The following is a 71,162-nucleotide window of genomic DNA, read 5'->3' on the forward strand; positions in this document are numbered from 1 at the left end:
GCTGGTAGTGGTAGTGTGCAGCTCAAAGGGTCTGAAATCGTTGAGGAGTTAAATTATTACTTGAAGTTGCTGACGCTTTGTATGCTCTTTTCGAAGAAACCGTTTCCGGTGTTTTTAGAGTCCGGGGGTTTTTCTCAGGAAGATGTTCTTCTCCAGAAGCCCAAGGCCGGGGTTAGTAAGCTCATAACTTATCTACATTTGCTTATGTTTTTGTTCAAAATTGTTCTACTGGTAATCGGACTGATGTGGATCGATCGCATTCCTTTTGGTACCGCGAGTAGTGGCAGATTGGCTCCGTAAATTCGAGCTACAGATGCTATATTCTGAGACATTTTTGTGTAGATATTTAGTACCGCAGAACTATCTAAGCGCTCAAATTTGTGGCTAAGCAAATAACACATACAAACAAATGCTTGGGCTATAGAATTCCAAAATAGTATACTCAGCAAATCCGTAGATTCAAACAAGAGCTGCCCACATTCTCAAAATCCACCATTTCCCACTTAGTCATTCAAAATCGTCATAGGCTCATAGCAATACCATATTCACAAGCCCTTAGTTCGATCACAACCAAGTTTTCCAACTTCATAAGTAAGAGTGAAACAGGTTCAAGAGTCGAAGTTGATGCAGAAAATGAGAGATGGATGTCTGTTATGATGTTAAAAACTCAAAAAAGATGGACATTTATTTAGTGGTCGATTAATGAGAATTGAGTTATGTCCTAGAATTTATTCATATTAACCACTGTGTTTGGAGTATAGTAGTCATGTTGCAAACAATGGTGCTCACAATTCTATGTTTCTGTGAGAAAGCAGCTTTTGGTTTTATTATTCTCTTTAAAATTTGTGATTGATTCATCTATTAATTAGAACAAATATGCTTGCAGCTTCTGAAGCCTGCCTTCACAATTATACGTGATAAGAATTCAAAATGCTTCCTTCTATTAATACGTGGTACACATAGCATCAAAGATACACTAACTGCCGCAACTGGTGCAGTGGCCCCTTTCCACCATTCGGTATTGCATGATGGTGGAATAAGCAACTTAATCCTAGGGTATGCTCACTGTGGGATGGTTGCTGCAGCCCGTTGGATTGCTAAGATTAGTACTCCTTGCTTGCTTAAGGCTGTTGGTGAATATCCTGATTACAAAGTGAAGGTAAATGCCATTTCTTTAATTTAAATAAAGCATGCCACTTGTTCACTGATTTTCCATTTCAAAATTGATCAAAAGCTGTATTATCGCTTTCCTGCTTATACATGTTTTATGCCTAACTAATGTTGATATGTGCATATCAGGTTATTGGGCATTCACTGGGTGGTGGTACAGCTGCGTTGTTAACATATATTCTTCGAGAACAAAAAGAGTTCTCTTCAAGCACTTGCATTACATTTGCTCCAGGTATGTCTGCTGAATTTATCTTTGTTAATGGTTCTAATTTCATATCCATTTGTTCATGGAAATGCACATATAAATTCAATAGATAGAAGGTATTAAATATGAGTCGTTACTTTTGAAGAACAGATAATGTGTGTGGGTAGGGGTGTCGTTTTATGCTTATAGGTTGGCGTATTGGTATCTGTGCTTTGCTTCAAAAAAGTGTTTCCTAAGGTCTCTTTTTGTCTGCTTTGGTAGAAAATGCTCATGTACCTACCTAATTTTCATTCTCCAGCTGCGTGTATAACATGGGAGTTGGCAGAATCTGGCAAGCACTTCATCACTACTATAATCAATGGCTCCGACCTGGTTCCTACTTTCTCAGCAGCTTCTGTTGATGACCTCCGCTCTGAGGTATTTTATTTTTACCATATTCGAGTGGATGCATATAGCATTTGTTCTTTCTAATCATGAATATAGTTTGATTCTCGTCTGTTAGACATTTCCAGAGTTCTTATGAGAATTTGTCATTATCAGGTCACAGCTTCCTCATGGTTAAATGATTTGCGGGATCAAGTTGAGCGTACAAGAGTTTTGAATGTTGTTTATCGCTCTGCAACTGCTCTGGGTTCTCGTCTACCTTCTATTGCCAGTGCAAAAGCGAGGGTTGCTGGTGCAGGTGCGCTATTGCGACCAGTATCCAGCAGCACACAGGTAAAGCTATGTTTCCTCTCATATAATGTAGTAATTTGTACAGTGTACTTGTGAACTGTTACTGAATTGTTGCTAATTGGCTCATTTGAATTATATTATACTGGTCTGTTTGTTTAATAATCATTATCGAACATCAATTACTACTGTCCAGTGTCCACCCTGCATCCTTTGTATCCCAATCTTGCTTTTACTTTGTGTTATAACAGGCTATGCTTTGTAACCTGTAGGTTGTGATGAAGCGTGCACAGAATGTTGTTGTGAGAACGCATTCATCCATATCATCATGGTCTTGCATGGGTGCACGTCGCCGTAATGTGGGCCAATTACCTAACTCTAAAGCAGACGATTTGCAAGAATCTTCTATTATATGTGAAAAGGATTCTGAATCTCACGATGGAGTAATCATAGACCCAATGCTGAATAACTCGGACTCTAGTTCTAGTGGTGGATCAGGCCATGATGATACCGATGAAGAGGAGCAGCTTTTGCCAGTGGATGGAAATACTGCTACATCTTCTGTTGAAGACATTACTGAAGGCGAGTTGTGGTATGAACTGGAGAAGGAGCTTAAGAGGCAGGAGCATGACGTCAATGTCGAGGCCCGAGAGGAAGAAGCTGCCGCAGTGAAAGAAATAACCGAGGAAGAAGATATGCTAGTTGATGTTGCAGAAAGCAACACGCCGATCTCTTCCTCGGATGTTTCAGAGAACCATCGTTTCTACCCCCCTGGCAGAATCATGCACATTATATCAGTCCCTTCATCCTATCCTACTAATTTAGATGACAACGGGCCAACGGCTGAAGAGCGAGTGGGTATATACGAGACACGTAGAGAACTGTACAGTAAGCTCCGACTTTCTAGAACGATGATTAATGATCACTACATGCCTATGTATAAGAAAATGATGGAATTGTTGATCAGGGAACTGGAAAATGACGAATCCAGTAATTGTATAATGTGAAAAGATTAAATCAATACAAGATCATTTATGTTGCATGCCCTATATGAGTGCACACTGTACAGTTGGATTTTGTATCTGTGTTTCTTGTTCTATGGGTAAAACTGCTTATATCCACATCCAAGATAAGTTAAAATGACAGAAGCACTTTTGGAATCAGGCATTTTGCTTTAAGCTGTTATTGATGTTATTGGGGGCCAAGCTTCCGCACATTCGGCATCCAAAGAATCCACCACCACAAAATTTGCAAGATGATTTATCATCTGGATTCGACATTATAAATCCCCAGCCAGCCCCACCATTATCTTTCTTTCTATTGGAGGATAAGGTCCCGTCATTTTCAGATTTTTAAGGTCCCGTCAATTTCAGATTTTTTTTATACAACAGGTTTGCTAAAGAATAGTTTGCCCAAAAAAAAGAAAAGAAAAGAGGTTTGCTAAAGCATAAGAACATTTCCCAGTGTAGTAAGGCTCTCCTGAACAATAGACATCTTAATTATCTTAAATGAACAGTAAAAATAGCTGCTCAAGTGCATTTTCACTTTTAAATTGAATGGCCTAGACCATTCTTGTTAAAATATTCGTACTTTTTTATTTTATAAAATAATAATAGATAACTTTTATTTTTAATTTCGGATAATAATAAAAGATTGATTGAAAGTATTTGAAATATTGAAATGCAGTGTAAAGCGGAAGAACATGATTAGGTACTTATAGAAAATAATTATAATTTTTTATAGTCTAATTAGTTTCTTTATATATTTTTCTAATAATTTTTTTATAATTTTTTTAATAATTTAAATTATGGCTGATGTCATGATCACTTCAACTTTGTGTCACATAAGCAGGGTGTTGGGCCAGATGATTCTTGCCTAACTTCTCCATCGAGCTTGCCTTGAGCACAATTGCTCGAGTGAATTGGAGTGTTTTGGGGAAGGGGTGTGGATTGGGTTGCCTATCCCCAAGGCAATAAGCAACAATGGAGTTGCTCTAAGTATATTAAATTTTGTGTCGGATTTTTTATTTCTTTCCGTTTACTAAAATTGTGTAGATATCAAAATTTTTATTGGATTTTTGTCACGTGACTTCCCTTTTGTTAGCTGTAGGCACTTGAAATTGAAAACCAAAACCAATACATGTATCAAACAGAACCGCAAGCTTAAGAAACTATTTGATTTCGATTCTTAATATCCGGAACCGAACAGAAAACTAACCGCACCATATAATATTAAATTTTTTTATTTTAATAGTCAATTAGGTGTCATAATATAATTGTTTATTTGGTTGAGTCCATACATGTAGTATGGACTCAACCTCATCGTAACCTAGCCTTGACTCATTCGAATTCAGGCATCGCCTCTCTTACTCTTAATCCACAACCAGAATAACAAGTTCCAAGGTAATCTTAAACTTTTGGTTCACAAGGTAAGGTTCAATGGTTTCTCATCCATCTATTTCACTTTCACAAGGTCTAAGGTCTTCCCAAGTATTGCTTTCTCAAACTTGAATGTCTTCTCAAGCCCGTTCACAAACTTAAAGGCCTCCTAAGCCTTCATAGAGTAAAGTCTCTAAAAGGAAAGGGAAAAAGAAGGGGTTGAGCGCTTTAAAGCATCAAAACATTGTTGGTGAATTGCATGAGCAATTTATTTTTTCGTTGTACTAATATTTATGCCATAATACATTTTGATGTTGAACTTTGTTTGAACTTTAATTTAAGTATGGTAGTTTACTTTTTCAGTTGGGTTGTATTAAAGTAATGACTAAGGCATTTTGTTGTTGAACTTTGTTTGAATTTTAGTATGGTGATGGTGATCTTGAATTGTTTTTTAATTGGGTTGTATTAATGTTATAAAGCATTTAATTTGCAAATGACTAGGTTTTGAACTTTTTAATTTGTTTGAATGTTGTATACTTGTATTAATGCAAATCTTTTAATGGGCCTACCGATGAGGCATAGTTCAAAACCAAAATCGTTTGAAATCGAATCAAACTGAACCAACCAAATGGTTTGGTTTTATTTCGGTTCTTACCCCAAAACCGCACCAACCCAAACCGAAATAAATTTTAATTTCGATTTCAATTTTACCCTAAAAGTGCACTTCACCCAACCGTAACCACCACTACTGCTGTTTACTAATGCATGGAATAAAAAAAAGTGTGTATTATGCATTAAAATTTGTAATTCAATACTTGAAAAATTAAGAAATCAGATTAATTAGAATGACTAGTTGGTGCACACCAATTCCTTCTTTTCCTTCAAGATTTGTGATTTCTTCAATTCCACATAGGTAGCATGGAATTAAATCCCAAAATAAGCTTGTATTTCTTTTTTGCTGTGATGAATTAGTCATTTTATATTGCAATTAACAGGATTTCAGTCGAGTTCGTAAACAATAATCGATAATCATTTTAAGATCAAAATATCAACAATATCAATAATATCGACTAGCATGCACCATATATTCTTATATCGTGAAAAATTGTAGTTGACCGGATTGGAGAAAATATGACGAATAATCTGATCTTACACTTGCCATGAAAAAGCAATCTTACCACACCCTGGTTTCATCGAACATTACAGATTTGTCTACAAGAAGAATCTAGCATGCACATATCCACTCTCCCATAAATAACTTTTTTTTTTCCCTAAAGAAAACCACTTTTTGTAGGTGTTAACATCTTTATATGTTGATTGTATTGTATGATCATGATTATGTAATTCGTTTGGTCCCCCACCACAAGTGGCTCTCTAATAGCCTTGGATTTGGTTTGATATTTTTTTTGTTTCTTAATCATTTGCATAATCATATATAGAGTCATATAGTCTAATCTCATTGGACGGTTTAGGCATTTTAAGCCACCACACCACCTAATCTCTTTGATTAATAAACATACTTTCGCAATCACAACATTGTAATGAACTCTTGCACTTAAATAATCTTCAAGATAATACATCTTTAATCACAATCTAATCTCTTCCACAGCAATATTGATTTCTTTTAATCACAGCGGCGAACAGGTCTTTTTCCATTTGTTTAAGACCGACTTTGTGTAGAATATTGCTGATTAGCTAATGATAATCTTGCGAGTGCTTCCAAACCCACATAGCCATACGTATGCAGTATATATTTATTTATTTGTTTGTGATAGCTTAAACTAAAAGCATATCCTATGGCTGAAGTGGGCAGGCAAATGATGTATGTGAATACGTTGATGTAACACCCTCTCTCTCTCTCTCTCTCTCTCTCTCTCTCTCTCTCTCTAGAATGTCCAAAAGAGCCATGACAACTGCATGACATGGAGGCCAAGGTATTGGCGTTATAGTAATTTTGCACTCAAAGCATGCTTTTGCGTAGGTCTACTTAGAGCTTGCAAACATTAGAAGGTGAAGTACATGAAAATGGAGTATAAGCAAGAGGAAGTGTTTGTTTGATTGTTTCGTCGTGGACCATCGCCTTTTGCAAGTGTTTGTTTGATTGTTTCGTTGTGGACCATCGCCGGACGGAAATCATATTCCAGCAACTCATACCGTACAAAGTAAGAACTTATCGATATTGAAGGCTTTGTTTCTCTTTCTTCTTTGCCAAGGAATGTTGAAGAATGATTTTTATTTTTTCGGATTTTATTGGTATATATTTGCAACATCACTTTTATCTTTCCAAATCCTTTGCATGTCTCTTAAACACAGCATGATGATTGATGAGAGCCTAGAGTTGTTGTACCTTAGTCTATCCAAGCTATAGAATTATAGATACTTTGTTTTCAAGTGTGTAATTATCGATCTGGACTTAGGGGCTATGGTGTTATTTCCATCTCTTCTTGAGGGGTGGGGAAGAACAAAATCGGGCAAGAAAACGAAGAATTGCCCTAGCGATGTTGCGAGGAAAACTGCAAAAGCATGGGAAAAGGAAGCCAAAAAGAATGAACGCGTTTCGAGTTCTTCCGGCGTGGTTATGTCTGAGAGGTCCAACACTCTCTCCTCCGTTTGCTCCAAGAGAGGCCGGAAGGGGATCAATCAGGATTGCTTAACCATTTGGAAGGTAGGTCCAAAGTCACGTGACATTATTTTCGCAGATGCGGTCATAGCTGCATCAGCTAGAGCGGATGTGCTCCCCATATGCACTCGAGCTGGAGTCCCCTCCTTTAGTTTAGATGAGTTTAAAGTAATATATCGTTTGTATCCATAAGACGTATCATTTTCAGTATTTTGGATAAGTTGGATTTTTTGTTGCAGGAATTTGGATGCCAAGAAGACATGATATTTTGTGGGATATTTGATGGCCATGGCCAATGGGGTCATCTTGTTAGCAAAAGGGTTAGGGAATCCTTGCCTGCTTCCTTGTTGTGCAATTGGCAAGAGACTCTCACTTCAACATCACTTGACCCGGATTTTGAAATGGAGATGGACAGAAACCTCCATGGTTTCGATATGTGGAAGCAATCCTTTCTGAAAACCTATGCTGCCATTGACAAGGAGCTCAAGCATTCTTCCAAACTCAATTCCTACTGGAGTGGCGCTACGGCTCTGACAATTATTAAGCAGGTAATCAGAAGATTCCGATTCTCTCTTCACGGTAGCACATCTTCACAAACATGTCTATATATCATCGAGCATCTCTACGAGATATCCTTGGTTCCCCAACTTGGGCTGAAGCTAGTGTCAAATATAGGAACTTTGTATATCTGAGTAGTTTGGTACTGTTTTTAGGAAGAGAAAAAAGCATGTACCGGTGGTTTAGCTAGACACGAGAGACTACAATGCTTTCTCAACATAGGATGTAGATTAATGCCATCTCGATTATAGGAATTCAATTAGAAGTAACCCAAAAATGTCCCGATCAATGATCTTTCAGGGTGAAAATCTCGTCGTTGCAAACATCGGTGATTCTCGGGCTGTTTTAGCCTCCGTTTCTGATGATGGCAGTTTGGCAGCCCTCCAGCTTACAGTGGACTTTAAACCCAATTTACCTCGTCAGCTCTCTTTTTCTCTATTTGTCTCATGGATATACAAATGAGCATCATATTCTTAATATTCGAGGGTCCTTTTCCATTACAGAAGAGGCTGAGCGAATAAATAGGTCGAATGGGCGAGTGTTTTGCTTACAAGATGAACCAGGGACTTACAGGGTGTGGATGCCAAATGGTAAAACACCAGGACTGGCAATATCAAGAGCATTTGGTGACTACTGTGTGAAGGACTTCGGGCTCATCTCAATGCCTGACGTGACTCAAAGACGCATAACCAGCAGCGACCAGTTTGTCATTCTAGCAACAGATGGGGTATGCATTTCCTCGTTAACTTTGTTCAAATTGATTAAGAATAACAAGACCAAATTGCTAGATGGAATTATTGGTTTCAAATATGCCAGAAAAACTTAACTATCCCGGATTCATAACCCCCTTGTCCTCTATCTCCCTACGCACGAGTAACGGTCGCAGACTCATACTGTACTCTTGTGAGTAGGGAGATGCGAATAGAAAGCGAGTGCCTTGAACAAATCTGCAATCAATTAAACAAAACAGTAGTATTTTCTGTCAAGCGTTGCACAAATGACAAGTAATTGTATGGTTGGTAGTCTCAGAAGTTTGATAAAATCGCATGGCATAGATGAGTAGAAAAAACTATATATATACGCATACATGAAAGTTTCATCTCATTTTGCATTTCCCGATTTCAGGTATGGGATGTCATCTCCAACCAAGAAGCTGTTAAAATAGTTTCCTCATGTCCAGATAGGAAAAAAACAGCTAAAAGACTGGTGGGATGTGCCGCTCTTGCATGGAAGACTAAGAAACGAGGCATTGCGATGGACGACATCTCAGCTATTTGCCTGTTCTTTCACGCTTCATCCCCGCCACAAGCCAACCATTTGGTCTCAAAATACTCTGGAGTGAAGGAATCTGGGTAAATAAGGATTTTTGTATCCTCAGTTCCTATCAGCGCTGTGTGTATATATATAAGTGTATGCCCTCCTAGTTGATGTTGAGTGCTACCAGCCACATAATATGACAGCCTAATACAGTTGTGCTAATCAAATTCTTAGATCAAATCCTGGAACACGCGTAAATCAAAGCATCAAGCACCATGAATTAAGACAATAAAATCCTGCTCAAAAATTTCCAACTAACCTGGGCAATACGAATCTCATACAGAAATGTACTTTCCATTTTTTGGCCCAACAAGGAAACGAGAAGCAATAAAACCACCAATGAGGCATCAAAGTAGTGAGGCAATCATAACTGGTGCATCAAAATGATTGAAGCGGCCCATTACTAATAATAAACGAGGCAGGTTTGTGAGCAAGCACATGACCATGAATTCAAGGCATCAAGATAAACGAGGTATCCATCCACTAAGAGCATCTCCAGCAGTAGGGAAACTGCCCTACCAATTGGGTTTAACAGTCTTTAGGCTGAAGAAATAAGCTCCAGCAGTTCCAAAACAACGGGGCGATTGGGCAAAGGGCTTGTTCTTAGAAATATATCTTTCATTGATTGAAATGAATTTACATTGGCATATTTATAAATTTCGGAATAAATGATTAGTAAGCTAAACAAATGTAACTAATTAACTTTTAACTATGATTAGTTACATTTCTGTTAAAACAGACTAATTGCACTAAGCTATGAAAATGCTGCTAACATGGACTGCTGATTAGGCTGCTTATCTGTGTCCTTATAACCCCTCAAGCTGAACGGAGGGAAACCAAGAGAAAGCTTGGATTGAAGATACAAAAATCTAGCCTTGGACAAAGATTTAGTATGGATGTCTACAATTTGGTTGTGACTAGGAACAAACTAAACCTTCAGAAGTTGAGCAAGTACAAGTTCCTTGTGATAGTGTTAATTGATCTCAACATGTTTGGTACGAGCAGGAAAAACAAGATTCAATGCCAAACAGATAGTTTAGCCATTGTCACACCACAAGACCTGAACCTTAGAAAGAGGAAAAACCAATGTCCTTGAAAATTTTGCATATCCAAGTGAGTTCCGCTAAAAGTGTGGGCAAGAGATCTATGTTCAACCTCAGTGGATGAACAAGCAACAATATGTTGCTTCTTTGCACTCTAGCTGATAAGCTTGTTGCCCAGATAAACACAATAGCCATTAGTACTTATTCTGTAAAAAAACACATCCTACCCAATCTGCATCTGAGAAAGCAGTGCCATGAAGATTTATTTATTTATTTATTTATTTATTTTTTATTTTTTTAACCACATACCTTTATCAATAGAGCCTTTTAAAAATCCTAACATTTTCACAACTCGAAAATGAGTGTCTCTTGGATAGTGAAGAAACTAACATAGTTGATTAACTGCGAAAGAGATGTCAGGTCTAGTCCATGTCAAATATTGGAAAGCCCTAACTATAGACCTATATTTATGTGGATTAGACAACAAGGTATCACTATGATCTAGTTTCTGAGTGCCAAGAGGTGTAGTACAAGGCTTACTCCCTTCCATATGTGTCTTGATAAGAAAATCTCATGCATACTTGTTTTGAGAAAGAAAAATTCCATCTGAAGTCCTATGTACTTCTAAGCCTAAGAAGTAATGTAGAGCACCCAAGTCTTTTATTGTAAAAGTTGGCTAAGCTTAGTTATGAAAGATTTGCAAACGTAGGATTAGGACCAATAACTAGTATGTCATCAACATACACTAGTACAATTACCAGAAATGGTTGAAACTTCACAAACAATGGGCAATCAGATTGAGAATTTGCAAACCAAAGAGACAACAAAGTGTGGAATAACTTGTCATACCAAGCTCTAGGGTTTAGGGGGTTAGGGTTTAAGGTTTAGGATTTTAGGGTTTAAGGTTTAGGGTTTAGGATTTAGGTTTAGGGGTTAGGGGTTAGGAGTTAGGGTTTAGTGTTTAGGGTTTAGAAACCACACATCAAATAATTTGTCTAACCCTAAACCGTAAACCCTAAACCCTAACCCTAATCCCTAAATCTAAACCCTAAACCCTAACCCTAAGACCTAAACCCAGCCTTGTCTAATGCTTATGAACTTGAAACTGATACATCGATTCTTCGAAAGCAGGAATTTGTATCAATTTGTATATGAAAGGAACTTAAGGATTTAATGCTCTGAGTTTGCCTTGTGACTTACTTGTTAAGTTGTGTTATATGAATTTCATGGCTTAGAATGAGCACAATTTTTGTTGCACTTCCACCTTTTTGAAAATGGTACCCATAAGGATAAAGATTGAGGAATCTTATTATATAATTTGATTTTTTTTATTATTCAATGGGGTGAGTTAGAAACTGAGCTTGAGACATCTTCTAACATTGAGAAGAGAAATAATACTAGACAAAGAGCTAGTTGGTCAGTCAATTATCCACTTGGTGTAGGATTTGCCTCATTTCTTGGCATCATAGATTGCAATTTTTCAACAATCAGTGTTCTAAAAATTGGCCTAGGCATTGGGCAGTCGAGTGTCACTGGGATTTATGCTAAAACGTTCATCAAATTGGGTAGGAGTTAGTTGGCCACCTATGCGCTATTTAGGCGGTCTCGGAGGTGGTAGACAGCCGTCTAGGCGGCCTTTCGGAGCCTCGTCGGTTCTCTGTTTCGATGCAATCTGACGAGAAGAAAGAGAATAAACTAGAAATCTCAGCAAACATACAAACTCCACTTGATTGTTAAAAGAATCTACCTCAGATTTCTTCAAATGTTGCTTGTTCGTTGGGATTTTTGGAATTCTTTTAGGCTTTTGGAATGAAAATTGGAGGTTTGGAGGAGCTTGTGGAGGCAGTGGGAGAGGTTTAATGGGGATAACGACCTAGTTCTAAGAGAGGAAGAGGAGAAGAACAAGCAGCATCTTTGTTGAAGAGAGAGAAGGCGATGGAAACGAGGATGCTTATAATACCAAAAATAAATAAAGGGAGAGGTATGATAGTATAAAACAGCCCATGTGGTTATAATTAGTTGATGGAAACGAGGCACTCATAATAAAAGCAAGAGAGAGGTAAAGTAAATAAGCTGCATGATTTGGCTTTTTTAATTAAGCGATGAAAATGATGTTGCAGAAGAGAGAGAGGAGAAGAGGAAAAAAAGGGGTGGGGTGGGCCGTTATATATGCTTACCTTAATTTTTTAATTTGATTTAATGAAACACTCCATCTTATTAAGTATAACTAGTTTTTGTTATAATAAATTTAATTAAATTCTGAAAAAATTATAAATCCGCCTAGTTCGTCTAGACGCATGGGCGCTAGGCCCTAGGCAGCCGCCCAACTAGCGCCTAGCGTCATTTAAAACCATGTCTACAATACCCCACAAAATGAATGACCATATTTGAACATTGAGATCTAATTACTTTAGTCTAAAGTAGGGGGGAGGTGGCACTGTGCAATTTTGGAGTACATTTCACTTTATTTACGAAAGTGCCACTGACTCTCTCTGCCCCTTGCTTTTGTTGGATTTAACTTTATTTACAAAATTGCCTTTGGGCTTTAGAAATGGTTTTGGGTCTTTGGGTTGGATGTGGCCTTTCACTCGGGGAAAGAGACGAAAGGGGGACATAAGGGTTGATGTGTTGGAGGGAGAGGATCGCCAGGATTTTCGACTCGGGGCGGGTGGGTGTGGTTGTAGGTGATGTATCGGTCAGAGGGTTGTTGGGGGAGGAAAGGAGTGGGACAAAGGGACTGACAGATTGGAGAGAGAGAGAGAGAGAGAGAGAGAGATGGGAGCTCCAGGTTTCGACTAAGTGGGAGAGAGATTTAGGGATTTTGTCCAATTTTTCAGAGAATGATGGACAGGAAGACAGAGAGAGGGCATAAAGCATGGTTGTGTGCATTCTATTAAAAGGATAAAGTCATATGGTTAAAAATTTGAGGCATTCAATACTGCGGGACGTTGTAACCACACCCCACAGTTTTAGAATAATCACCAGCCCTTGTCAACGTTTTTGCTTTGAAGTACGTACATTATAACACACCAAACAGAAACAGTTGCAACTCCCAGCCTTGTCCCACATCGGGGGGGTGATGTAGAGGAAGGTTAACGAGTTGGCTATAAGTAAAGCGATACGCGCGGTTCAATTCCTAACCTGTCCTGTCAGGGGTGAAGGATGACTCGTCAATGATCGAAAGTGACGGCGGGTCGTGCCAACACCTATTATTTCGAACACACAATCTGGGCGTGCTAGTTCCACCCTACTTCGGTGGACGTGCTCGTCAATTTTTGAAAGCCTCGCCCTCTGCGGTGGGGCTCCAATAACTCTAAATGGATAATTTAACCAAATGAACAGGCGCATAATTTAAAACTAGTACAAGTCATTCCTGCTAAATTGGTAAAAATTCTGATTTGTTTCCACATGTGAATTAAAGAGCCAAGTATTTCAAATCAAAAGACGAGAAACTGCGGAAAGAATGAATTGATTTTATTTGACTTTTGTTCCTAACTACATTCTTTAAACAGTGACATATGCAGGGCTTCAGCCTCCCCTTTTTCTATAACTTTAATCTACAAATTTGCCGGACAAATATTTTCCTTTCACAAAACAATATGTGCACATATCCAATGTTGGAGGGCGGCCCGAGATAGTAAAGCTCGAATTACTTGAAAATCGTGTTCAATGAAATACTTGAGGAGACGCATAATACTCACTTTCATTGAACACAGGTCTTAGATCTTCCTTCAACATGAAATCCAAAGGAAAAGAAACCAGATGGCCCTTCACAGATTCTAACCTCTCCATGGGATCTGCTGTCTTCACATCTCCATTTTGATATGATTCTAACTTCTCGGGAGCAATTCCCAAGTCGATAGTTGTGTGCCCAATTTTCTCCTTGCAGAAGGCTATACTTTGCCTGAATGCAGCCCTGCGTGAAGTCACCCGTGGCCGGATGGGGCAAACAATTTGTTAGCAAGTGAGAAAATATAAGGGATTAAGAGGAAGACTAAAGATGCATATACCTGGAATGTATAAAATCGTTTGGTATGCAAGAAAACACATCTTGGTAGATTGTGGTATTTGTCTGTAAACAAAGAAACAAAAAAGCACAAATTGTTATTACTTGCAGATACAAAGCAATATATGACTTCAGCAAAATTAAACTCCAAAATATTAATTATTTATTCATCTGCTCATCAAGATATTTTTCTCCTTGTTTTTTTCACCTTTGCAGTTGCCATCCAGATGCCCTTATAAGTTGAATCGACAATTGGGTCGATTATTTGATTCATCTGACAACACAATGAAAAACGTACAAAGACAATCAGACAAGTGACACTAGGTATCTTAAGATTCACAATATCATTATTGTTACAGCTGTGAATTAACGACGACGAAGAAGAAATGGAAGAAGTGAACAAAACAAGATTTACTAACCTCTGTGGCACGAATACCGAGATGTTCAGACCACAGTGACATGCGAAGACTCAATGAAAACTTTCCAGCCTTCCATGGCTTTCCTCCCATAAATGAATTAATCATCTCTTTATCTTCAATAAGTAGACCAATCTAAGATACCAAATCATGACGGTTAATGGAAGCAACCATGCATGTAGAAGAGGAGCACAAGAAAAGTCATGTTTACGCAACAGACAGTATATACTGAAATCGTACTACATTTACAATTCTGTGTTTATACGCTCAGTCAGCATTATGTTGCATTTTATTCAGAATAAATGCTTTATCAAGTCATTTTGTGCGCTTAGGCCATGCATAACTTCCATAGCATAACAAACACGCTCTGCATCTTTAAGGTTTAAAGCACCATCAAATGTATAATAAGATAATGCAGGAGAAACCAGAGCGGAAGAGATACCTCAGAATCTCTTGAACCAAGCAAACTCCTATCATTGATGTTAGCTGATCCAATTATAGTTGTGCAATCATCGACAATCATAATTTTACTATGCACATAGATCTGCAGTGCCAATAATAATATAATGATGATGTATTCATGGGGTGGAAGCTATAAAATTTGACAAACATGTTACCAATATCTTTAGATTGGAAAGAGATGCATAGGCAGGCACAAAGTTACATTGATGATAGGGAAATACCTGACTACAGGCCACAGGACCGCCTTCAAAGAGTTTACCATAAGATCTAAGGCCGTAGAAGGAAATATAATCATGCATCTTTGCACCAAGAATTTCATTAAGATTGTGCAATATTGAATTAGGTCCTCTGCAAATGGTTCGATATTGCCAATGCATAACAGCTCTTACAGATGCTGCACCAGTATCATCCAGACCCCCCTGTTCAACCACAAAATCAGCACAAGGAATATATGGGCAGATATATACAATATGTTATGGACTTTGACAAGAACTGGAACCTGGAAGCCGGGTATAAGTGGTATCACAATTATAACTCTAAAAGGCTTTTTATCATTGTATGCTCGCATAATACGTCGAAATAATGCTTCTAAAACACGATTCCGTATAATTTCATCTCCTGAAAGACCTGAAATGAAAAATTGATTCTGGGAAGAAGTTCCAAAAAAGTAAAAGGATGTCAGAAAAAATAGTTATCACCAAAGTCCCTTGCAGGATATCCAGAAAGATCAGAAAGCAGACACTGCATAGTGCAAAAATGTATCCACAAAGAAAGAGAAGTTCTCAATATAGACTAAACGCTGACGAGTGGACAAGAAATATGATACATGACTACTAGCAAATTCAACTCAAGCAGAACTTTTCTTTTTGAAATAAAAATCTCAAGCAGCAATAATGCTTGTCAAATTGTCGAGAAAGCTTGAAATGCTCTTTATTTTGAGCATATACTTCCTGAAATATATGATATATCAGTAAGTCTAAATTATTACATAAGACGAACTTACATAAGAACATTGAAATACATTAGGTATGGGTTTCGTTACTTTCGTATCATCGCAAAGTGAAGAAAATTGAGAAAGAAATTCACCTCAATGTAAATAAAGTGCTCTGATTTGTCGATAAGAGAGCAATAAGCATTGTGAATGCTCTCTTCAACTTGGCTTGTTCCTGCTGACCACTGACTGACACTTCTAATAACCTAAAAGTGAGATGTTGTTAGGAACATGCAGGATGCAAAGTCCATTATCACAATCAAACAGTAAGAAAACAGAAACATTTACTACGCATTAAATGATTAAACCCTCTGACATTTCTGAATATCACCTCCTCTGGAGGTTTATAGAGTACACGTCCCCTTGGAAACTTAACTTTGATTAAAATTCTATAGTCCTTGTTTCCCCTGGTTCAATTCCTACAACATTGTTCTAAGCAGTATGTTCTTCAAGGTTACTTAACTTGACACTTATAACAGATATATCACTACATAAATAACATCAAAATAGGAAGATGGCAAATAAGAAATTAGAAGCCAAATCAGAAATGACATTTGCAATAATATGGAATTTCAAAAAGACAAAGGAGTTTTGGTTCACCTGACATCGACACGAGCAACAAGGGCCAACTTGTCCCGATTCATCTGTGAAACCACCGTTGTTGCCCCGTTCTTGTGTTTCCCACCACTCTGGATCTTTCACGCCAGACTGTGCCACCCCGTCAGAAGCCATTTTTCCATGTCGAGACAGAGAATCAAGGTCATCTACAAAGCCTCTCATTGGCGTATCAGGACCTACTGGTGCAATTTTTAACTTCCGGAAAGGGAAAGCAAGATTGTTGCTAATCCTGCTTGGCTGATCAAGGAGATCATGGGGAGAGTCCGACCCGTTTAGTTGTGTGTGTTCATTTGGAGAATCCAGCCCATCAGCTTCTTGGGGTATAAGAAGTGGAATATCTTGATAGGATGATATCGACGAGAAGGAATCCGTCCTTTTATGCTCTCTGTGATTACTAGCGTTCTTACTTTCAATCTCCACCTCTTGGCTTCTTCCCATGTAATGAGGAATGACCATGTGGTGCTGCGGCATAAGTAGTGGAATTGCTTGTTCGTTTGGAGCCTTATTTCTCTGAAAGAATATATACCGACTTAGCACATAACTTATTGTAAATCAAAATTATACCATCCTAGCAGGATATCAACCTTTGCATAGTTCCAGCGCTGAACAAAATGTCTAGCCACGTCACGGCAGGGTGGTCCCCAAAGGGCACAGTGAACGTCATGCCAAGGCATACGAGGATATTTTCCACGATCCAACTCATCTTTCATTGTATCCTCCCACGAATTTGGTTCAGATTCCCTGACAGGGTTATATTTCAAAAACCATATTTCACGACAATGAAATCATTTCAGAAAAGATCTAGAGCTAGGTAACATATAAATTTAAACCCTTAATAAAAGATACAAAGCAAAGAAAAATAAATATGTATAAATATGGATATCATGTTTCTGTCATTATCTGCGGATTGTTGTCAATGCATAATCCCAGAGTAGACAAGAAGCCCACCTTGGGTTGTAATAGTCCTTTCCAGGCCATATAGAAGGAGGGCAATCACCCACTGTATGCTCAGCAGTATCGTAACGACCAAAGCATAAATCCAGTCCTCCAAGAAAGCAAATCTGATAATCAACAATGACAAGTTTTTCATGGTGGGACCTATATGTAACAAGTATTTAATATCAGAAGCAGAACAAGATTACATGATAGGGGAGTTCCAAGAGACTTTCTGAATAAGTAATACAAAATCTACAAATTGATTTGCAAATACAGCACATACCATAAGTAAACACCACTTGAGAAGTGGTCAGGATAACGTAGTACCCTCACATTCTCGTGAATCTCGAGTAGTTTTCTCTTGCTATAAACACTGTTGATTTTCAGAGCAAGAGCTACCTCTTTATAGAGAAGAATGTATATCTGCAGACATGTTTCAGTGTCAAAAAATAAGAAATAACGTCTAAATCTTATTTCAATGAACTGTGTTTAAGTCAATTCACAGATGATGGACATGCAAAGAATTAGAGTTTAAAGTCAATTCATAGATGACGATCCTGTAAAGAATTAGAGTTAAAGATTGCTTGAAAGTGAGGTTCACCTGAACCCCTTCCTTAGCTTTTTCTTCCAGTAAAGAATCAAGTCTAGAAGAAGCATGAGCATGAAATGGACGCCGCAGGTACAGTTCTGGACACAGCCACCAGCCACAAATAAATATCTGCATGGAACTTTCATTCATCAAACAGTAGAAAAATGAAGAATGATACTTATGATAAACATCTGAAAAGTACCCAGCAAACTGAGAAGAACACACCTCTGATTTTGCATCCTCAATTGCAGAAGCAATGGCTTCAAATGCTGACTGACCATCTATAAACCATTGAGCCTGACTACCATCTTCAGTCAAGCCTCTCGGAGGTGCAAAAGAGCCAAAGCGGTGAGGATGACACCAGCCCTCTGGAGGCCTGAGTCCAGCATCATTGATTGAAGCAACCCAATCTTTTACTTTGGAACCACTCTTGACTCTCAAATTAATGCTCCGGCTTCCACAAGCCACCTTTTCAAGTTTCACTTTACTTATCAAAAGATTGTCTGGATATTCATTATTAGGCAGATAGTGCCCGCAACAACAGGCTACAAAATTGAGGGAAAGGTCTACTTGCAAACATAGAAATTCGTCAGCCACCAGCAACTTGTGCATTTTATTTATAATTAACTAAGAACAATATTCTTACAGGGGTAAAGTTAGCAGTCAAAGTTCCTAGTTTATTTTTAAGTTTTTAACCCTAACTCACATGGTTGCATTCTACTAGAGAATTCACATCCAAATGAACATAAACCATAATATATAGACTTCCCAGAGTAAAAGCAATATGCATGACCATCTGATAGAATCATTTATACACAGACCTAACTGGAATTTCAGGGAAGAAATCACAGGAACTGCAGTTTAACAAATCTGGAGCACCAGATATAACCCCAGAAAGGGAAAGATTAAAAAAAAAAAAAAAAAGCCAAGTAACACTAACCTTAAATGTATGCCTTAAAGGATTCCGCTCTTTTATTTCTTTTGCCAGTGAGACACGGCCATCCCCATTGCCATCTGAGGTTGGTAGTACATCAAATACTATTATATCCAAAGGTTGGGTATCAAAAGGATGTGCCAGCAAGGCCAAGAATCCTGGTTTTAATACAGCCCAAACCTGCACAGGATCAATTAGACGGTAATACGAAGATAACAAGTGAGAAACATATCTTAAACTAAAGACTTAAAAAGGATGAGGAGATTATGCATGTGATATCTCTTAGCTTGTATATCTGTTGTCCAAAAATAATAGAATCTTCTGTCACTTGATTCCATTCTACATTTGGACTCCTACCAACAAAAAACCTATATTTTGTCGAGCATCTAAGAAATCACAGGTCTCTTTGAGTTAATTAAACTTTCACAGACAGATTACTAATATGACTGGAGAGTTGACCGCCATAACTTTGTCACTAATGTGCTCAAGTTACAAGTGAATATAAAAGAGAGCTTATCAAAAGGACTTCTTACCTTTTGCCAATTGTCATTACAGCAATTGAACCAACGAGATGCACAACATTTCCTGGTAGTATCATCCTTTGGAATTTTAGGAAGATGCTTGACCATCACATAGTCTTCTTTTAGCTTAGGGCCATATTCTGGAGAAAATGATAACATGGAGACCTCCAAGAACTTGCAGACCTACAATCCATAATTATTGAGGCTTAGACATTTAATAAGCAAACTGAAAATAGCTAAAGGCAGAGGACGTTCAAAAAACACAGTTAATTATAGCTAATTTCAATTCCAAAACTAGTTATTTAAATCGACACATTTGATTGACATTTAGAAAGAACAGCACCAAGCACACCTCTCGAGAGTTCACAATGTCCATGTTTCCTAGAAAGTGGTTTAGATACCCTTGCATTGCGACCTTAGATCTCTCCGAAATGGATTGCTGTCTGCCCAGCGCAGGCCGGATGATTGGCAGAGCAGCGCTAGATGGAACATCTCTGAACAAAAGATGCAACTATAAGATTTATGACAGTAATTCCAGAAAAAACGTACACAACAAATATAAATTTAACAAGTAGTGACCTGTTTTTAGCACTTTCATCGTGCTGCAGGGGAACAGTCTCATCATCCTCATCATCTTGCACCACATCTGTGTGATCTCCTATTCCTAGATTTTGAAGCCATTCTTTAACCTTTAATATAATGTCACAAACGAGATTAAATCCCAAACTTTCCGAGATAAGCGGTTAACTGCCAAGTGCATACAAGAGTGAAAATGCAAACTGGCTTTCCGCTCACAAACTCAGACGGTAAGATAAAAAAACACAGACCTGCTCTTGCTTCTCTTGAATTTCCTCAAAAAATGCACGCTTCTTCAATGCGAAATGCAAGTAGAATACATGTGATGGTTTCTTCACTAATCGCCACTTAAACTAATGTTTAAAAGAAAATTAAAACACATAATCAGTCCATGAGAATCTTAAACAGTAATCTACAAAGCTAAAGCTAGCAACTTCACAACTTGATATTAAAGCCAAAATTCGAAAAGAGTGGACCCAATTAGGAAATAACACCTCAATTTTACAAAGTAAACAGAAATGCAATGATTCTAGAAGATTCTCTATAGTTAAAAGTTAACGACTTTCTCTTGACTTAACATCCTGATATCGAATTTTCTCTGCTCTTATCCAAATTTTCTCGGCATCCAAACACATAATTCAGATTGAAAACTGAAATTCAGAAACAGAGAATCAGGCAAAAGCGTGGAGAAAGAGAGAGAGAGATCGGAGTTGCGTGCCTGCTTGTATTGGAACTCGATGGTGTAAGAGAGAAGCACGGGGCTGATATCGCCGGCATCGGGACGGGAGACGGAGACGATGGTGGCGCTGGGCAACTCGTCGAAAATCCGAGCGGGCTCGAAGGACGAGAGACGGCAGAGAAAGGAGGAGGGCGATATGGCCGACTCCGATCGCATTTGGAGGTAGCGGGATCCGCCCCCCGAGATTAACTGCTCCGATTCCATTTTCCGGTTTCGATCACTTGGAGATTGATCTTAAAAATTTGATCCACTTTTGTTGTAATTTGTTTGTTGCAGGATATAATTTGAATAATAAAACAAAAAGTAAAACAAAATAACGAGACGGAATTCGGGGGAGTCACCGCTCGCCACAAGCAAACGACGTCAAAGGAGTATTTATTTTGGTCAGAAAAAGGAGGGAGGGAGTCGAATTCTCCTCAAAAGTGGAAACTTCGAGTTTTATTGGTTTATATACGTGGAGTTGCAGGGAGTCGACTTTAAAAATGGGACTATAAGATCTGGTCTGGTATCGAGATGATTTTGGAAAAAATTGGTATAAAAAAAAGTTGGAAGCTATTTTTGTGTTTGGTAAACATTCATCTTCAACTTTTTTTCATAGTTTTGGGTTAAAAAAGCCAAAAACAAGAAGCTGCAAAACCCAGTTTTGAAAAATTGACTTTTTTTCACATATGTTTTACATAAAAGTTTACCAAACACTATAATACTGTTTTTTTTTTTCAAAAGCAATTTTACAAAAAGGTTTACCAAACACTCTGCTGCTTTATTTCACAACTGTTTATTCTCACAGCACAGCAGAGGTAACTTTTTTTCAAAGCACAAGAATACCAAACCAGCCCTAAGAAGCATGTTTTGTATACGCTTCCATCACTACCAACCAACTTATATGTGCCATGTCCTATCTAATTTAATTGCAGGCCATAGTTTATATCAAATTAAATTTGTTTGGAAGTGAATTAGAAATAATTGACAGCACATCCAAATCACCAAAACCACCTCTATGATTGTATCTATATTGGGAATAGAGCATTTTTCCCAGTAAAACACTTTTCGTTTTATTATTCAAATTATATCCAAATTTCTAATATGCAAGTTATGTTATAAACTTCAAAGTACATAAGAGCACAAGTGCTAAAAAGAGTACAAAACGAGCATGCTGGTTCATCACGTAATCCAATCTTATCCTTACTATGAAATTTATCAGATAACCCAAATCTTTTAGTGATTTGGTTTGGGATTTATATCTAACAGTCCAAAATGAATTATAAAAGACTGGTTGGTCCAGATTGTTGGTCAAATTATTGGTGCTACTAGAATGTTGTGCATGTTTCAGAAACAAATGTGGGTACTGCAGTCCTATCAATGTTCAACCATTTTTAAGATATGGTGCCAAGAAATGCACTTTCGTTTTCTAACTTTGGAATATCGGAATCAGCGGTCAAAATAGTTTAGAAATCGCAGGCGAATTTAACAAGGAACAAAAAGGGGAGTTACTGTGTAATCTCATAAAATTTGCTGAGTTTACCAAACAAAGCACAGAAACACACATTGTACCCACTAACATTCAACCACAACATGGGCATCGGTCCCTCGTTCCAGACAGCTTCGACGCCGATGATGTCCGCCCCCTTTCCTCGACTCACATGAGATGTCATTTGTATCTAGATCGCGTACATGTAACTAGAAAGAATGACATCTATTCTTTAGCCCGGAAAGAGGACCATTCTCGATCAAATAGCATTCTGAAAATTCGCACGAACATACGCATTGACTGATATATTCAACAAAGTTACCAACACTGCAATCAACATATAAGAAAATGTACTCCTCGATCTCAAAAGGTTTAACGGTTTCTTTAAAGTAGCTCACGAAATAAAACTTCTGTATATATATAAATAAAACTTAACAGCAATAACGTCTAGACTTCTGGTTCTTCAGTGCTGGGAGTAAAGGTCCGTCGCTACTCACTTCTTTGCTTTCTTCGCACCTCCCCTGCAGAAACGAACAGAAATGTTTCATTTCATGATCCTTGTGTCCAACAAATGTACAAGCGTTAACACAAGATTTCAAGTAAACTTACTCAGACAGTTGGGGTGCGGCTGCTGGTGCTGCCTTCTCTACAGGTCCCTGCAACATCCAGACACAAAAATAAAAATGAATGTCCAAAAACATGTGTTACAAACTATCAACGTGAATTCATCACAAAAAAGGGCAATCAAAAGATTTTCTTAATGTCTAAGCCTACTTGTGCCAATCGTTCTTCACGGCGAGCATGCTTCCTCTCTCTGCTAGCCTTGTTCTTCGCACGCTTGGCCTCAAACTGGTCAGCTAGAGTCTTTTCTCTTGCCTTCTCGGCCTTGGACTTGTGGATACTCTCCATCAATACACGCTTGTTCTTGAAGACATTACCTTTCACCTTCATGTACATGTCATGGTACATGTGCTTGTCAATTTTCTTGGACTCTCGGTACTTACGGAGCAAGCGCCTCAATACTCGCATCCTCCTCATCCAGAGGATTTTGGTGGGCAGCCTTGCCTCCCTGGTACCCTTGCGCTTACCTGGAAAATTTAAAAAAATCGTCATATCCTTTACAATGTCCTTCCTAGTAACAGTATGGGAAAAAGAAACCTAACTGAACTAAGATGGTTTGCAGAAAGAAATATGACCATAATATGACAAAAAAATTGCTGAATCAATTGAAGAATAACATACCATGACCAGAGTGGCGACCCTTCCTCTTGGCCTCCTTCATTCTCCGAGCACGAGAACGGGAGTGGATCTTTGTTGGTTTCCTGATGATGAAGCCATCCTTAACCAATTTCCTGATGTTTTGCCCTGAAAACCGGTTATTATTATCATCAATCGCATCAAAGTCTATAACAAACCCCGAGGCAAATGAGACTAGCGCGGATAAATGGAGAAATGGAAAAAACTAAGATGTATAAAGCACTACTTCGGTTGTGTATAGTATGGTGATAAAAGTGCAATCACAAATATAGCGGAACTATTGCAGCTGGGACTTTAACTTATCAAGTAATCTCATAAAGTGCAGTGCTTTCGGAACATTACAGCAAAATATTATCAAACATTATGGTGCATCTAAAAAGCATGTTCTAGACTTCAACCAAAACCAATAATCAGATTTTAACTGCGAGAAGGCGTACCGCAACGCAAACTTTTTCGACAAATAACACGGAAGCACATTGGATAGTCTTAATCGATCATTTCAAAAATCGACGATATGCAGTATATACTCGAATCATTTCTCTTGCTAAACTAAATTAATTAGTTATACTAATCAATTGGGTAAATTAATCAACTCAACACCGTGTTTATAACATAAATACTCTCCTATTAAATCCAATCGAAATAAACTCGGTGCAATACTAATCAATTGGGTAAATTAATCAACTCAAAACCATGTTTATAACATAACTACTCTCCTATTAAACCCAATCGAAATCAACTCGGTGCAACAATCCAAATTCGCACAAATCGTAATCCAAAATTTTCAGATCCAAACCCAAGAAAAAAGCAAAAAACCTCGAATTGAAACGAATTGGAAGAAGCCCTAAAAATGAAAAGAGGGGTACATACTGGAATTGGCCATGGAGATCTCGCTGACCTCATTGGGGTCGAGCCAGACCTTTCCTTGGCCGCACTTGAGGACGCTGGCGGAAAGCCGCTTCTGGAGCTTCAGCGACACCATTGCTGCTACCTCTAGGGTTTTACGGGAAAGAGGAGACTTGTAGGCTGTTTCGGAGGTCGGGGATGAGTATAAAAGGATAGGGTTTTAAGAGGCTGAGTTAGTGGGTTGTTTACGATTTTGGAAGTGTGGGCTACCATCGACCCAAAACTACTTTCCCAAAAGCCCAATATATTGGCCCCAGTTTTGAGCCCATTAGCCCACATAGCAAAGGTTCGGGTAAACCGTAATTTTGGTAGGCGTGTTTATTAACTTTGCCCTGCAAAAAGATCATCATGCACTCAATGTTTACGGAATGATGATAAATTACATTTCGAGGAGTCCATAATGACTTGATGAAGTGAAAACGACAAATCCCTTTTTTTTTAAGGTAAGTTACTTTTATTTTATTCAATGTATCTAAGCAACAATTTTAATTTTCGACATTCTTTTGTATATCTTTAACATTTTGGATGTCAACGGATGCCTTTAATTTTTCTTGGTTCGAACCATCTATGTCGAGCCATTACTTATGCCCTTTTATCATGATTCAACAACAAATGCTCACTTTCGTTTCACGCTCACTATAATTCTTTTATAAGCTAATTTTTGTTTACTCTACATTCTTCTTCTTCCAGTTCTATGTATGTAAACATGCTATTAGTACATCTAATTTTTATTTTTTTTTGTAAATTTCAAATAGAAATGAAGAAACTAGGGAATCAGAAATGTAAAGCCATCTCGAGTCGTAAAGAGCTAACATTAGTTTTAGATTATGTTTTAGTCTGTTTTAAAAAGAGAAATGCTAAGAAAACTCTCTCGAATGTATGCTTGTATGCCACTTCATGTTTTTGACGTGATATTTTACATTGTTCATACGTAAAACTATGAAATAACAAAAAATTCATAAAAAATCACTTTTTAAGAAAAAGATGTTAACGTTTCTCTTTTAGAGACCCAGTCTATTGTTCGGGCTTTTGTCATCAAACCCAATCCAAGTTGGATGCAATTTACTCAATTGAGATATCCATCGCCGACGTCAAAATTGTACCGTAGCCACCCGCCAACGAATAAGAACTTGGCCTTTTCACAGCTGTCGCCAATTTCTTCTATTCGTCATCAAGTTCCCGTCGTTTCCCTTTCACCGTCCTGATTTTCCCGCACTTTCCCGGAAAATTTCCCAACCGATTCCGCCAAATTCACTTTACCCACAAATCGAATTCATCGGCGATGGATATCTCTCTTCTATACGACACCGTTACAGTCGCAACCACCGCCCAGGGCCTAGGGTTCGCCAAGTTCCTAATTCGTCACCATGACCTCACCTCCAACAATCAAATCTCCATCACCTATACTCATGCCGATCAGCCTTCGCCTTCCAATGGAGTCCCCCAGATCTCCGCCGTTATTTTTTCCTTCGACGCTGTCGCTCCGCCGCGTGCCCGGCCCAACTCTACCAGAACCGCAACCCGAACCCTCCTCCGCAAAAAACGCCGCACCAGACGGAGACCTTCGAGCGGCGACGATTCTAACGACGGAGGCGAGGAAGACGGCGGGTTTTTCGGCGGCGATGGTCCCTTTTTCAACGGAGGATGGGGAGGCAGTGGAGGTGGCGGCGGCGGGGGTTGGAATTTCGATAGGTTTGGAGGGAATAGTTGGGATGAGTCCTCGTCGTCTTCGCCGTCCGATCCGGCGTTCGATTTCGTCTACGAGGTGATGTGCTGGATTGCGCTTTCGAATTGCGTGCACTTCGCATTCAAGAGGGTGATTCGAATATTGGCGGATGGGTTGGGAGACGCCCACAGGGAGAAGGTGCCCATGAGATTGACTTCGGTCTGCTGATTTGGTACCGTTTCGTTCTCAATGCTTAATGTATGGATTGGGGAAAGAATTCGGGTCTAATTTGTGCGTTTAGTTTGGTTTTCTTCGATGCTCGAATTTGTATATATTGTACATAAATTGCCATTGGTGTTATGAATGGGTGGTCTGATTCTGTTAATAATTAATTTTCCTTTGAATAAGATCCCTGCTCGAAACTGATGATTGTGTAAGTACGAGTTAATGCTAACTCTTAGGAATATGAAATGAAGTTCTGTGTTCCAAGTACGCGGAAACACAGATTGATGATTGATAGTTGTTCACTGTAACATCTTTGTTTAAATTTGAATGGGCAAGTCTTGACAAGAGCAGCTTTGTGGTATTGGTATCTTAAGAGTTAGGTCTGATATGCACTATAGATTGATTCAAGTATCTATGATGTCATATGGGTTTGAAAGTGCGTAGTATTGGAGTGAAGTGTTGTTCTATCTGATTTTATGTATGGCTTTTGATATTGAAAACGATTGCTCTTCCTGTATATTATGATTGCTGTGATTTAGAATGATGGAAATTTTAGAAATAGCAACACCGATCTTGCGTAGATTTATCATTTTCTTTTAGTAAAAGGAAAAGGGTAGGATGGGACAGTGAGGAAAAATCCATGTAGCAAGAGGAACAGTCTTTAGAGCTTACAAGTCAAGAAAGCGAATGAATAGTTTAGTTTTATCATGACTCTAGAAGCATGATTGAAGTGTTAGTTTGTGGTTGAAATCGTTGGTAAGAAGTTGGTTTCATTGATCTCACTAGGTGTGGGTGGATAATTAAGCCTACAGAGGGCAGAGGGGGATGAATGGGAGGCAAGTTGACGATCGCTTCTCGTCTTTATTTCTTTTTCTATGGTCCCTTATCTTGTTCTATGGTGTTAGCTTTGTCATTGGAGCTTTCCTCGGTGAAAAGTAGCAGCCCGCTTTTGCTGTTATTTGTTTAAGAAAACCTTTTGTAAAGAAATGATGCACACGTTGAAATTGAATGACATGGTGAAGGAAATTTTGTTTTGCTTTAGATTTTATATTTGTGGTTTTTTCGTGTTTCGTGGATGGTTTTTCTAAATTAACGATGCCGCTTCAACCGTTGGATAGGTTTTGAAATGTCTTACGTTGAGTTCTACATTGTTTCTGAATGTCACTACCTGCAATGGATACATGTTTACCGAGTTCCTGTTGCTTGTACTAAACAGTTTGAGCAATCATTCTTCATACATTATAATGTAGTTTGTGGCAGTTTGTATCGTAGCTATCTCATGGTTTCTATTCTTAACTCTAAACCTGAAATAACAAGTCGTCACGGCCCAATACCATTTAATCATTTCATTTTTAAGCTTTAAGTTACTTAGACCATCTTCAATGGTGATCTAAAACTTAAAAATATTTAGCCCAAAAAATTTAGAGCATGTTTGGTACTCTACTTGAATCCAACTTTTTAAACTCACAAACATTTTTCAAGTTTTAGGCCTTAAAAACTTGTTTGGTAAGGTTATTTTAAAAAACTAAACTCAAGATTAATTAAAAAAAATAGTCCATTATCTAAAAACATAAAAAGTGAGTTTTTAAAATTTTTAAACTTAAACTCACTTATTTGTTTTCTCTCCCTCCTTCCCTCTCACCCCAAATCTCTCTCTCTCTCTCTCTCTTTTCTTCACCTTTTTTGTCTCTCTTCCAATTTGCTCTTTTCATTCTCTCGTTTCTTTCTCTCACTGCTCTTCCTCTCTATCTTGTCTGATTCTCTCTCTTCCTTCACTTTTCTTCAATCATCTCTTACTTTTTTTCCTTCTCTCTCCTCTTTCTCCCTCTCTTGCGATCCCCTCTTTTTAGATCTTTTTGTCTAGTTTAAGTTGTAAGATTTAAAAATTTTAAATCACAAACCAATCAAGTTTTTAAGTCTTAAAGAAAATTGTTTTTAAGAAATGTTTTGAGAAATGATAAAAATTTTCAAATAGGATACCAAATAGGCCCTTACGTTTTAGCCCAAAAACAGTTTTTCTGCTTCAATCCTTCTAACCTAAAATTTTAGCCTGAAATTATTAAAGAGGCTATTTTTTTAAAATTAACTTTAAAAAAAAATTATGTAGACTATCCTAAATTAATTATATGAACATTTTAACCTAAAAATATTTAAATTCCAATAAATTTTGAAAAATCACTAAATCAATACATGAAAATCATGATAAACCACATAAACTTAATACAAACAACATTTAATAAACCACATAAACTTAATACAAATGACAATTAATAAACCACATAAACTTAGAAGAAGAAAAAAAGATAATTAATAAACCACATGAACTTAATACAATCGAAAACTCATAAACTTAATAATGATATCCACCATCTTGACTTGGTGATGGACTTGGGTGATAGTCTTGAGATGAATCATCTTGAAATATACTTGTTGTGGCATTCCTTTGTAAAATGTCCTTTTGCTTACCACGTAAGTATTTCTTTCTCTCTGGAGTGTATTTGTTGAGGTCCTCCATCATCAAATTAATTTCGAACCTTTCTTGCTCCATATCCCCTTGTTCCTTCATGGCCAAACGCATTTGGCCCGATTCTTCTTGCCGAGAGATATGGTTTTCGTTCATTCTTACCATTTCGCTAGCAAATTGTGCACATCTCGGATCTTGGGACTTCTCCTTCCTCTTTGCTTCATTTTGCTTATCTCTACCTGGGGGCCTTGCAAAAGAAGAAGTTGGGGTCATTTGTTCAACACCTTCATTGTCGGCAAAATTCACACCTTCATTGACATCATTTGGGGGTAGGGCTTCACTATGAAATAATCTTCCATATTGTTAGTTCGCATCGGTTCCCCACCTCGGACAATCCTTGAGGATGTTCCAAGCATGATGCAACTTAAAAGCTTGATTTTTTGGTATAGTTCTTGTCTTGTAAATTGCCATTACTTTGTCACCTTATGCAACAAATACATAAAAACAATTAGTTGCAAAATACTATTATGTACATGACAACTAAAATGTCAACAAAAAAACTCACAATTTCCGAGAAGCCCCTTTCACTAGGCATGTCAACCGTGACTCTCTCCAAGTTTCCCTTCCACAAAGTGCACGCTTTGTTGATAATCTTCCACCAATCATAAACATCACCAACTTCCCTTCGACCGGCGTTGGAGTTTTCATGGAACTTATCAACGATTTTACCCCACAAAACCTTTCTATTTTGATTCATGCCGATGGCAACATCTTTGCTAACAGAAATCCATGCCAAACATGAAGTAATATCTTCGTCAAAGGTCTAATTAAGACCTTTGACATGCTCTTTTGCCATCTTGAAAAATTGGGAAATGAGAAGAAATGGTAAAAAGAAAAATTGGAAGAATTGTAAGAGAAAATTGAGTTTCGTGTGGATGTTTGAACAAATACATATGTATTTATAGAGTTTTTGGTTGAATTTTAAGTTAAATAATTTTTTTTTAATTATTTTAGCCGTTGGATTTAAAATTGGACCATTAGATCTTTTTTTTTTACCGTTAGATTTGATTATATTTGATCTAAACCGTTGGATTCAATAAATATATAAATATAAAACTAAAAAAAATAATTTGAACCTGAACCATTGGATTAACCAATGATCCATCCATTGGATTGAAAAAAGTTGTTGTGGGGCTACATAATTGGCTAACACCCGGGGGACAACCCCACGTGGGTGGGCCTGTCTTATCTACCTCTCTGGTGCGTGCAGGGCTGATTTTGCTTTGTGGACGATTGGAAGCTGGGCAGTGGGCTTCACAACCCCTGTTTCAATCTCAGTTAGTGGGGCACATTTTGCTTTGTGGCCTAAAATTGGGCTGGTATTTGGCCTTAGAATAAGTTTTAGGTTTTAGGTTAATTTTAGGTCATGGGTTGGAGTGGATTTTGAGGAGGGGGGAATGGAAATTTTAGGTTTTAGGAACATTGTTGGAGAAGGTCTTATGTACTATTAAAGCAACTTTCAGTTTAAGATTTTGAAAACGGAAAACGAAATAGTTTTCAAACGATACTTTATATGTTGATTTTGTTAGATAATTGTGAAGACTTGTTCTTATCCTATTTTTGCAAATTGGTGATATTAATATTAGTTAATTGACAACTTTAATTTATTGGTACTTTTAATTTCCATAAGTCCGTTGGTGGTGAAATGGGTGATAATTGTTCATAGAAGGTGAGCCGAGACAGGTGACATAAACATATATTATAAATGTGACTTTTGCAGCGTTTTTGTTCGTCTGCCAAAGAACAGTTTGAGTAATGATTGCATTCGATTAACCGTAAACTAACAACAAAATAATGGTGGTTAAGGTCACATAATATATGTTCCCCCCACTTTGATTTTGAATGACGTGAGTATTGCTTTGGTTCATGCATCTTTCCTTGTGAGCTAACATTATTCTAATCTTTTTGTCCCCTTTGCTTCGCCAACTTGCGTGTACATGAATTGACTTTGGAATAGTTTTTCGGAAGTTGATTTTCACACACATTTTAAAGTTTATTTTTATTTTTATTTTTTATATTTTGTTTATTTCTAATTATTGAATCGAAGAAATTAAGCGAAAACAATGAATGTGATTAAACATAGTGTGTAAAAGAAGAAACAAAATGTTTTGTCGTTTTCCTTATTTATTTATTTATTAACCTGCATTACTAGTATAAGATGTGAGTCATGCCAAATTATTAAATTCGTGATCTAATTTGATAGTTACCATTAAGAATACTTAATCCCTTTTCTAAGTTTTCTTTTATTTGGGAGCAATTATCATCTTATTTTTGTTGTGTGGGTAATACAAGACAAATTACTTTTCTATGTACTTTTTGACTGATTTTAAGATTGACAAGTCTTATTGTGACCGTGTGCTTTTCTAACATTGGAAATTAATTTTTTTCTTTTTTCTTTTTACAAATTATATAGGTATTAGTCGGCACTCGTACTTATGGGATATGGGGCTGGGCTCAGAGCCTCAGCCTCATAATGAGTTAATAATAATGTGATTTAAATTCGTATTTGGCGATAATTGAATCTTAGACCTCTCACTTACAAATGAAAAAAAACTACCACTAAACTATAGTACTAAGTGGTCTAAGTGGTCAAAGATAAAAGGGAATGTAATAGGTACAAGAGATGGAGAATTGAGGAGTTGGATGTAGGAATGTAGGAGAATATATATAACAACTTGAGAATGAAAAATTCATACTTGTTTTCAGGGTCTAATTTTCTTATAATGTACTTGTTTTAGATGAATCATTTCACAATTTTTCTACCGTCCCCTTTCCTCCACCATCTTCGTTTCTCCTTGACTAAATCTAAAAGAGCAAGGAAAAGTAAAAAGGTATCCCTTGATTCGTAGGAAAAATGGGGAAACCATTTGACTAATTATGGTGGCAAAAGGAACCTAGTCTTGAGTGAAAAATGTTTTGGGTATGCAAGTGTCAATGGGTTGTTAGGTATGACCCCACTGCTAAGAAAAATGCTAAGAGAAACCTTTCAAAATAAGACTCTCCACTGATTTTCTACCACTTCATATTCTTTTATGATATTTTATAGTATTAATATAGAAATTGATGTTAAATTATAAAATGACAGAAAATTCACAAAAGTTTCACCTTTCTGCCGGATCCCGTGTCCAAATTGGTCGCTTGGATTGCAACGGTCAGTAAGCGCAGACAAGTAAACGCTCAACAGCTTCTTCCCGTTCCTAAATTGGGAACAATGGATTTACTTCTTTGCATGTAATGATTATTCAATAATTTATTTTATCATTTTTGTACGGCGGACATGGATATTTGTTCTTTTTGGTCAAAGTCTACGAACATCTTACCCTTTCCCAAAGATTTCACTGAATTCTCCTCCTCCCCTCCCCACCCCACCTGACCGGCGGCTGGCCTACCAACCATCACCTGACCCCCACCCAATTCTCAGCCCTCCTCCCAGCAGCACCCCCTCCTCTCTCCAGTCTCCCTTCAAAAAATTTACAATCTTTTACTCCCTTCAAGATGGACACTCTGTTCAACTCTTAGTTCCATGTTTCCTCGTCAGAGGTTAGGATATATAAACTAATGCATGCATGTACACAGGGACGGAGTTAGAAATTTCTTTTAGTTGGGGTAACCCGAAAATCAATTAAGAAAACCTTATTATAGTATGACTTATAGCTAATATGAAAATAGGGATGATTTCAAATGACAATGTATCACAATTTCAATGTTACAAAAATTTCAGTGTAATAGTGGAAAGTGGCAAAGTGATAAGAAAAATATTAATAAATAATTACGCAAGAGTGAGGTTTTTCGGTTTGAATGACAGAATAATAGCACTTTTGCTCATATAATATTTGATATGGAGTATATGCAATATAAAAGTATGTTGGATACTAGGTACCTTGACATCGCGCAGATCTGGACTCATTTCATGCATGATACAGAGCATATGTATAGTACATTAAGATAAGATAATGATTATACCATCATAAGAAGACATTTGTATTGAAAAGTGCCACGAATTCTCGTCGATACAGAACTCTGCTGCTAGAACCTGGTGGGGTGAAAAAATAGAAAATGTGAGTGAGCGAAACAAAACTTTTCAAATCAATTTCAATTATCAAAGGCAGTAACCCCTCGCCGTAACACCTGTATAATTTGCCAGAAAATAACAGGCGTAACTATAACTCAAAACCATAACCAAAATAACAGTCTCATAGCTATGCCGTATCAAATATCTCAACAAGAATAAGTAACCCAGGTGAAATAAATCAATATGAAATGGTATGTCAGCCGGATCCCCCTATTGTGGCCTGTACAACTAAACCAATAGCTCATCAACATGCTAGTCAATAGCTCATCAACATGCTAGTCAATAACTCATCAATATGCTAGCCAATAACTCAATAACATGCTAGCCAATAGCTCATCAACATGCTAGCCAATAGCTCATCAACATTGTGAATGCTTTGAAGTGCAAGGTGAACACAGGCCACAATAGGTGGATCCGGCTGACATGCCATTTCATATTGATTTATTTCACCTGGGTTACTTATTCTTGTTGAGATATTTGACACGGCATAACTGTGAGACTATTATTTTGGTTATGGTTTTAAGTTCTAGTCACGCCTGTTATTTTCTGGGAAATTATACAAGTGTTACAGCGAGGGATTACTACCTTTGGTAATTGAAATTGATTTGAAAAATTTTGTTTTGCTCACTCACATTTTCTATTTTTGCACCCCTCTAGGTTCTAGCAGAAGAGTTCCGTATCGACGAGGATTTGTGGCATTTTTCAGTACAGATGTCTTCTTATGATGGTATAATCATTATCTTACCTTACTGTACTATACCTATGCTCTGTATCACGCGTGAAATGGGTCCAGACTCGCTCATCACGCACTCGTGTATTTAAGCACTTTTAGGTTTTAATTTATTCACATTTTATACACTATCACACTTTATGGCTTCGTCACCTTCCAGGTGTCGGCCAACACAACTCGATTCGGAGTTCTAGTGGACATTCCGGGTCGAGGTGTGTCATATATGGGTACATGATCTTTTTTTCTTTGATTTTAAAATGTATCTATGTCAAGTTTAATCGAAGAAATTAACTAATGTTATTAAGTCTAATATCTCTTTTTGTTTGTTTGTTTGTTTTTTTTTTTTTTGTGATTTTGGAGAATGTACCCATGTTTTGATACAATTAATTTTTTGGTTAATTTTGATGAATGTACCCATGTTTACACACACACACACACACACACACACACACAAACACACACACAAACAATATTATATTTATATTTTAATATTTTTAATCCCACAAATTATGGTTTTTTTTATTTAAAATCTCATTTATATAAACAACTAAGATTTCTAATTTTTAATTTAAAAAATATAGTAACGTATATAGAAATAAATTATCACATTAATTTCAGGGACATTAATCAAAAATTAAAAACCGACAAGGTTTCAATCAAGTTTCAATAAAAAAAATATTCATAACTAAGGATTGCATCTAAAGTCGCCCTTAAAATAATCACTAACAAGAATTATTATGAGTATAATATAAATATATATGTACTGATCTTATAAATGTATTATTATTATTATTATTATTATTATATAATATAATATCAGATACATGAACCGGCATGAATGGGAGCATAACCAAAACTTTAATTTGCGAAACAAACACAGTCGACCGCCCGCAACAAGAAGGGTAAGGCATCATGCATCGAATCTAAACACCACCCTCGCCATATTTTATATGGCATTTAGCTACAAAGCAGACGTCTCTTTTTCTTATTGTCGGTAGGTAAGCGATCATGAGTTTATAGTCAATAATAAGCAAGCAGTGATCTTCTTGCTCTTTTTACTGTGAATTCGTGTGTGTGCGTGTGTGTGTGTGTATAATGTTGCATGTCATTACAAACAATATAGCCAACGAAACATACTAACATCTTATAATAGTTTTTAATGGATTATACGTGTAAACATCACTCTTTTGTTAAGTGCTTTATTAGAGCGTCTCTTTTGAAGTTAGTAAAAAAAAAAATTTCAAATTTTTTTGAAATGTCATATGAACTTGTTCATATTTTTTTAATTTGTCATATAAATTAAAATTTTAAGTAATTTGTCATACCAACTTTACAAAAATTATTAATTTATCATCTCACCTTAATGGAGTAAGTTTACCATCCAATATAAGTCATGTGACTTGCACATGACTTGTGTTTAGGATTATTTAGGTCATTTTAACATATCTTTCACAAGTTTTTTACTTTTCTTTAGTAAACACTTACATTTTTTTTTTAGCGCATATGCATCTACAACTCCATTTATGGCACAAAACATCAACATGTTTCTCATTTATAGAGCCCGTATGAAATTATGTCTTTGTGACATGCTAAAATGCAAACTCCTATTGGTGTATCATTATATATTTGGAATAACTAGGGATGGGCAACGATTATGGTGGGCGGCCGGGTAACTGCGATTATTTACCCATAACTGTTTAAGCTCTTACCTGCATAACCGTTTATTCGTTGAGTATTTGCATAAACGGGTATACCAATACTCATAACCATACCCACAACCGTATACCCATTTAACCATAACCGAATACCCGTTTATCCCTTTTTAACCTGTTTACTCTCTTTTTTACCCGTCTACCTATTTTCTTAACAACTTAAAAATTAAAAAAGAAATTTGTAATAATTTTATTTTCTAACAATTAAACACCGTTATAAGTGCATTTAACATGCATTTTCGTATTAATGGTGATATTATTTATGAATATAAGTGATGTCTTCCAATTATTTGATGGTCAATCTCTAACAGGAATCATGCATGGTTGTAGGTTAATTAATATTCTTATATATATATATATATATATATATATATAACCACGCATTAGTTTGCTAATAAGCTCACTTGATCAAATATTTGGATTTTTATTTAGAAAGATATGTTCATCGATCCAAGCCATTTAATCGGTTTCGAATTTTTGGGTCAAATATTTATTGAAAACTCAAGGCCAATTAAATTTATATGTCTATATATATAGTCACGCATCAGCAGGCAATAACATGCTTCTAAAGGTAAATCCTGAATACTAGATGATTCAAAACTTCAAAATATTTCAAAACAAAAGGTTAAATGGGTACCCGTTTATAACCGCAGGTAATACCTATAATCACCCATTTAAATTTCAAGAGTAAATGGTAATACTAATAACCGTTTATTTATCTAAACCGTATGTTTTAAATGGATGAGTAACCGCGAGTTATCCATTTCCGCGAGTATTTTGCCCATCTCTAGGAATAACCATAAGATAGTGCATTGCATGATCATTTCATTGCTATCATCCATCGTTTGAGAAACCCTACAATTTTTTATTGAATACAACTTAATAAAAGGGAAGTAAGGTATTAGAATGACCGAAATAACCTAAACACAAGTCATGTGCGAGGCACATGATTTTCGCTGGATTAAAAAACTTAACAGAGTTAATGAGATATGACAAATTAATGATTTCAAAAAGTTGGTATGACAAATTGCTTAAAATTTTAGTTTATATGATAAATTGAAAAATATGTACAAGTTCATACAATATTTAAAAAATTTTCCCTTTTTTAATTTTTTTTTTTTAATTTTTTGAAGTGTCATTTGCTAATTGTATGATACTTTAATCCACTGGTCAACTAACTATTTAAATTTTTTCTTTCATTTTAAATATTAATGTCTTTAACTCTATCTTATTTTGTAGGCCAAAATTTATTTTTATCTCTTCACTAAACAAGAAGATGTTTTTGTTCACCGCTAACAAAGTAATGGTCACCATCATTTTATTGATTATCATGGAATAACTTTGTATATTTGTAAGACAGTTGCTAATTTTTTAACTACTACATCCGTTGGAGATGTATTTTGTCTGTGTGACATAGCAAATTTAACTTTATTACTCAAATGCTACCTCGCTTGAAAATGCTCTTACGGTCACGTTAAAAGCTTTTATTAAAAATCAAGTGTGTTATGAGAAAGTAGTTGCTTGAAAGTACTTTCTCGTGAACATTTTTATCTTTTGGATTCTCCAAACACACTCGAAAACACTTCCAACAAACACAAACCGAACACATCGATTATATAACATGCACTAGGACAAAAGCCGTTACTATTAAACATAAACACCGAAGCAAACAACACACGGTACACAAACCCAGTCATATACATACTCAACACTCACATTTCACACACGTAAATTAAACATACATAATTTAATTAATATGTTTTTTTATTCCTGGCCATGCAAGTATTTAGCTAGAACAATTCCGCTCCCTTAATACAGAAGCTGCCCTTGTTGCCGATATGCCACCAGGTCATCCAGCATCCACAGGTCCAACGAGTCCGACTCACCGCTTCCACTCACCACCTGACTCGGCTGCTCTACCACCGCCTCGTCCAGCCCCAAGAACGACTCCAAGCTCCATATCTGCTCCTTCAGCTCATACCTGCCGTCCCCACCCGCCACCTCATTCTTAGCATACATCTCCCCACCACCACCGCCGTGATATAATGGATCATAATAGTAAGAACCGGTCTGGAAACTCGGTTGAGTCGGCTCCACCCGAGTTGACTCAGCAACAATGCACCGCCTCTTCGTCGGCGGCGGCGTATCCGGAGCCAGAGATGGAAGCGGTGAAGAGGGTGGTGGTTGGGCAAAGTTGAGCTTGGCCTTGTCCCCGCGGATGCGCACGGCGGCTTCATCGTAAGCGCGGGCGGCTTCCTCAGCGGTGTCATAGGTGCCGAGCCAGACCCGGACGCCTTTGTGGGGGTCGCGAATCTCAGCCGCCCATTTGCCCCACGGCCTCTGCCTTATTCCTCTGTACACGTTTTTCCTCACTCTCTTGCCTTCTGCGGCAGCAGCAGACCCGCTCGCCTTCTTGGGTTTCTCATCACTTGTCACTACTTCAATCACACATAATTTAATTACTTCATTTTTTTTTTTGTTAATCGAGTACAAAAGTTAGAAGTACAACCCTTATAAATATTAAAGAAATTTGAATCAATATTTCAAGGAAAACAACTTCTTTTTTTCGACATGAAGGAAAATAAATTATTTGCATCTCTTTTCTTCTTCTATATTATTTTTTTATCGTTTAATTTGTTTTCGATTTATTCAACTTACAAAGAAAAATAAATGGCAGGTGTCCATTTTCCAAACATAAACAGAATTTCATAAAAGCCAATTTCTTTTGTGTTTTGATCTTCCAGAAAAGTTGTAAATAAATCTAACTATTATCTTATTGTATTAAAAGAAGGAAAATGTTATTAACACTTCAAAAATTTCATTCTACACTTCATAAGTGTATTTATATTTCCAAATATAAAAAATTTGGAACGTAAAATGAGATTTTTAGAATGCTAATAACAATTTTCTAAAAGAATAATTAATAAACACAAAAGTCAGTAGATTATGATTAATCACTACTGTAATTTAGTAGTTGCGTGATCATTAAATTAGAACACTGTACATAATTAATTGGAGAATTTGATTCCAGCCGAAATCAATAATTAATTACCTTTCCTAATAATGACGATCCAACTTTTTATAGGAAAAAAAAAAAAAAAAAAACCTGTTGGTGGCAAGCATCACCAGCGAACAACAAAAAAAAATTATATGCAAATAAGCCAATTCTTTAATCGAAAATCTAGTGAAAAAATTAATTCATAAACAATCCCCAGAAGTAGCAGATGAACCAAAACAAACAGAAGAGCCAGACAAGTTCTGAGAAATAAATACAATTAATCATGCAAGCTTTATAAAAAAAGTAAATGAAACTCTAGATAAAACCCATTAATGAAAATGCTACATATATATGTATGTATATATATATATATATATATGCTTATATATATGTATGTATGTATATATAGATACCTTTGGTGATAGATGGTTTGGGCTTTTGGACCACCTTGTGATTCTCTGGCTGTTTGTTGATGCTGTTGGAGTGGTCTATGCCGAGGAGGTCAGAAATGGTGTCAAGATCTGACCAGAGGTCCTGCGCCGTCAGCTTCCGGCCGCGCTTGGCGGCGATGAAGTCGGAAATGATAGCACCACCACACATGTTTATATTGCCACTTGTAGAAACTTAAAGAGAAAAAAGAGCCATCTCAGGACACGCACAAGCGAAAGGCCTCACTCTGTATTTATAGACGACCGTCGGTTACAGGCAACTTTTTGCATAAAGACAAAAAAACTTAGTGGGCCTTCTTTTCTTTGGTCACGGCTCATACAAAAAAGCTTATTTTAAAAAATATCACTGTAGCGATATTTAATGTATAATTTTTGTGTGATACTACTACGTGATAAATGCATGATTAACTTGAAAAACGTTAGTTAGTTCGTTTTCTTGAAAGTAGGAGTTCTTACATCCGGCCAATTGCCATAAATAACTCATCAAAAACATTAAAAAAGGGTAATGTTAGGCGAAATTTTAAACCAAATAATGTGTCATCAATATAAAATAAGCACATTTATCAATATTTTAGTAATAATTTAATCATCGACGTCAACATCATTTGGTTTACAAATTTGATCTTTCTAACATTATCCTAAAAAAAAAATCCACGAATGTTAAATTGTGAGTAGCAATAATGTAGAATTTCCTACTCCTAAGGAAATGAGCCAAGTATGCTTGTTTGGTAAGTACTTTTAAATGACTGAAACTGGCTTTACAGAAAATATTTTTAGGCTCCAAAAACACTTGAAGTGCTTTCTACTAAAAGTATTGTGCTTTTTGCTAAAAGTACCGTGATAAAAACACTTTAAGTGCTATTCTAAAATTAACTTGCATTTGTACTAAATTTTGGTTCAAAAAACATTTTATCTAAAAGCGTTTTCAATCGTTTAAAAACAGTTGGCAAACAAGCAACTTGAAAAATAACCTACTTGATCACACGGAAGAGAGAAGCCGTAAAAAGTAAAAAGTTTGATGCTGAATAGAAAATGCCCAAAAAGTGAAGGAACCTGAAAGTAAATGGAGTATGATTCTCTCTCTTCTTATTCTCATTCTCTTCCTTCCCTTCTTTCACACTTTGTTTTTTGTCTTATTATTTCTACAAAAAAATCATATAAGATGTTGACGTAGCTTAATCACAAACGTTGAAGTGGAAGGGCAAAGAAAAGGAGAGAGATGTGAAGGGGAGATAATCCTTCTGCAAAGTAAATCGCAGTCCATTGGTATCAAGTGGGATTGAAGGGTTGACGATGTGGCAGGATGTGACTTGAGCAGTTACAAGATGGTAAACTATTACTAGGGGTTTGGCTCTCGCGTGCGTCAGAGTAGGCTCCAAAATTTAACGGTTGAGAGTTATAGGAACATGGCATTGTTTGCACTAGCTCTCATTTGGAGTGACGTCCCGGCTAAACGACTCCAAGATTTGAGCTAATTACAATCTTGGCCACCATTGTAAACTGGAATAGAAAGGAATGAAGTTACTCAAAAAATGTAGAAGTCTTGAGTGGTGAATGATTATTGGGATGAGTCGCGGACTAAGTCGCTCTTTTTAAGACATTTCGTGAACTAAGTCACTCAAAGTGTACAAGCAGTTTACAAACATCATGTTGTCCTCAAAATAAAACAACCCAGAACCCTCTTCTGATAAGATTCTTCCTTACACAATGGAAGAAGCTTCAAACTTGTACCCTTTCGATATGTTGTTATCAATCTATGTAAAACTTCTGGTTTTTCCTTATTTACTTTTTGCAAATCGCATAACTACTCTCTCAATTTTTCTACATAATATATATATAGACGTTGGGGGTGCTAAATGGTCAGAAATCAAGGGAAATTATTATGAGGATGCAAAATCGTAGGAAATTAAAAGGAAGATTAAAAAACGGAAGAGACCAAACCGTACAAATCACAATGGAAAAAGTTATGTATATAGACTTGATCTTGGAATCCCATCTTTAATAACAGTTTATGTTTTATATTTAATGTTTGTAATAAATCAAAATATAAATATATTTACTCCAACAATCCCCCACTTGTTTTTGTTTAAAAATCATAAATCAAGCAACATATTATAAAGCTATGCATAAGTAAAGGTGTTTCTCAACTTGGACTTGTACATAGTGTTAGTGATGCAGATTATACTAGAGTAACTTATAGTTTTGAACTCTATCTCTGAAAACACCACACACATAACTTTATTAAGGTGAAGTTTACAAAGCCAGCATATTACGGCCATGTGCTTGTATCCCAGTATAGTGAATGCTCTAGAAACTTGCCCAAGATTTCATAGGAAGCGGCCTCACTTCCACATTCACATAGGTAAGACTATTAAGGATAATCCTGCAGCTAAATATCCCACTCAACATAGAGTATAGACCGTACAAAGAGAAAAAAAAAATCTCAACCTAAAAACGTTTCAGGATGTCATGCTTTTTAGGGATGGATAAGGAATAATATTCCAAATTAAAATTAGCAAGACTTCATTCATATCACTTGTGACTTGTTATTACCCTTTGAACCTATTTCTCCAATCTATAGGTTGGGTTATTATCACAAATGACTCAATTTTCTAAGGACTTTAGTCCTATCCCTTTCGAGGTTTTCCAAACTTTTTCTCGTGCTAGTCCTTTCGTCCAAGGATCAACCAAGTTTTCTTCAAACTGTATATGATCCAATCTTACAGCTCCATTAGAGAGATAATCTCTTATAGTGTTGTGCTTACAACGTATTTGTCACCTTTTCCTGTTATAATAACGGTTTTGCACTTTAGCTGTTGCCGATGTGATATCACAATGGATCAAAACTGCTTGAATCGGTTTCTCCCATAAAGGGGTATCTGATAATAGGTTTCTCAACCATCCTGCTTCTTGGCTTGCCATAGCTAGCGCTATTAATTCTGACTCTATAGTAGACTGAGCCAAGATAGTTTGTTTCTTAGACTTCCATGACATAGCCCCACCAGCAATACTAAAAATATATCCACTAGTGGCTTTAGAGTCATTTGAAAGTGTATTCCAATCGGCCTCGCTGTAACCTTTCTAGGACAATGGGAAACTTCTCATAGTATAATCTGAAATTCATTGTCCTTTTAAGGTATCTCATAAGCCTCTCTATAGCATGCCAATGCTCCAAACTGGGTCTGCTAGTAAACCTGCATAAAACTCCTACAACATAAGATATATCAGGCCTGGTTCAATTAGTAGCATAACGAAGGCTACCAATAATCCTCGCATACTCAGATTGTTTAACACTGTCACCAGTGTTCTTGAACAATTTCTATGTAGTGAGATTGATCTAAAGAAAACCCATGTTCGGACATAGTTATTTTCAAACCAAGTATTACACTAGCTTCACCCAAATCTTTCATATCAAAATTAGCACATAACAAAGATTTGGCATTATTCACAACATGAATATTCGAACCAAAAATGAGCAAATCATCCACATATAGGCATATTATAGTGCATATATTACTTTCAGACTTTTAATAGATGAATTTATTTTAAAACCATTCGAAGTAACCAAACTATCAAACTTTGCATGCCATTGTTTAGGAGCCTGTTTCAATCCATAAAGTGACTTATCTAACTTGCAAACTTTATTTTCTTGTCTTGGAATGATAAAACCCTCTGGTTGATCCATATATATATTTCTTCTCACAATAGATTCCCACCAAAATCTTGTCATTAAAAAGTTGTTACCCAAAGCTACTTAGTACAACAGTCTAGTGGTATTTCTCTTCATTTGTAATTGAGAAGTTTTAGGTTTGATTATCGTCAAAGATGAATTTGAACCACATTATTACTAACTCATTGTGCGGCTTAGCCCACTCTTCCATCCTTTTAGTGTAAATAATATCATTTGTTAACAAAAAATGTTGTTACCGAAAACATTTAGTAAAAGGAAATGATTGTTAACCAAACAAAAAGGTGGAGGGGTAACTTATATGAAATAAATTTATTATCATGTAGCGTCCCAGTTAATAATACCTTGTCTTGTATAGAAAAATTGCACATAACAATGCACTATTGGACAAAAGATTATACGTGGGGGGTGAGCTTGTTCTATATAAGTTGTTTTGGAGAGTTGAATGCTTGATTGTATAAAAGTTTTGCAAAAGTATGTAGCTGTGAATTTTTTAAATATCCATGTGGGCCCACATTGACATGTGGCACCCAATCATTATTCACGTGGGCGCCATGTCACAGGTTAAACGGCTATTTTAACAGAAAGGTTAACATATGTATGAAAAGTATCCTAAAGTTATCACTTTACGTACCAGACTGAGATGAAAAAAATTTGATGTATGAAATGTTCAAACAAAAAAAATTTTAGGATAGGAAATTGAGAATTAGAATACTAAAATAAGAATTACTCTAAAAATTATGATTGATTTTTCTTTTGTAACTATAAAAGAATGTTTTGTTAATATATTTAAGGAAAACTAATGAAAAAGACTTGAAAATTTTGAGTTTTAACGATAAGGACAAAATAAATAGTAAAATGAATAATATCATGTTTGATTTTTTAATGTAAAAATATGATTTTTTTTGTTAAAATGAACAATACTACAAAATTTTTTTTATTAAAACTCCCATATATTTATTGATGGAGGAGATAGAATTTTCGTCATCCCAATCCCCAGACGAAGATTGCAGCAGCAGGCTTTTTGGAAGCAAGGAAAGAAGCTAAAGTTGCAAAGTAAACGCTTTTTGTTTCCGCGTCCAACAAACAAAAAACCTCCTCATATGTCATCCTTCTGTCATCGTTTTTTTTAATTTTTTATTTCACAATTATTGTATTGTTTTTATATTTCACGGAAAATCTTATGATGGACCATTCTTTGCTTGCGCACAAGTAAATTGATGACATTGGGTCACTACCGAGGCCAATCAGGCTTAAGTAATTTTAAGGTCACCCAACAGATAATTCTATCACTGAAAAGCAATAATAGAATGATATTGTAACTAGGGCTCGTTTGTTAGGGGATCCCGAACTAAAAATGAGATCCTAATCCCGAACTGATCATTTTCGAGATAGGAATTTGAAGACTCATCCCAATCTAAAATTTTTGGTATTCCCAAAATGTTTTTGGTATTTTACGAAATGTTTTTTGTATTTCAGAATTGATCATAACTCACATTCACAAAACAAATATAACTTCACATATTCACAAAACAAGCATGAATGTGTATTTGCGTACTCTCAGCAAACCAATAAGGGCAGTCATTCCATCACAAGTCTAAAACAAGGATCCACGGCAAACAACCAGGATTGAAAGAACAAATTTGTTAACCTTAATGCCTCGATTTTCGAACTAATACAATCTATTGCATACTCAAATCAATTACCCATATCACTGAATTTCACAAACTTAAACCCTAGACATTAATTCGAAACCCCAATTATTCCAAAATTGTACCTGATTTAGGGGAAAAAAAACTCTATGCTAGGTCGAGGATTCAAGAGACAATACCCTCACACTCTAAGTGTCTGAGAGAGATAGAATCACGAAAGAGAGAGAATCGTGAGAGAGAGGGGTGGTTGCGTGTGGTGGAGGGAGGCTGGAGAGTCGGAGATGCTATGCGTGGTGGTGGGCCGTGGCTGGCCGGAGTTGAGTTGAGTTAAGCTGAGCTGAGGTCCAGTTCGAATTCGAGACAAGAGAGGGGTGGGTGGTTGAGCTTCGAAATGAAATGAGGGAGACTTAGGGCTGGAGACCCCTAACAAAGAATGGACGAGCCATATCATTTTGAAACAATCCAACGGTTGCAATTAATTCTAACTATAATTAAAACATAAATGTATAATATATATATATATATATATATATTTTCCATTCGGTTCGGGACATTAAATAGGCAATCCTAAATTCCGTGCCGAATGGTTTGGGATCAGTTTGGTATGGTATACCAAAAATTTTAGGAATTTCAGTTTGGGACTTTTTGGGCTTGGGGTCGAGATTTTTTTTTCCAGCCCTAATTGTGACAATATTTTAAGTTAATTAAAAATTAAGGAACTGTTATTGGCACTTCAAAAATCTCATTTTGCATCATCACAAATGTATTTTTCTTTGTAAATATAGAAAGTTTGGAGTGTAAAATGAAAATTTTGAAATGCCAATAACATTTCCATAAATTATTATGTACATAGTTTACTTCTCAATAAATATTGTAATACTTGATTGATATAAGTTATTATCTCATCAACATTTCATTATAAGTAAGTCCTTCTCGAGAGGAGATGAAGACCGTTAGTTTGACCTCTCAATGGTATTTATGGAGTCCCATTTTTTATGAGGGTCTGGAAGGAGAATGTGCATGGAGGTCAGGTCAGTTGGCTACTGGCAGACCCTTAGGCCATCTCCAACTGAGGGCTGGCCAGATGACTCGTTTTAGCCCTATGGCCTTCTAAGATATTAATATTTTAATGAATAGTACAATTCCATATTTGCCTTCATCTCCAACTGAGGGCCAAAGGGTCATAAGGCTTGTTTTAGCCCTATTACAAAAAACCATTTCCAATTGAGGGCCAAACATAATTTATTATTTAAATTAAAAAACTACAACAACTTAAATTCAAATCCAACAACAATTTAAATTTAAAAACTACAACGGTTACTGTCCAAAAAAACCAAAAAAAATTATAACTTAAATATAATGAATGGTTTAGGTATTTATAGGAAAAAAAAATATAGAATTTTTAAGAATTAAAAAAAAAAGGCCCAAAAACCAAAAAAAAAAAAAGAAAAAAAAAATTGAATACAACGGCTAGTCAGCTAGCCGTTGGATTCAAATTTTTGTTTAAGCATTCTTGTTGCTTATATCCAACATGATTTTTTGAATTTCTGGCCAGTCTTGGGCTGGCTAGTTGCATGCGGCCAACCCTTTGGCCCTTTCAGATTCCGTGGGGCCCACGAGCCCTCTGGCCTAATCATCGGTTGGAGACGGTTTTCAGGCTATTTTCGGCCCTCTAGACCTCTGGACCCTTCGGTTGGAGATGGCCTTAAATGATCGTTGGTTTATGCTTAGAGACTTTAAGTGATGACTTTGGAAACGAGAAAGTCATCATGATCATAACCGCACGAAGTAAATAATATGCTCCTACAATACTCTATGACTTTAAGTACATCAAATGTTAATAAGATAGATGAACATAATGAGTGCTCGTCCATTTATTTTTCGTCGTATTGAATATGTTTTCCTCTTTTTTGCCGGACAGGGTTGCTTAAAAGGATTTCTTTTGTTCTTTTTTAATTTAGATGCATGAGCGTGCCATCACATGGTCAAGATTGGTTAATGTAGAAAAAATGTCAAAGTGATTGTGTTTTCGCCTTGGATTTGACTTTTAATTAAACGATTTAACGGCCAAGCAAGAAACCTCTTCTCAGCCTAGGTATTCTCTCTACCTCGAAGACAAGGCTTTGACCGAACAACCAAATGATGATGGTGAAGATCGAGTGAGAAAGTAAAATTTAATGAAAATAATTGAGATTAAAATTAATCTATCAGCGATAAAATAAATTAAATTAAGAATGGTGCGTGAAATAAAAGTGCTTTGAAAGTTAATAAAATTAAAAGATGAGACAAAATGTAAAATGCGTAAAATAAAGAATTGAAAGAAAAGTGCGTATTTAAAATACAAATGCATAAATTAAATTGCTTAAAGTAAAGAAATCAAAATACAAGTTCAGGAAGTAAATTGTACAAAACTAAAATAATCTAGACTAGGACTAACATTATACTAGGATAGAATGTGAAGAGAAGTAGCATAACAAGTTGTGTGTTTGGTCGAATCATTTTCTCTTCCTCAAAACTTGTATTTATAAGGTGATTTGGATCCGATTTATGTACCATGATTTGATATTATTTCCAACTTTTTTTTAAGTCCAATTGAGAAGGGGGGTTGTATCTGTATGTTTATTTTCCTTTTGTCAAACGATATATTTTGTTAAATTAGATATTAGAATAGTCATTGACAAGGTTCGAACTATTGTCGTCAACTCCTTTCTACCACTGTGGTAAATGACCATTTACGGTTGAGTGTTACAATGTTTTCATCCCTAAATATAGGTCATCGTTCAACACTCAATTTTGTACACATGCAGACCAAAAGATACGTACGGAACCGTTTTCTTTTTTGGGTTTGCTACTTTGTTTTGTTCGTTCCCACAGATAACTTGAATCCTTACTGGAGGTGGGAGAGTAAACGCATTTAATTTGTATCCATTGGATAATTGTTTAATAACGTAACGGTAACCATTAAGGACCCTTACATTGTTTTTTTAGCAAACGCAACTTCATTTTCCGAAGCTATATATAGAAATATTCAGCCAACCAACCCTCAGCAAATTCATCATCCTGAAAGGGGAGTCATTGCTGCTAAAAAGAAATCCAACATTGTAATGGGAAACTTTGCCAAACTTAAATATGATTTATATTGATCGAGTTTACTCTATTTACACGGAGACATTTTGTAATAAAACCCTCAAACTTGGTGCACAAGTTACTGACTAGAGTGTCGGAATTCATCAATATATATTTTAGGTGTTGCCAGGCCCATTACGGTCCCAACCTGCACTCTGTTGGATCACTTCGGCTGGTTTCTATTTGGGCTTTCTGCTCCCATTGACATCATTGAAGAACACGGATATCTAAGTCACCATAACTACACACAAATATATTTGGAAGACAAAGTACAATGCAATTCAATCTTTCGATTCCAACACCAGTCTGAAGTAACAAAGAACCATTTCCGGTCACAAGCAACAGAAGAAAGAAAATGCACCATACACGTGAATACCATCCTCGACGGCCAAGTAATGAATAAAAAATTATAGTTCCCCAGAAATCTATGATGGTAAAGAGGGGAGAGGGTTAAGTATCAATGTACCTAAATGAATAGACTAGCAATATGAAATTTCAAAAACCATCTAGTCTGCCAATTTCTGCAAGCGGTGAATGGTGCTTCTTGCAACCCTGTTACCAGGATCAAACTTCAGAGCCGTCCTAAGATCTTCTGCCCCAAGTCTGTACTTTTCCATACTTTCGTACAAGAGCGCACGCTGTACCAGAACAGATACATTTGCTTCATCTTTATCAAGAACCTGCACAGGATTGAACATATCTATGAACTCTTTTCTACACAGAAATAAAGGAGATGGAACACTTCATTTCATTAGAATTTAAACCAATGCAGAGCCTTGATGGGCAGAAAGAGCAATTGTAAAAAATAAATTTGTAAGCCGTGTCTAGCAGAAACATACATCTATGTACAGTGATGCACTGAAAATAGCTAGAGAAGAGGAAAAATGCTATTTTGGTTTGAAAACCCTACATGCATCTACGAAACAGATGAACATGGGTGAGGGGTGGGGGTGCCACCCACAAGGCCAAAGCAGCAACATCGGACTTTTAGCTGGTCTCTAAGCAGGGATACAATGGAAACTTCATACGCTAATGATCCCTTTTCTTTTTATCTTACGAAAGGAATTCAAGTAATATCTACCCCCTAACCGCATCTCATGCCAAACTGGGATAAGGCTATCAGTATTGCACTAACATTCCTTTTACTATGACATTTCCATCTAATTCACACGGCTAACAAATCGTGCAGCTATACAATACAATGTCAGGCCAATAGGATTAAAAAAATGATCCAACAATTAAATCCCATGCATTCACAATTTGGAAGATACAAACTGAATTATTGAATGCCAATGAAAATTTTAAAATACCTAAATAGATTTAAGGAAAGCAATAAAGATACCTTTGTGCAGTCTGCCACAGCTTTCTTATACTCCCCTACTTCTTTGTAACATGAAGCCCTGCTTGACAAGACATCTGCAACGCCAGCATTATCAGCTGATTTCTCAAGAAGAATAACAGCCCAAGAAAACCACTTAATAGCATCGGGATACTGCCCTTGCTTGTAATTATCCATTCCTTTATTCTTTGCTGTTGAGGCTGACACCCCAGCAGGAGGAGGTGGAAGACCCTCAAGCTCAGTTGTCGAACCACTGTCATCATGTCCTCCCCCAAACTCTGTCCCCCAACCATCAACTTCAGAGGATTGCTGCATTCCAACACCATTATTTGCTGTTGCAGCACCTCCAGCCGAACCTGAAGATGGGGTAAACAACACGCCGAAGGGATCATTGCTAGCAGACTGAGCAGGGGTTGGCTTCACCGAAACCCCAAAATCCCCAAAGCCAGAATCCGAATCTGATCCCATAAAACTGCTATCTGGGAAGGCACTCGAGGCGAATGTAGTATTGGTGGTGCTTGGTTTCGGTGCATTCTGAAAATCTCCAAAAGCATCACCAACACTACTTTGATCACTAGTTTTACTCGCTGAGTTAATAGTAGCAGATGGTTTTGATGCGAGATCCACCAAAGAACCAAAAGGGTCTTTCTTAGAGCTCAATCCACCGCCACCAACACTAGCACTGCCCATATTTTGCAGCGAAGGACCTCCAAGATTCGCACTCTTATTACTATTAGCGTTAACACCACTATTAACCTTATTAGCATTGCTATTAAACCCACCAGAGAAACTCCCAAAATTCCCAGAAGCACCATAATTTGCACCACCAATTTTCACCGAACTATTACTAGCAGCAGTGGTGGTTTTGGGCAACGAATCGGCCAGGTTCCCCATGGAAAACGAGCTCTTATTCGAAGCCGGGGTTGCATTCTTCAAAGGAACATTGCTATTACTATTGATCTTACCACCCATGGCGGAACTGACCAAATCCCCAAACAAATTTGGGTTTTTATTGACGACGGTGATCGGGGTGGCGGAAACCGCCGGAGCCGCGGAAGTCCAGCTCTTTCCGAAGATATCCCCGACCATGGAAGTCGGGGCGTTGGTCAATCCGGGTCGGGCGCTCTGGGTCGGAGCCGGCTGGTGGGTCCAGGAGGTGGTTCTGCTGGCGGTGGGTTGTTGCCAGGTGGGTCGGGATTGGGCGGCGGTGGCGGAGGAGGTGAAAGAAGAGGTCTTGTTCTTCTGGTCGTTGAGCGATTTGGGTCGGCTGGATCCGAGACCCAGATCGAAGTCGAAGTTGGAATTCATGGTAATGGAATTGAAATTGTTTACTATTCTGGATCAAAAGAAACGAGATCCGATTGCGCACCTGAAAGAAGAGAGTTTTCTGAGATCTGCAGATTCCGGAGAGAGCAGTAGCTAGATTGTCATCAAATAACGGAGTGGGGATGGGAACTGCAAATAATATGGTTTTAATATATTTTGGTGCCAATTATTCAGCTTTCTAATTTTGGTGAGTTTTTAACTGCTGAAGCATGAAATGAGGACGCATATTGTTTAGCTACTAACTATTGTATACAACAAATTTTGAGTACGTAAATAAGTGTTTTTAAAATAACTAAATGCGCTTAAAATAAAATTGTTTTTGAAACTTGAAGCAATAATTAAAATATCGTTATCGGTAAAATATCAATATTCAAATTTATGAAAATATCGATAGATATGTGAATATCGATATTGATTGCCTTTGATGGAAATGATAGGAATTTACTCAAAAATGTGAAAATTTAAAATGAAACTTTAGGAATGTCATATGAAATCACAATACATGTACGAATAAAAAAAATTAATAATTAAATAATGTGTAAAAAATAAGTATGTGATATGTGAGAAAGAAAGATAGATTCTCAGGCTCTCAGAAGAGGAAAGAGAAATATTTTTGTTTTTGTTTTTTTATAATGACATGGCTCAAAGGAGTTGTTCATCTAATATAAATAGGATAATGTTAAGGAAATCAAAATTTTAAATCAAATTATATAAACTAAATGATATGGTTGTTGATGATTGAATTATTAATTAAGCGTCAATTAACGTTTTATTTCTTATTGATCCCATATCATTTATTTTATAAATTTAATCTCTCTAACATTAATGTATCACTCTCTTCATTTGATAACTAATAGCAATCTGTTACAACCAGGACCACTCATCAACAGACTCAAAAGTGAGTTTAACTTTTTCACAAGATTAGGCTTGCGTGCCTCTGCAATTATTCTCTCTCTCAAGTTTCCCACTCCTGCTCTCTATTCATCTCTTATGTGTGATTTATGGCTCGATCGTTTCATCTTATATTTAATATTTTTAAGGCCTAAGATCTTTTCGAGGCATTTGTTTCGACGAATCTGAGTTTTTTTTTTTTTTTTTCCGTTCGAAAAAGTACCGATGTCTTCTTGATATATCAAAAATACTGAAACCGTCATACAAAAATTGAGGAGATTCTTCGATATAGGGTGAAGTTTAGACTTCACACCACTTTCCATATTGAAGAAATTTTAAACACTGAATTCAAAAATGTACTTAAGCGCTTTTGGAATTCAAAAGTGTCTTTAGTCATTTTAAAAACACTTCTAAACATGCTCTTAAATTAAAAATGTATACTTTAAACATGCTCTTAAACACTTCTAACCATAAGTGGTCGAACCCCTTTTCTCCACATAGGGGGCCGGCCACAGCCCTATAAATAGCTCACATTTCTCCCAAAAACCTAATTCCAACTCTCTTGCAAAATTCTCTAAATTCTCTAAACACTTTTCCCTCAAATTCTAACTTTGGCATCGGAGGTTCTTCGGCCAAAGCCCCCCATTCATCGTGGGTGTGTGAGGCTTTGGCCTTGACCTAAGGTGTTAATTGTTTTGCAGGTGCATTTTCGTCCAAGAAGAAGAAGGCGAAAGTTTGCATCCACAAATTGGTGCTCATTGAGAGTTTAAGTCACACGCTCGTAAAAGACTCTCGCATTCAAGGTTTTTTGTTTTCTTGTTCATTTGTAGATTTTTCGTACGTTCTTATTCTTGGAATTTTTATTTATAAGAATTCTTTAATAGAACGTAAAAGAAAAGTACAATGGCAAGAGATTCGGAAACCTCGAAGAACAGAAATTCTAACGTTCAAGAATTAGGACCACGACAATCCATAAGGCTCGACACGATAATGAGTGGAGCGGCACCACCCCCCACGGGGCATCACCGTAGCAACCATCACGGTGGCTAGCCTCAGTAAAGCCCATAGCGCCAAGACCACAACCTCAGCCGCGCCATTTAAGACCTCGCGGGCCCAAGCCCAAGGCAAGCCGGCCTAAGCCGACCATGGCAAGTTGGCCTGAGCCGCCCAAGCCCAACGCATTGCTAAGCCGAGCCTAAGCCCATCATCCATGTGCGCCACACGCCAAGTAGCCCACTCTCATGGCCTTTCAAGCAATTCCCACCTGTCCAAGACTGGTTCAACTGTCCCGGTTTCAGATTTTTAGGCTGATGATTGAACCAAGGGTATTTTCACCACATTTCTCCGCAGATTTGACATTTCCCAACTCAAATCTCGCGCCTGGAGTCTAATACATTTCCACTACCCAATGAGACGCATTTCGTCCAAGCTCTTCCAACCCAAACGATGAACAACACTTATCTCAACAAGTAATAGAGTTAACAAGTGCTCTTGCATAGCAGACAACCTTGGTGAATTAGCTTTACTTTTGCAGCGCACCGAGATCCAATGTGCCTCAGACGAGGTGTCCTGAAGTAAGACAAATGCAGACGATGAACCTTTCCAGTAGCGTTTTTGTAAGCAGCCACTCAACCAACCACGAATCGAGTGTTCGAGCAGTGTACACTCCCGACTATGCCCTCGAGATAGCGTATACTCCAGTTTTAGCGCGCGAAGGAGCGTGCACTATTGATTAGGCCTATGGACGAGTATACATTCACGGTTGGGGCCACACACTGATAGTCAACATGAACAACCTTCCAAGCAAAGTGTTTATTCACGGTTAAGCTCGCAAGGAGCATTATTCATGTCACATCGGAGTAGGCAGCAAGAAGGACGGAGAGAAGTAGTCACTTAATCTGGCTCAAGTTCAACTAGCAGCTTGCGAAGAATTCCTTCGCCTGCTAGGAATGAACCACATGCACTGCCGCCGTGACATAGATGAGCTGAGTACATAGAAGAGCAGCCTAGATTGGCAAGCCAAGATCGGGGGTAACCGAGGGCTCCACTACCCCCAACAAAGGAAAATTCAGGAAGAGGTAGAGAGGATCTTAAATGAGAGATTGCATGATTTTCAATGAAACAAATTCGCCGATGAAGCGCTATGACGGGACATGACTAATATGATTAAGTCACCATTCAGGGACGAGATTGAGCAGGCGGAGCCTCCATGCAAATTCAACATGCCACATTTCACATTTTTCAAAAGAGATGGAGATATAGAGAGACACTTGAAGCACTACCAAAGCACAATGATCCTTTATCGGAACAACGATGCTTTTATGTGCAAGATATTCGCCACCATTTTGCAAGGCGAGGCACAAGATTGGTTCCACACCTTACCGCCACGGTCCATCCGGAGTTTCGATGATCTTTCTTTAGTTTTCACCAAAGAATATTCATCCTACCGCTCGATCAAAAAGAAGTCTGACCTTTTGTTCAATGTGAAGAAGAACCCAAAGGAATTGCTCTGCAACTATATGAAGAGGTTCAAAGTAGAAAAGCAAAGATAGTTGGATACAACGACTCGATAGCTAGAGCAACCTTCCAAAAATGACTTCCAGTAGACCACCTGTTGTTCGAAAAATGATCATGAAAGAAGATCTAACTCTGGTAGACACTTTCCATCTGGTAGAGAAGCATGTACTTTGGGACGAGGCTCGCCGATGCACATTCAAGGGCTTGAAAAAGTACCTGACATCACCTCTCTACTATAAAAAACGAAAGCAGTGGAGAACCTATTCATATGTTTAACGGTATCTGAAGCAGCAATAGGCTCTACCCATATACGAGAAGAGCTGGGGGCTCGACTACCTGCATTCGACAATTCAAAAGCTCTCCTCGATGCGGAAACAGGTCATCTCCGTATCCCTTTGGTGAGGATTTTGGGAATCCGTAAATCGTGTTCGTTCATCGTACATCGTGCGGTCAGTTTTTGTCAGGTACTGTTTGTGTTTAATTTTAAATAAAAATATTTAAAATGATTTCTAACTGCACGATGTACGATAAATGGACACAATTCACAGATCTCCGAGATCCTCACAAAGAGAATTTGACGAGGATCTAAATTCTACTATTTGGTCGAAGAAATCAAAAGAGGCATGGTTTATGTCCCATATTTTTCTGTTTTTTGTTTTTCTTGCTCAAAAGATTTATATTCTTCCTAATTAGGTGTAATTTTTTTTTAAAAATTTTTATCAATAAATTTTTTTTGTACAATCGATGTTTTGAAAAAAAAAAAACATTTATTTAGGGTAAAAAGTTAAATGTATTATTCGCCGTCCTTTTTTAGTCAGGATATATTATTCCCCGTTCTTGTTTCCTTGTTTGACCGGTTAACATGCTAGTGATTCCCAAAAATTGAATGATTTAGTTAGAAAGTTATTTTGGAGAATCCGATACCCTCCTTTAAATCAACAGAATAATTAATGGTTCAAAATCAAAGTATACTAATCACTTAGTATTACAGTCTACTGATATTTCTCTTTACTTAAAAGTGAGAGATCTTAGGTTCGATTCTCGCCAAAAACGAATTTGAACCATATTATTGCTAGCCCATTGTAAGGCTAATCCTATCCTCTCCCTTTTAATGTAGATAATATCGTTTGTTCAAAAAAAAAAAAAAGTATACTAGATTCGTCGTCCAATAATACGGTCTAATGATATTCATTTTTATTTGTAAGTGAGAAATCTTATGTTTTCGATCTTGAAAATAATGAATTCGCAACCAATTTATTATTCAACGTTTTAGTGTAAATATATAGTCATATTTAAAAAATGGGTGATTTCGTATAAAATTAATAAAAAGTTACAATATTAACAATACATCAACAATATTTATATTAATTCCAAATAGGTTATGTATTGTGATACTTAAATGTATTTAAAATACGCAAAAATTACAAAATATGCCACTACCGACACCCACTTCACTGACGCCCCCTTTGTCATTTATTTATTATTATTATTATTATTTTTTCTGTAAATAGATATAGGATTGGGTACAGACGAGGAGGTTGTGATATGGATATTAGGACACAGGAATAAACGCCAAAGGAGAAAAATCAAAGACACCTACCAACAACTTTACAATAAATTCTTCCTCGATGATCTCCAGTCTGAACTTCTGGAGATTTCAAAGTAATTTTTTCAAACATTTTTTCGATTTTAAAAGTAGTATGTGAATTCATCAAATTAAAAATTTAAACCTTCATAAGAATGTCATGTTGTTAATGTTTTTGTTGATGTTTTTCCAGCATTAACAAATAAATTCTAACTATTTATAATAGTTTAATTTAAAGTCCATGTGGTATTCATAGAGATAGAAAGAAGGAGGAGAATAAAAGAGTCAAATTTTAATTATATATAATATGTGACATTCATTATTGGACTATATAATATGTGACATTCATTATTGACCTATGCCTAATTAATAAAAATATATTACTAATTAAGTTCAAAACAAAAATATAGCATTGGTGTATGGCCAAATAATAAAACTTTTATTGATTTTTGACTAAATTAACTTATTGACTTTTAACTAAATCAACTTAAAAAAGAATATCATGTTGCAATCCTATTAGATTAGGAATGTGATTGTGTAAATTCTAGTATATCTTGGAATATTTCTTATATTCCTATTAGGAGTTGATTACCTATTAAAAGTTGTAATCCTAAAAGGGTAAGGAATTAACCTTCCCTACTACTATAAATAAGGGCACAATGAGGTGGAATAGAACACACCTCACAATTACACATCTCTCTTTTCTCTCTCTATGCCACACCTTCTCTCTCTATGGCCTCCATAATTGTTCAGTAAATTATGCTTACAACACGTTATCAGCTCACTCTTGACGCTGTGCTAAAAAGAGTTTATTCTTCAATAAGAGGAGTATTACGTTTTAATCATTATTTTATGATTAATTTATTATTTTATTGAATTTGATCTACATGCTATTGATTCAATTTAATTTTTCTATGTTGAACGTGATACAACGTATTGGAGATGCAATTCCGGCTTTCCGAGAAGGATCTTCTACAAATTCAAAGGCTTTTGTTGTTTTCTGTCAATCAGGTATGCATAAAATAAAGGAAGATATTTGAAACATCCACGAAGCATGAAAACATTCCTCATGATGCATGAACCCCCTTATGTTTATATTTTCCTTACGATATATATATATATATATATATATATATTTGTTTCATGTATCACGCAATTATATTTGCTATGTGGAATATGTGAGTCAAATTATATTCATAAATTAGAAGCAAATCTAGGGCTTGTAAAACCCTAACAATTTCGAAAAGAAAAGAAGGGAAAATTGGACATGGTGTGGCACACCCACCGCACCACCACTGTGCACCACCTCAGACGGATCACAACAGCCCATTGGGCTCGCTGTCCTTGCACCACTGCCAGGCCTTGGCCTAGATTGGACTACACCGTGGGCCCGAATACTCTATACCTGACCCGCATGCCTGCAGCCATGCTGGGCTTTCGTCCCATTTGCCCTGGCCTGCATGTCGTAGCCTTCTTGGTTGCTGGGCTTGTGCCATAGCCCATTGGACTCGGCCCCAGCCTCTGCTGACCCTCGTGTGACCCAAACCCGCAAGCCAGCTTCACTGGGCTTGCTTCCTATGCGAACCCATGGCTAGCAATTTGCTAGGCTTGATCGGTGCCCCCCGGCCAGCCCAAAGCTAGCAACTGCTGCTGCTGGGCTTACCTATTCGGCCCGTCACCTGAAGACCACCTCATGAGCTGCTTTTGTAGCTATACCCAACCCCTTTGCTCACGGCACCTAGCCCAATTTTTTTGGGCTATGGTATTTTTGACCCAACGCTATTATTTTAGCATTATTTTTGCTTCTACGATCAACCCCGTTTGATCCCATTCTATTGAATTAATTAAAAGTGACGTGCAGTCCATTAATTTGATAATGAATCCTAAATTATTGACTTGAAGATCACTTTTGGACATTAACGATTCAATAATTTATTTTTATACTTTGAACCGTTGACATACTTTCGTAGTAATGAAGCTCTCTCACTTGAGTTCTTGAAGAACCTCAAATCCACTACACTTAAATCAACATATTGCATTCTGTGTTCGTGCAGGAACTTCTCTTTTATGAACTAAATGTTCATAAACTAAATTGAACTTGTAGTTTCAAATTCAGTGCCTTTGAAAGCCGAAGTTTTCATGAAACAATACACCTATGAAAACCCGACGTTTTTCATAAAAACCATGTTTTAGAACTCGAATGTTCTAACTTTGATGCTTATGGATGATTCATTCCCATAGCACCAATCACAATCTTGTTCCCTCCAATTCAATGGATTGTCAAACCGTTACAAGTTCGATTTCCCTTATTTGGACGTTTCTAATAGAAACCACTTTATGTGGGGTACAAGACATTATTTGAAGCACACCATGATTACGTCAATGAATGAGTACAATTCTGAAATTTATAAATCCGATTGAATTTTGACTAGAGAATACGTTTCTCGTCATTCCTTGTTTTTAACTCGTTCCTGAAGCAGCAGTGTAGAAAGCAAAAGTTTACTAAATTCTCAGATCTGATTACTACCACAAACGTGAGAGAACAACATAGACTTGGTTCGGCTGGAGTCTACCGAATAGCTTAACCCAGTTCAGTCACAGCCTACCAAATGGTGGTGCCATGCTTCTGCAAAGGTGCACCGAACGGTGCTTCTCTGCTTCGCCAGAGATTTACCGAACAGGCCCTTCCAGCTTCGGCTGGAGCCTACTGAATTCAATTCGGGGTTTGTCTCTCTCACGATCTAATTTCGAGTTTGTTTTTACAACATACGGTAGAATCAGGGCATGCCAAGATGTGGCATCATGCCCAAAGCATGATCCTTGGCACCTAAGACCTAAAAACTTCAAGAATAAGGGGAAATATTCTCAAACCTTAACCCTGCAAAATCTACTTCCATCTTGATGGAATAGATCATTGGTTATGCACCTGTTCGTGCCTCTACCAATATCGTTGAGGAGTACTATTCTTGTAGTCAATATGTGAGACTAATTTTGCTCCACCAAACATCGTTGGAAGAGCAGAATTTTGAAATGGATGGCCTTGTTGGCTGAATCCCCTTAGTAAACCATTTACTTTGTGAACATTTTTCCATGTTTTTGGATTCACGTTTGGTGTTTGTTTTACTTATGGATAATCTTATTAATATTGTCCTCGAATATGAGTTAATTGAATCATGTTTCTTGTATACATGTGACCAAATTCAATTAAACACATGATTAGGTAGGAATATGGGGAAGTTAGTTGTTTGGATGAATGCGATAGTACGTACACTAACTTTACACCCAAATCATATATCTAACAACAACTTTAGGTCTATTTGACTTGATTAAGAGCATTGGCACGCTGCTCGTTGTATGAATGGTATTGCATCACCATTTAAGGAACCTTAAATTCTCCCTGTTGTTGAGTTTTTAAGGATATTCGAGAGAATAATGATCATAAATGAAACCACGGAAGAAAATAGAGTAGAATCCAAAAAATGAGCATGCAGCTTTGATTTGGGCCCAATAGGTTGTCTCCTAATTAGGAACACACCACATGTGGCCGACCTGAAGCCTGGTGATTGAACAGTTTACTTGCTTTGGCACAACCTTTTGGGACATTTAGGTCAAACAATGATGCTATGATGCATCTCCTTACCCAAAGTAAAGATCTTATGTTTACAAGTACACTTTGCCAAGCTTGCTCATTAGAGAAATTGATCTTCTATATCATTCCTCGCAAAGATACGAAATCACCATCTTTTCACAGTGGATTCAAGGGAATATATGTGAACTAATCCAACCAAAATGCGGACCATATAAATACTTATGGGTTTGGTTGATGAATCGACAAATTGGTCACATGTTTATCCACACACATTGCTGCTAAACCTCCTGGCCGATTAAGGGTTCATCACCTTACATATCCCTTAAAGTTCAGGGGACTGGATAAGACCGGAGAGTTTATGTCGACGATTTTCGATAAAGTATTGCATGTATTTTGGGTTTATAATTGAACATCAAATTCTCATGTTCACCCCAAATAGCCTGGCCCAATGGTCATAAAAAGAAAATTAAATGATCACCTGAATTTTGGTAAATGTACCAAGTTTTCGGTTTCTGCCTAGGGCTATGCAATCTTATACGTAGCTATGTTGGTTCGCCTTGAGGCCCATTGCCACCTAACCTATTTGATGTTACAGTTGGTTATTGGGTATGAACCTAATGATTTTTATATTTATGCATTTGGGCATGCATTCCATGTGCCAGGTTGCGCCGCCGCAACATACCAATATGAGTCCTCAAAGAAGGATGTGAATCTTTGTCGATTATGATTCTCCTTTACCTTCGCTCTCTTATAGCCCTTGCATGCGATCTCTTTACCACTCATTTGCGAGTTGTCACTTTGATGAGACAATCTTCCTGCTGTTAGGGGAAGATAAGAATGTCAACATTCTTGTAGAACATCGCAAATTTGCATGGACATTGCCCACTATGTCTCATCTTGATTCTCATACCGCACAAGTGCGATGAATTGTAGCTTTCATAATGTTGCTCTAAACGTATTCCTCTAATCTAGCTAAAGTGACGAGATCATATACCAACTGCAAACATGCTTGGAAGGATAAACGTACTTAATGGACGGCGAGTCAACATCCCCGAAGGGTGTGCCACCCCTATTGGATGGTCCGGTACATAGGCAAATAGCCAATCAATTTGTCTTGACCTAGAGTATGACATATCACTTGGTTTGTAGGATTCACTTCCCTAGAAGAGGAAGACAAAACACAACAATGAATCCAGACTTGATCATTGTCTCAAATCATTTCCATGTCATGAGATTAATTTGAATTACTCCCGAGACTTGAAGTGCTTGATCCAGTATACTAGTTTGGATGAGCTAAATGGAATTGAAATGAGATTACCATCGATGATGTTTTCACTTATATGGTAGCTACCAACATAAATGAGAAACGATGATATCGAACCGTGTTTCGTTGATTAAGTGACAACGTAGAACTGATTGGACAATTGAAATTACAATCCAAGTCAAATTCCTTACCAAAGTGTGTTTTGGACCTATCGTTCCTACACTGCCTAAGGTAACCCTATTGTGTTACAAGTGGGAAAGGAAGCGTTATGAAATGAATGAAATAGTGCGATATGATGCATGCCTTACAGCACAACATTTCTCTCAAACTTCATATGATTGATAGCAGCATTATGAAATATAGTTAGTGTTTTCTCCATGAAGATATAGATACGGAGATTGACATGTAAGTTCTCGAAAAATTACATGGATTGGTTCAAATAGTTCCAAAACTATAGAACACCCTCTTAACTTGTTTGAGGCGCTTACTTACAATCTGACGGAAGTGGTATACCCGTCTAAGTGATTATTTGATCAGTCAGGGATGAATTATGCCATTGCGTGTTAAACTATGAAGTCTTATTCTGAATTGCTAGAGTGACAATTTATGTCGTTGACACGAATCTCACTAAGACTCTGGAAGAGTTTGAGAAAATTGCCTTGCACCTAAAGATAGAATCTAAGATGAAAGATCTTAGAAAAACTCATTTATGCCTTGACCTGATATTGAAGCGTTGTTCTGATGGTACCTTAGTTTACCAGTCGAACTACACCTTAAATATGTTACCTTTGAGTATACCTATGATCGTCCAAATGTTATATGCAAATGAGACACTTGAAGAGGTTATGGAATCCGAAATTCCATATCTAAAGTTCAACTTTGCGCTTTGTTGTACTTAGCTTATTTTATTAGATAGGACATCTCCTTCGCTGTTGATCTATTGGTAAAGATGCAGCACCGAGCCTACAATTAACCACTGAATTGGTATTAAAGAAGTACCCTAAAGGTACTACGAATTTGGGCAAATCAAATCCCAACGTATCTCGAGCAGATCCAACCCCCCGATCCTCGAAATGATGCTTTCTTTGTTTGTTATGATGACACTGGTTACTTATCAAACCCACACAAAGCAAAATCCCCAAATCGTTATATCTTTACCATTAAGGATATCGCAATATCTTGAAGGTCCACTATATGACCTTAGTTGCGAAATCTTCAAAATGTTCCAAGACTCACCTTATTTCACTATGCCACAAGTGAGATATGGTTAAGAGTTCTTGTTGAGCATATTCGAAGTACTTGATGTTTTCATCCATCGTTGAGTCCCAACGACAATCCATGAAGACTATGCCTTAGGTATCCACCCGACTAATACATGATACATCAACAAAGTCAACGTCAAGACATATTGCATCTACATCTACATCAGCAAAGCATTAAGAGATTGAAGTCATGCAAGCCGATCCCAGACAATCTTGCCGATCTCTATAGGACGTTACTACAGAAGTCAACCTTTTAGAAGCTTGTCTGGGGAATTGGTATGCCTAACTATTCATATGCAATGCTTGTAGTTCTCATTTGGAAGTTATGTCAAACTTAGGGGGAGTATCCAGAAGTATACTCACTTGATCTTAATGTACTCTTTTACCCTATGATTAGGAACAATTTTCCCACTGGGGTTTTGCTACCAACTAGGTTTTAACGAGGCACCCATCTTAGGTTGATCATACCCTTGTGAGCTCTTCTACTTGCGTCCAAAAGACGTATAATTTTGACTTAATTCAACTTCTCACTTTTCTCCTTAAGTTTATGTGTTTTTCTCCCAACTTGGGTTTTACCATAGTGAGGTTTTGTGAGTTTTACCTTTTTATGCATTCTTCCGTTGATATAAGACTCGCATTCGCTCATTGTGCCAACAACTTCATCAACTGTACTTGTTTCATCATTGAAGACCTGATGCGCCAATTACTTGAGTATTTACACACTCAAGGAGGAGTGTTGCAGTCTTATTAGATTAGGAATGTGATTGTGTAAATCTTAGTATATCCTTGAATATCTCTTATATTCCTATTAGGATTTGATTACCTATTAAGAGTTGTAATCCTAAAAGGGTAGGGAATTAATCTTCCCTACTACTATAAATAAAGACACAATGGGGTGGAATAGAACACACCTCACAATTACACATCTCTATCTTCTCTCTCTCTATGCCACACCTGCCCTTTCTCTATGGTTTTCATAATTGTTTAGTAAATTATGCCTACAACATATCCTAAATTTTGACGCAGACTTATCCGCCACAATATTTTTGTTATTATCAAAATAACTCAGTTTTATTAGCTGAATCAAATATACTATAAATCATACCAAACTACATCAAGTAAAAGCCACACAAACGAGAGATTTTTCAGTGTGATCGGAACATGAGATGATATACCATATGTCACTATATATATGGTGAGATATATGAGTTAAAAAGTTAATAACTTAAATATTAAAATTTTCCATCACTTGTATAAAAACACATGATATATCAATCATATTCCGATCACAATAAAAAATTTCTCCACACAAACAACAAAAAAAGGGCCTCATGTCACCCAATTTAAAAAAATTATGTAACAACCCAAAAAGCCCAAATCATGATAACCACTACAAGTGGCAACCATATTAAACTTACCGTGATAACCAAAAAAAGAAATGAGTGGGGATTTAATTAAAAGGAAACTAACGAAAAGTTCTAAAAAAATTTAGTTTTAATGAAAAATGACAAATAAATGTGTAAGTGAATAGCACTAGGAAAAGTAAAAATGTGATTTTTTTGTTAAAAGTGAACAATACCGAAAGTATTTTGTTAAAACTCCCTTTAATTAAATGAAAACATACGCAGGGTCTCTAATGATCTAGCTACATAGATCTTGAGTCTTTACATTTATCATTTGTAAATTTATACGTATTTAGATTAATCTTGACCCTTCGATTAATCTAATGTAATTTAATCCTTCCACGTTAGATGTAAATTGAAATCCTCTTCGCACCATAAAGGTCACTCCACATAGGTGCAAAACGTGTAAGCACGGAGACTAAATGCAAGGTCTCGAGATCCCGACTGCACATAATACATTAGGATTTAGTGAGCCTCTTTTAGTTAAAAACTCCTCAAAATATAAAAAAAAAACAATTTGGTTATTTGGACATATAAAATTGGTTTGCTTGCTGACATATTCTCTAGTTGAGTTAGGCCATAACATGGCAATTAAAACCCACTCATGAAGTATGTCAATAGTTGTATCAATTTTATTCTCTAAATAGCATTACTCTAAATAAAAGGGGCCCTTTTTAATTTTGGTTTTGGGTCTCATTCTGCATTGGGCCGATGCTAGTTTGGAATTACACAATTTCACAAGTCAATTACAAAAAGGGAGTAAGAGAGAAACGTAGAGTAAATAACACAACTATTTTATATGCAAGTAATATTAAGTAATATTACAAGCTGATCAGCAGGATGATCAGATTCTAAGGGACAAATCGGTGGTACATTAATCACCGGCGGCTTTCGCAGGGTCAATCCTTGTTTGATATCCCCCCAAGTCCTGCCCATTGGAAATTAAAATAGACAAAAAAAGAAAAGACATACGTTATACATATGTGCCGTGCACGATTCACACATATATATAAGATTACTAGGAGAACTTGGTAGGTGCCTTGCCTTGTGTACCAAGATAAGTGAAACTAATTAGGCCTACCATGTTCCTTGGTACGAAATTCAGTGATCACTACTCCGCCGTAGAGGTTGGCCGCCTCGGTGCTAGTGAGAACAGCAGTGCCCTTTTTCATATGAACAGTATTAACAGGCCTTTGCATCATAATCTGGCTCTGGTGATCATGATGACGAGCTTCGTTGTAATTGGCCGTCCTGTGGATGTTGGTTTGTGGATAAAAATGTTGTCCTTGATGAGGAGGAGGTCTTGTAGTAGTGGTGATCACCTTCTGCGGCAAGCTACCATAGTACGGGTCAGCTGCTACGTTCGTGCTATTATGGTAAAGAACGCCGTGGCAGTCCTCGATGATGGCGTGGCGTTTGGATGCAATTGGGGTAGCTACCTTACGGTGAAAAAACACTCTCTCGTCTCTCACAGTAAAGCGTTCAGAAACAGCCATTGCTAAGTTATAATAAATGAATCAAGGGGAGCTAGCTAAGCTTGCCTTACCTTGTGGTTTTCTTACTGAAATATGTTAAGAGCCTAGCCACATTATATAGGAATTCGGCAGAGGTTCACAACTCACAAGTAGGCTTTCTGATCACGCTCTTGTGATTCTCTATAATGGTTCCTTTTTCTAGTATTATTGAGACGAATCTATTACAAAAAGTTTTCTACTATGACCCAGCAATTATAATAGAGGCATTTTGATTTTCACACACTTCTTTTAACATTTCATACATTTTTCTTATTTTTCAACCGTTTAATTGAATAAATCAACAAAAACAACTGCTATAATCAAATAGCACTACAAAAAAAAAGGGGCTAAGAACACAAAAGATATGTGCCTTTTTCATTTTCATAGTACACAAATACATATTTGTGCTTTTTAAACTTCGTTGGGCACCAAAATATCTCAAATGTGCCCCTTGAATATAGGGCACATTCGTTGGTGTCCAAAAAGAGCTTCATTTGTGCCTATTAAAATTTGTGTCAATATTTAATAAATACAAGTAATTAGAGCAGTTCCACCGTGGTGTATTACCCGGTGGACTGGCGATGGAATAGGGCCAAATCGGCTGGGGGATAAGGTCCAGCGTATGCTAGCCCGATGGACAGGCCAGGCCCGAGCGACAGGCCCGGTAGGGATTGCCAGCACGAGAGCCCGAAGGGAATGTGACGTAGGCTGACGTCAGCCATAATATAAAATTAATATAAATATAAAATATTAATAAATTAATAAAAAATTTAAAAAGATGAAAACACAGAACTCCGGCTCGTCGGAGTTCGTTGCCGATACACCCACAGACAAATGGCAGAGACTAAACCCAAGGATTTCAACTCGAAACACATAAAAAACCAGATAATAACTCAAGCCATTGAAGTAGTGCAATAACCTCATCTGGGTTTGAGCGATGGAAGCTTGAAGCTCTCGGCTTCAATGGTGGATCACCCAAATGGTGCTCTGATGATGCATGCAAGGATATATTCGAGTTCCTCTCAACCAGGGGATTGAGATTTCAAAGTTTGTTTGTTTGATTTGCTTCAGTTTCGAATAAGAAGAAGGATGAAAAGGAAAAGGAAGAATATATGGATCGGAATCTGAGCTTATGCCTTGGCGTTGGTCCATTTTGTGATTCGTGTGTGTGTGTGTGTGAGAGAGAGAGAGAGAAGGAATAGGAAAAGGAAGAGTCGGTCCTCATATGAGAGAGAGAGAGAGAGAGAGATAAGGAATAGGAAAAGGTAGAGTTTCTGGAAAAAAAAAAGAAAAGGAAGAGTTGTGGAAAAAAGTTGAAACGGAAGAGGAGTAGGAGAGAGAGAAGGAATAGGAAAAGGTAGAGTTTCTGTAAAAAAAAATGAAAAGGAAGAGTTGTGGAAAAAGGTTGAAACGGAAGAGGAGTAGGAAAAAGGCAAAAGAAAAAAAATTAAAAATTATTTTGTATTATTTTATAAATAAAAAAAATACTAATATTTTATTATCAATTGTCAAGGTTATTTAGTATAGGGATGAAGATGCAAAAGACGATTACTGTTCATTAAGGATAATTACTATTCACTAGGTGGATTGAATAGTGAATTTCCTGGGAGAAAGGCTCTCATGCTAGAGTTGCTCTTATACTTTTTTTATTAATTTACATAGGCACAAGTTTCCTTGTTGTGCCCTTTGATTTAAATTATTTAGTTTTATGGACACAATAGTCGTGTCTTACTTCAACAGTCTGGAGAGAAAAGTTTATTTTAATATTATTTTTAGGGATTAAGATATTTTCTCATTATTTTAATATTCTTTTTCTATTGAACCTTGGTCCGTGGGACCCACCCACGTGACCCACTCTCTCGGTTCCTCTTCCCGTGCAGTCATCAGACTCAAACACTCCAAAATTTCCCCATCTCTCTCCGCTTTCCCTCGTCTCTGTCACACTCAGACCGTGATTACGTATTTGTAATCGGAATAAAAATGTAGAATTGAATTTTGATTACGGAGTAATTCGATGTTTATTAAACATGAAGAAATCAAAAAAGTAGTGGGGTCCACACAAATTTTGGAATTCAATTCCTTGTATCGGTGAAATTGGATTTTCTAGATATAAGTGGTAATTCAATTTCTGCTTGTTTAGGCAATCGGAATGACACTTTTGTTCCCTTTATGCCATCACTTACTTTTTTTTATTTCCAAAACTATTCTTTATAAACCCATTAAAGTATATAAAATATTTGATATGGGACAAGGATATTTTAGTAATCATACTGATTTATATTCCAATTCTGCTGAATTAGTAAACCGTTTTTATGGAATTCTATTCCGATTCCAGAACATTTAAGTAAATAGCTTTAACAGGAATCCGATTTTGACTCCTCCTTAATTCAATTCCTTCTCAATTCAATTCCTTCTATTTTCATTACGGTTACGTAAACGGCAGTCTTTCTCTCAACTCCATCTCTCTCTTTTCGTTCCCTTTCTCTCTTTTGTCAAGTTTTTCTATCAATCATTTTAATATTTTATTTAATTTTCTACTCTTAAATCGTGTGCCTTGATCATGGTTTTGTCATCCCTTTTATATTTTTATTTACTTTTCTTTCTTTCTCCGTACCATCTTTTCCTCTCCCCATTAAAACTCTCACTTTGATCACTCTGACTCCTACCATTTCACTTCTTTTCTCAGAAAACCATTTCATCTTCAACCACTTTAATCACGCCGCCACCACGACCAACTGCTTAACCTCGTCCCTACATGTCTTCCAGACCCTGAGACGAGGACAGAAAGCGCGGTTTGGAACTTAACCCGAGGGCTCATAACCTCTGTTCGAACTCAGAGGTTTTCCCGCGAAATGACGCCATACACAGCCAAGGTAAGTGTCGGGATCATCTTGTTTCTCTTCCTTTTGATGTCCTGCTGCAATTCCTGAGTCTGCATGCATGATTGGTAGAGTTTTGGTGCAGATCCAACTCGGGAAGCATTTCCCTAGTTTGGCCACGGCTGGGAACCAAAATGGTATATTTCTAATCCGTCTTCCCAGCTCCATTTCGACCGCTAGAATGTTGTGTTTGGTTGAGAATTGACCCAAAACGAACACTATTAGAATCTGGGCATTTCCTTTGTTTTTTATTTTTTTAATTTTTGTATAATTTTTGAACAAATTCTTTTGTATTTGCTCCCGCAGGAAACTCAACGTCTACTCAATTAAGAGTTTTTTTTTTTTTTTTTTGAATTTTTTTTGTATTTTATGCACGTAAATTCTTAAGTTTGAGCTATACTTTGGGAGTACAAGCTTGATGGAACTCTGCTTATGGGAATGATGAATTAGTTGTGGGGCAACGAAGATGGGATGAACAAAGGTTTCTGAGGGAGATGCAGTTGTGCAGTAATGATTGTTTTGAAGTGTTTTTAAATTTAGGGATAAAACATGTAAAATGTTTGTTTCTAGCTTGTAGGGTGTTTCGCTTTTATTGTTATTATTTTTTAATATTTAATTGATAGGACAATTACAAAATTTGTGGTAAGATGGGCGGGAAAACCGTCTGATTACCTCGTCAGAACAGAGGCACAAAAAAAACCATTGTTTGTGCTTAACTCTTTGGAGACGTTTGTTGCGCCGGATTATCTTGGACTGGATTAGCTTCAAGGACTAAGCTGGACTGGCTTAAACTAGACTAAACTGGACTAACTTAGTGAAGCGTTTGGTGCAGTATTGGACTAAGAAGCTGGATAATAACAAATTCTAATATTATATTATTTAATATATAAATTATTAATATTTTATTATGATCTTATCTTTTTCTTCATTTTTTCCTACTATTTCCGTTCCACTCTTTTCCTCTTCTCTCATCGTCCCACCCTCTTCCTCTTTTTTTCCTCTTAGACCTCTCAATTCATGTCTCTTTCTCATTCCTGGTCAAACTCCTTATTGATTCCAATGTCTATTTCTCTCTCCTCCCTCCCTCTCTAGCTATGTGTTGTTCGAATGGAACTTCATGGCTCCAATTTTCCCGACGAGTTGCAGGTTTCCCGATGTGTTTTCCGGCCAACCCTCGTTAAATTGGATGAAGTTAGCACCGCCAAAAAATTCATCACCATCCCTAGATCGAGATCTTAGCTTTGAATGCTCGAATCTGTCATGGATTTGAAGAAGCCCAAACAGGCCGAGACTTCCAGGCCATTTTCCGGTCACATTCGACCACATTTTGGCCTCTATTCAGGTAAAATCGTAATCTTGTCACTCCCAGCTTCAATTTGGTATATTTTATATGAAAGTTGGTTGTGAAATGGATCTGAAAGGGAGTCAGAAAGTTAATGATTGATCTAGGTGATCGGAGATGATGAGGAGTCTGTCGGGAGTGGTCGTTGAGCATGACGAGGACGAGAAAGAGAAGATAGTCTTAGCTAGTCCCATGGTTATTGGGGGGTCTCGCTAAGACCTCTTAGTGAAGGGTTTTGTCCATGCTAGTCCCCTTTAGTCTCATTAATGTTAGTCCCAACATGGAACAAACACAGTATTGGACTAATAGCTAGTTCAATCCAGTCCAGTCCAACTTAGTGAGGGCAAACAAACGCCCCCTTTGAGTACTAAAAGTTATATTGTGCTCTTTGGTCAAAGGTAATGCCCTTATAGATAGAAGTATGGTTGCTGCACTATAGCTATTGGTCTATGTGCATAGATGTTGGTGCTCTCTTGGCCTAAAAGGGCCCAGATAATTTATTGTACGCAATGCTCATATTTTTTTTTTTTTTGTAGAGAAGTGAGTGAGATACTTAGATCATACGTTAATATATAGCTAGATATTTCATTGGCGTTTAACATAAGCTAAAGCACTGCTAAGCAAAAACAAAAGTTCTATCTTACTCTTAAGTTCCAGAAATTTTAGCTGCTAGGTTTTATTGTATGTTATTTGTACCATTATTAATTGACCGTCTTACGATCTTCTCTTTAATAAAAGTGAACCTCACTTATGTATGTGAAACCAATTATCATACTAGAGGTTGGGGACAACAATGTAATTAGCAATGATGGTCTGGTTGGAGAAATGCATATATAACACCTTTACGAATAACATATTTTTACTATATAAATTCAATATAATTGGAACTGTTCAAATTTTTAATCTTCATATGAAGATTATCTTTATGACAAATCATTCGAATTAGATATCGTTTATGCATTCCTTTGTTCTATGCATTTGGATGACTAAACGATCTCCGATTTAATTTTTGTTGAAAAAATCTTCAAATAAAGATTAAGAAATTGAACTATTTGAATTATGAAGTTTATATGAGGAACATATATTATTAAAAAAAAAAGAAAAATGAGATACGTACATTCTTAAAGAATGCAAGTACTATTCCCAATTTTTTATTTCTCTGCTTCCTACTTGAACTTAATACATGCTGTAATCACGAGTTTTTATTTATTTATTTATATTTTTTCTGTATATTTCCTCGATTAATTTGAACCAATAAAGATGCATTTGGGATAGAGTTTTGGTGGTATGCAGCAGATTCTACTGCAGAAAGTTATTCGATTCAAGCACATGCGTGAGCATCTCTTAGTACCCGGCACCGACTGTATGGACCGTAATCAATTAGTTTGTGAAGCCACCTGCCACCATCAACGAAAAGACAATGATATATTTGCAATGGGTCAATTGGAGAAGGAGCTTTAATGGGTCAATTGCTGATCATGCTTCCTATTTATAAGCTACCTGCCAGCTTCGAGGGTGTAAACTTTTATCATAAAAACCTGTTTGCAATTAGAAATTGAATTACTCTATATAAATTTAATTTTATCAAGTTTATAATGTCTGACTTTTTACTTTGTCCCCTGCTAGTTAGCAGGTATGAGGGTTTATCACAATAAGTATCAATGCATTTAAAAATATGCATGTCTTCAATGATTCAATTGCACATTATAGCCTAATATGACTAATTTGTGAATCGGTGGTCTTCTTTAGTGAACAAAAAAGAAATCCTCAAAATATAGCTGATGTTGTGGTTTATTTTACTAAAGGGAGAGAAGGGGTAAGGCAAAGAGAGAGAAGCAAGTTGAAGAATTGCTTTGATGTGTATTTTCAATACTTGTGCCTTTATTTATAGTAATTTGGATATGATTCCTTACCTTCCAAGTAATGCACTTTTAAAGGGATAAGGTCTTCTAGTATTCTAAGTACAATGTACTAATGATTTACACAGCTACACTACTAGAATTTATGTCACAACACTCTCCTTTTAGTGTGTAAATACTTAAGTAGATGTCACATCAAATCTTCATGGAAGAATGCATAAGAAGTAAAGCTCACAAAATTTGGCTATGGTAAGACCCAAGGTAGGATCAAACCCATAGTCTAAAGAGAAAGGTGTGAAGTTTCATTAAGTCAGCACATGCTACTCTAGCTAGTTGTCCACCCTTTCCAAGTGTGATTTCTATATTATGTATGGTCGTGCCCAAACTAAATGTCTACAAGGTGCAAGTAGAACACACACAAGGGTATGACTAGCCCATGATAGGTGTCTCGTTAAAATCTCATCTATCAAAAGTCTAATGGGAAAAATGAGGAAAATAGTACATTAAAGTCAAGTGAGTATACTTCTAGATATTCCCCCTGAGTTTGACAAAACTTCCAAATGAGAATTACAAGTATTGAACATCAGACAATTTACGCATACCAACTTTTGAACGAGCTTTTAGAGAGTAGACTTTGACAGTGAATTCGTGAAGCCTAATATGACTACTTTGTGAATCAGTGGGCTTCTTTAGTGAACAAATAAGAAATCCTCAAAATATAGCTGATGTTGTGGTTTATTTTACTGAAGGGAGAGAAAGGGTGATGCAAAGAGAAGGAAGAAAGTTGAGGAATTTGTCAATGCTTGTGCCTTTATTTATAGTAATTTGGATATGATTCCTTACCTTCCAAGTAATGCATTCTTAAAGGGATAAGGTCTTCTAGTATTCTAAATACAATCTACTAATGATTTACACAACCACACTACTAGAATTTATGTCACAACACTCCCATTTCAGTGTGTAAATACGTAAGTAGATGTCACATCAAATCTTCACGGAAGAATGCATATGAAGTAAAACTCACAAAATCTAGCTATGGTAAAACCCAAGGTAGGATCAAACCCATAATCTAAAGAGAAAGGTGAGAAGTTTCATTAAGTCAGCACTTGCTGCTCTAGCTAATTGTCCACCATTTCCAAGTGTGATTTCTATGTTATGTATGGCCGTG

The 71,162-nt window shown here is 36.9% G+C and overlaps 7 protein-coding genes across 9 annotated transcripts in view; 3 read left to right on the top strand and 4 right to left on the bottom strand.

Annotated features, from left to right (window-relative positions):
- LOC103959369 overlaps positions 1-3,089 on the top strand; it is a 3,995-nt gene extending 906 nt beyond the window's left edge. The window contains exons 2-7 of the mRNA XM_009371721.3: positions 1-171; positions 887-1,159; positions 1,300-1,402; positions 1,674-1,792; positions 1,916-2,092; positions 2,320-3,089. The exon at positions 1-171 is cut by the window's left edge and continues 27 nt beyond it. Coding sequence (XP_009369996.1) covers positions 1-171; positions 887-1,159; positions 1,300-1,402; positions 1,674-1,792; positions 1,916-2,092; positions 2,320-3,054 — 1,578 coding nt within the window. The 3' untranslated portion in view covers positions 3,055-3,089. The remainder of the gene's footprint in view (positions 172-886; positions 1,160-1,299; positions 1,403-1,673; positions 1,793-1,915; positions 2,093-2,319) is intronic.
- A 3,242-nt stretch (positions 3,090-6,331) lies between these two features.
- LOC103959371 (probable protein phosphatase 2C 34) lies at positions 6,332-9,120 on the top strand. Its single transcript, XM_009371723.3, has 6 exons — positions 6,332-6,587; positions 6,843-7,090; positions 7,285-7,593; positions 7,904-8,021; positions 8,107-8,330; positions 8,729-9,120. The coding sequence occupies exons 2-6, from the start codon at positions 6,848-6,850 to the stop codon at positions 8,957-8,959; spliced, it is 1,125 nt and encodes a 374-aa protein (XP_009369998.1). The 5' UTR covers positions 6,332-6,587; positions 6,843-6,847; the 3' UTR covers positions 8,960-9,120.
- Positions 9,121-13,416: 4,296 nt separating this feature from the next.
- On the bottom strand, positions 13,417-21,179 carry LOC103959370 (phospholipase D zeta 1). 2 transcript variants are annotated; one of them, XM_009371722.3, is made up of 20 exons: positions 20,731-21,179; positions 20,264-20,365; positions 20,016-20,125; positions 19,789-19,930; positions 19,449-19,619; positions 18,922-19,095; positions 18,207-18,449; positions 17,994-18,110; positions 17,676-17,815; positions 17,405-17,554; positions 17,041-17,197; positions 16,439-16,966; positions 15,934-16,044; positions 15,347-15,493; positions 15,069-15,266; positions 14,828-14,929; positions 14,389-14,520; positions 14,178-14,243; positions 13,974-14,035; positions 13,417-13,879 (listed from the first exon to the last, which is right to left on the bottom strand). In XM_009371722.3, the coding sequence occupies exons 1-20, from the start codon at positions 20,953-20,955 to the stop codon at positions 13,630-13,632; spliced, it is 3,327 nt and encodes a 1,108-aa protein (XP_009369997.2). In that variant the 5' UTR covers positions 20,956-21,179; the 3' UTR covers positions 13,417-13,629. The 2 variants fall into 2 exon arrangements, with proteins under 2 accessions (XP_009369997.2, XP_048427822.1); XM_048571865.1 differs by lacking the exon at positions 15,347-15,493.
- Positions 21,180-22,497: 1,318 nt separating this feature from the next.
- On the bottom strand, positions 22,498-24,481 carry LOC103959373 (60S ribosomal protein L19-1). Its single transcript, XM_009371724.3, has 5 exons — positions 24,347-24,481; positions 23,462-23,584; positions 22,994-23,307; positions 22,829-22,875; positions 22,498-22,740 (listed from the first exon to the last, which is right to left on the bottom strand). The coding sequence occupies exons 1-5, from the start codon at positions 24,456-24,458 to the stop codon at positions 22,713-22,715; spliced, it is 624 nt and encodes a 207-aa protein (XP_009369999.1). The 5' UTR covers positions 24,459-24,481; the 3' UTR covers positions 22,498-22,712.
- Positions 24,482-25,403: 922 nt separating this feature from the next.
- Positions 25,404-26,455, top strand: LOC103959374. Its single transcript, XM_009371725.3, has one exon. It carries the CDS (start codon positions 25,665-25,667, stop codon positions 26,274-26,276), a length of 612 nt encoding a protein of 203 aa, XP_009370000.1. The 5' UTR covers positions 25,404-25,664; the 3' UTR covers positions 26,277-26,455.
- A 10,483-nt stretch (positions 26,456-36,938) lies between these two features.
- LOC103959375 (ethylene-responsive transcription factor RAP2-3) lies at positions 36,939-38,977 on the bottom strand. Of its 2 annotated transcripts, none has more exons than XM_009371727.3 (2): positions 38,723-38,977; positions 36,939-37,746 (listed from the first exon to the last, which is right to left on the bottom strand). In XM_009371727.3, the coding sequence occupies exons 1-2, from the start codon at positions 38,907-38,909 to the stop codon at positions 37,121-37,123; spliced, it is 813 nt and encodes a 270-aa protein (XP_009370002.1). In that variant the 5' UTR covers positions 38,910-38,977; the 3' UTR covers positions 36,939-37,120. The 2 variants fall into 2 exon arrangements, with proteins under 2 accessions (XP_009370002.1, XP_009370001.1); XM_009371726.3 differs by having other exon boundaries at positions 36,939-37,749; positions 38,723-38,976.
- Positions 38,978-47,494: 8,517 nt separating this feature from the next.
- On the bottom strand, positions 47,495-50,102 carry LOC103959376 (nucleoporin nup189). Its single transcript, XM_009371728.3, has 2 exons — positions 48,567-50,102; positions 47,495-47,904 (listed from the first exon to the last, which is right to left on the bottom strand). The coding sequence occupies exons 1-2, from the start codon at positions 49,869-49,871 to the stop codon at positions 47,731-47,733; spliced, it is 1,479 nt and encodes a 492-aa protein (XP_009370003.1). The 5' UTR covers positions 49,872-50,102; the 3' UTR covers positions 47,495-47,730.
- Between the last annotated feature and the right edge of the window lie 21,060 nt (positions 50,103-71,162).

This window comes from the organism of the source record quoted next, unplaced genomic scaffold (assembly GCF_019419815.1).
Source record: "Pyrus x bretschneideri cultivar Hongxiangsu unplaced genomic scaffold, Pyrus_bretschneideri_v1 Contig6, whole genome shotgun sequence".
NCBI lineage: Eukaryota > Viridiplantae > Streptophyta > Magnoliopsida > Rosales > Rosaceae > Pyrus > Pyrus x bretschneideri.

Bases quoted from the DNA above. Each gene is read 5' to 3' on its own strand.
- LOC103959371 (XM_009371723.3), top strand. From the start codon at position 6,848: ATGGTGTTATTTCCATCTCTTCTTGAGGGGTGGGGAAGAACAAAATCG. The intron at 7,091-7,284 runs GTAGGTCCAAAG...TTTTTGTTGCAG, and splicing joins ATTGCTTAACCATTTGGAAG to GAATTTGGATGCCAAGAAGA. The intron at 8,331-8,728 runs GTATGCATTTCC...TCCCGATTTCAG, and splicing joins TCATTCTAGCAACAGATGGG to GTATGGGATGTCATCTCCAA.
- LOC103959370 (XM_009371722.3), bottom strand. From the start codon at position 20,955: ATGGAATCGGAGCAGTTAATCTCGGGGGGCGGATCCCGCTACCTCCAA. The intron at 20,126-20,263 runs GTCTGTGTTTTT...ATTATATTAAAG, and splicing joins TTCAAGAGAAGCAAGAGCAG to GTTAAAGAATGGCTTCAAAA. The intron at 18,111-18,206 runs GTGTGTTCTTCT...AGTTCCATGCAG, and splicing joins TTGAGGATGCAAAATCAGAG to ATATTTATTTGTGGCTGGTG.
- LOC103959373 (XM_009371724.3), bottom strand. From the start codon at position 24,458: ATGGTGTCGCTGAAGCTCCAGAAGCGGCTTTCCGCCAGCGTCCTCAAG. The intron at 23,585-24,346 runs GTATGTACCCCT...ACCGGTTTTCAG, and splicing joins GATCTCCATGGCCAATTCCA to GGCAAAACATCAGGAAATTG. The intron at 22,876-22,993 runs GTAGGCTTAGAC...TGGATGTTGCAG, and splicing joins GTGAAGAACGATTGGCACAA to GGACCTGTAGAGAAGGCAGC.
- LOC103959374 (XM_009371725.3), top strand. From the start codon at position 25,665: ATGGATATCTCTCTTCTATACGACACCGTTACAGTCGCAACCACCGCC.
- LOC103959375 (XM_009371726.3), bottom strand. From the start codon at position 38,909: ATGTGTGGTGGTGCTATCATTTCCGACTTCATCGCCGCCAAGCGCGGC. The intron at 37,750-38,722 runs GTATCTATATAT...GTGTGATTGAAG, and splicing joins CAAACCATCTATCACCAAAG to TAGTGACAAGTGATGAGAAA.
- LOC103959376 (XM_009371728.3), bottom strand. From the start codon at position 49,871: ATGAATTCCAACTTCGACTTCGATCTGGGTCTCGGATCCAGCCGACCC. The intron at 47,905-48,566 runs GTATCTTTATTG...AATCCTGTGCAG, and splicing joins CTGTGGCAGACTGCACAAAG to GTTCTTGATAAAGATGAAGC.